We start from the raw sequence: 72,089 nt of genomic DNA on the forward strand, positions 1-72,089 counted from the left end.
GCAAAAGATGGCTGATAATGTAAAGTGCCTGCTTTCTGGAAAATTACTATGTGGATTACGCTGACAGACCTGTCCTGAGAGAACATGGAATGTTGCTCCTGAAAAGGTGTCTTCAAGCAGAGACCCTTGAAAGGGAGATAGGGAACATGTAAAAGACTGAACTTTAATCTCCTGTGGTTGCGGAGACAAAAGACTGATTACCACATCTCAGCAGTCACCTAAAATCCAACTCCTGTCGATTCACATCTCAGAATGTGTAAAATGGTCAGAGATAAAATGAAACAGACTCTGAGTGTGTAGTGTTTTTCCCTTACAGGAATACAGAGGGGAAAATGGGTTAAAAAGCTAGCTGCAGAGGAGTGCAGAGGACGCTAGTGTGCTGAGAGTGACAGCACAAGCTGACCAACTAGTCGCCCCTGCAGTCACAGGCAAAGTCCCTCTCTTTCGCTGTTGCTAGAGGCAAGGATCAGCAGAAGCCACAGTCAAAAAGGAAATAGAACAGCTTCTTCAGCCAACCTGCAGAACCAAGTGTCTCCAAACCAACTGCTCAACTGCCAAAGTCAGCTCTACCAGAATCACCCAACTTAACGATGGCAACGTTTTGCCATCTATGCCTCTTGGACAAGCCAAAGACTGATTTGTATATAATTTTTTAAAACTTTTATTTAGACTCTTAACTTCTAATTTTGGATCATTGTATATGTGCGTTGCGTTCTTATTATTTTTCTCGGGTTTTTGATAACTAATAAGCTTACTCTTTCTATGACTAAAGAAAGCCTGATTAAATTGGCTCCTTCTAAAATAAATACACTTGGACTGGGAAAAAGTATCCACAGAGGAAGGGATTCCTTTTAAATTAACCTTGTTGCAACCAACCAAAGGGGTTGAATAAAGAAGGGGAGCCAGCTCGTTCTTCCTCACCCAGAAGCATAACAAAATTGGGGTCCCGTTCAGGAAGTTAACAAATTGGGGAATCTTGCCCGGGGACCGGTCGTAACAATCTATAAAGAGAAGAGCCAAGTTAATATTTCATTCACCTATGGGCATTTTGTGTGACTTGCATCTCTCTGACCCCTTGGAGCTGTTGTCTATCTCTAATATTTTCTCTATTATGGATGTTTCATTGTCCTTATATTTCTTTCAGTTCCTTGCTTCAGAAACAAAACCTTAATTTTTTTTTAAGTTATTCATTCATGAGGTGTGGGCGTCACTGGCTGGGCCAGCATTCATTGCCCAGCCCCAACTGACCTTGAGAAGGTGGTGATGAGTTGCCTTTTTGAACACTGCAGTCCATGTGGTATAGATGGACCCAGCGTGCTGTTAGGGAGGGAGTTCCAGGATTTGAACCCAGCGACAGTGAAGGAACAAGATATATTTCGAAGTTAGGATGGTGAGTGACTTGGAGGGGATCTTCCAGGTGGTGGTGCTCCCATGTATCTGCTGCCCTTTCCTTCTAGGTGGTAGAGGTTGTGAGTTTGGAAGGTGCTGTTGAAGCTGCCTTGGTGAATTCCTGCAGTGCATCTTGTAGATGGTATACATTGCTACCACTGTGCATCAGTGGTGGAGGGAATGAATGTTAAAGGTGGTAGATGTTGTGATAATCAAGCGGGCTGCTTTGTCCTGGATAGTGTCAAGTTTCTTGAGTGTTGTTGGAGGTGCACTCATTCAGGCAAGTGGAGGGTATTCCATCACACGCCTGACTTGTGTCTTGTAAATGGTAGACAAACTTTGGGGAGTCAGGAGTTACCCCAGAATTCCCAGCCTCTGGCCTGCTCTTGTAGCCACAATATTTAAATGGTTATAAATACTCATTAAATAAATTAGGGAAGCTGTATCCTCTGTATATTTACTCATGGTCAGGTTGGTCACTACAGTCAACTCTTCAGTAGCCGGACTAATATCTATTCTGATTTACTAGCGGAGGGGGAGTGCATTTCCCCCTCTTGGGTGGGGGGAATACTGTAAAGCATTCCACACTGCGAGCACAATGGAAGATCAGATATAGACTCAGTTACTGCACACAATAACCTGCAGCCCGCCCTACACAATTTACCTCTACTGGCTGCGCCAAAGAATTGCATTGTACTCAAGCACTAGATGAAAATCTGTACCCACAGTTCTCACAAGCGTCCTGAAGCAAGTTGTGTCACCTAATGCAGCAGCTATTCTGCCTACAGCAGGGTCGCAAAAGCAGCAATGAAGAGGAGGAGCAGTTCTAAGCGCCATTGGTTGAGGGGGAGGAATGTTGGCATGTTGGCTCAGCAAAGATTGATGGTCATTGGTGGGGGTGGCGGGGTGGAGGTGGGGGTGGGGGGGGGGGTGGGTGGAGAGACAGAGTGTTTGTCATGGGGGTAATGCTCGCCAGGAGACTGGGAGAATTCTCTGCTCTTCTGCAACGGAAAGTTTCACTGGGAAGTTTCGTTGTTGTGTGTGTCGAATTATTTTCTGTGCGGTACCTTTGATTTGTTTTTAAACATGACTATGCAGGCACGGTATTTAACACAGAGCAAGTCCTGTGCGATGCCTCCAGCCTGCTGCACACAGGCAACGCAGTAGAAACATTGCTCTTCTTCAGATCGTGCTACAGTATCCCTAGCCTCCTGAGCCACCAAGACAGGCCTTGGTTTAACAATTCATCCAAAAGACAACACCTCTGACCGTACAGTAGTGTACTGGAGTGTCAGCCTGGATGATGTGCACAGGTCTCTGGAATGAGACTACGCCTTTGGGTCCCTATAATAGATAGGTGTTTTGAGAGTTAAATGTGACAGGACACTCCCTCAAACTCTCACCTTACAACCTGAAGTGTGGCCCTCACTGTCCAAAATCCAGATGAGTATAGCAATCCCAGTAGAGAAATGGAGAACTCTTGTCCCTGTATTCTGGTTCATTGGATGGAACATATACCTCAGGTTACTTTGGGAGGTAGAAAAATAAATAATCTAATAAGCCTTGGCTCTGGTTAACTATCGGTGTACCATAAGTAACCTGTGGTGTTGGATTGTCTGCATTTTGGTTTCCTATGATCATCCACCCTGTCTGATTCTCACTCAATGGGGTAATTGTTACTTTTGGTGAAGGTACAAAGCAGGTGAGATTGGACTGTCCACACATTATGCACTCTGCCCAGTAATCCAAGCACAAAACTGTCCCTGGTTTTGCACTAACTTTTGTTTCTGCTAGAATATAACGTAAAATTGCAATAAGCATTACTGGGATAGAGAAAACATGTTCAAAAACAGTTCAACTTTTACAATTTGGTCCACCTGAAAGCGAGCATTCCACAGCAGTGACATGCACTAGCACTGCAGATTGTGCTACCCTGCGCACAGTTCATTGCAGACCATGGCATGCATGCATGACCTATAGGTAACATACTGCACCCTGGCATACTTCGCAACAATCTCCAGCTGGTACACCACTGGCCCTGGCTATCTGTGGTCCCATACAGAATCAGGACCTCTTGTGGACATCTCATGAACTGCAGTTTCGGCATCAGGGAAACTCTTCACGAACACTGCTTGCAAAGATGCATCTACTGCTGTAACAGACTGGCTTAATTAAACCCCTGAGAAAAGGAGTGAAAGTGGTTAATTGAACTGCACGTTAGCCTCCTAAGGGAAACAATAAGGCTGATGATGAAAATTTAACTGATAAACAGGAAAATTTATTTTGCAAGTCAATCTTGCCAGGTTCAGAAGCTTACATTAATGAGAACTTACATTCAAATAGCACTTCTCACATCATGGGAGCACCCCCACCTCCACCACACCAAAAGCACTTCAGAGCTAATGAAGTAATGATTCTGAAGTCACAGTAGCCAATTTAACATAATTAAAATAAATAGCAGCAAAATTGAATGGCTAATGACTGGCTAATCTGAAATAAAAACAGAAATCTGAAATAAAAAGCAAACACAAGACTAAAATAGGCAAGGAAAGCAAAATGAGGGCAGAAATTTTTAAAGTTAATGTTGAGTTCAGAAGGCTGTAAAGTGCCTTATCAGAAGATGAGGTATTGTTCCTCGAGTTTATGTTGAGCTTCATTGGAGCACTGCAGTAGGCTAAGGACAGAGAGGTCAGAATGAGAGCAATTTGGAAGGAACGTTCTGGGCCTTGGACCATGAGGGGAGAGGAGGTAAAAGGTAGGTGGTGTTACACCTTTCCATGTTGATGCAGGAGATATCATGAGAAAGGGAAGGTGGTGTGTGAGGGTGAATGAGGAGTGAATCAGCGTGTCATTGATAGAATAGTCCCTTGAGATTGCCGAAAGGGGAGGGGAGAGGAAGGTGTGTTTGGTGGTGGCATCACACTGAAGGGGACAGAAATAGTAGTATTGAATACAGAGGCTGGTGGTGTGGAAGGCGAGGACAAAGGGAGCCCTATTGTGATCCTGGGAGGGAGGGGAAGAGATGAGAACAGAGGTGTAGGAAATGGAACAGACATGGTCAAAGGCCCTGTCAACTACAGTGCACAGGAGTCCTCAGTTGAGGAAACAGGAAGACACATGAGAAGCACTAGTATGACAAGTTGTGTCATCAGAACAGATGTGACAGAGAGAGAAAAACTTGGGAGATTGGAACAGAATCCTTACAGGAAGCAGTGTGGGGGGGGAAGTGCGTAGTCAAGGCAGCTGCAGGAATCAGTAGAATTGTTGTTAATGTTTATTGATTGTCTCCCTTCCTGGGGATAGGCTAAGATGTCAAGAAGGGAAAGGGCTGACCAATCTATGTTAGTGCCCAATTGGTGACATTGCCTGAGGAATGTTCAGGAGGCCAGGAGAATTCCTTGTTCTTCCTCAAATGGTGACATTGGATCTTTCACATATGCCTGAACAGGTACATGGTGCCTCTGTTAACTTCCCACCTAAAAGCTGACACCTCAGGCAATGCAGCACTCGTCTCAGCAATGCACTGGGAACAAATACACAATACAGGTAAATATACTTCACTTGTATATTGACTTAACATTTACGATTCAGCAACCAAGGGAATTAATCCCCCCCCCACCAAAATGCCTAAACACACTGCTTTTTAGCTTACCATTTTACCAAAACAAGGGGCAAAATTCACCATGTGAATATGAGCAGAGATCACTTGGCAAATTGAGTACCTATTCCTCATTTATATACTTAAAAAAAAAATTAACCATATCTGGCTTCCCAATTAGCCACATATAGTGACTTGTTAACGTACTGGTCTACATTATGGGCTCAAGTCCTGGAGTGGGGCTTAAACCCACAACCTTCTGACTCCGAGTCGATTGCTACCAATACACTGTCGCAAAGGAATGGCAGTGCCTCCACCTAACTAACCAAACAGCTCTCACTGTTAGATAGAAAGGAAAGTGAAGTAGAGGGAGAGATGCTGCAGTTACATCAAGCATGCATGATAGTATTGTTAGGAAATAGAGATAGTTTAAATTATATTGATATTTGTGGGTATTAGAATGAGTTTTAGCTTTAACATTTAAGTTCGATTTAGTATTTCTGTAGTTGTGTTAAGAAAAGGTCACGTTGAGTTTTAGTTTCAATTTAAAAGGTGCCTGCATTTCGAATGAGAGTTTACGACTGTAATGAGAAGGAAACACAGTAGAAAAAAACTGGGCCGTTGCCTAGCAACAGGGGTCGAGAGAGACAGGCCCCTCCCACAAACACACAAGAAGAAACAAGCAGCAGCAGTTTGATTTGGAAGCTGTTTGAGTTCAATTGGTTTTGAAGACAGCTGCCAAGCAGAAGCAACCTAGAAGGAACAGATAACCAGTCCTAAGCTGAAGCTGGTTGAAAGTAGCTGCTAGAGACTGGAGCAAAAGGGACAGATAGCAAGTTCCAAGCTAAAGAAGAAAGTCCACAACTCCAGGGGAGTGGGACAAGAGAAAGTCCCAAGACGACTTTCTAATAAAGGAAGGGCAAGAACCTGGAAAAGGTCCTGTAAAGTGGAGTCAAGAGTGGGGAGCAGAGAAAGGCTTCAAGCATAAAGAGATAAAGGCTTGAGAGCAGCCAGGAGGTCTAAATAGACAACTGATGGTCTGCAGCTCTTTGCTATGGGCATGTGAAGTAGTGGTGTACTATTGACAGCTGAGTCGGTGAGAGCGAATGTGTGGAAGACAGCTTGAATGCATGTGGTGACCCAGGGAGAGGAACATTAGAAGGATAGTTCAAAACCCTGGAGGTGAACCCTTGTGAAAGGCGTATGAGAGAAAGCCTCTGTTTGGGAGAAGATTCCAAGTTCTTGGTGAGTGGAGATTGGAACCCTAGTGTGAAAGACGGAGTTTAGTGAGACCAATTGGCTCGGTGGGCAGGGGTGAAGTTGAGAAGAGATCCATAGTATCTGTCTGGGGTGGCATCTGTCACTTGGTTTGAATGTGGTGTGTCTGACCACAGGTACTTACTGTGAACATTAGTGCACAAAATAGTTTTTGTAACTTGTGTTATCCTTACAAATCTGTAAAAGGTATAGTTGTGGGTGAAGGAGTGTTGTAATATAATTCATCTTTTCTTGTTTAATAAATGTTTTATGCTTTTGTTAAAAGTTCATCAGTTGACTCCTGTGACTCTGTTCAGTAGCCACTCTCCAAATATCTAAACAAACAAATAAAAGTTAGGATCTATCAAGCTGGTTTCGACCCTAGGATTAGGCTCGTCCAGTGATAACATCAGCTGGGGATCATAAAATTATGATATTCTGTATTGGGGGCAGGAGTTAAAAACACAAGTTACACCGTGAGAATTAGATTGAAATAAAGCATTTTAATATTTCAATACACAGTAAAAGTACAGTACGAGAACACAGTATTTACCATTAAATGGAGGTAGAACTTAACCCAGACCACAAATACCCATTATTGAATTTAAACTTAGTCTCTTAAGATTTTTTTAAAATCCTAGTGTTAATAGTCAACTGATTAGAAGTTAAAAAGCCATCCCAATCTCTGGTGTTTCTTGGTTCTTCCAACTACACTGTGCTGCAAGTCATCTGCCAAATTCCTTCACTGGGAAGAGACACAAAGTCTAAGTCAGTGGTTTCTCTGAAGCTCTGTGAATGTCAGGCAAAACTAATAGTTCAAGTGGGGAGAAGCCCCACTTTACTTCAGTCTTATGGAAGAAGACTCTGGCACAGCCTAGACCTGACAAAGAGTTTCCTAAGCTACATGAACCCGAATGGCAGGCAGCAACAACCTCCCTGCACCAAGATTCAACAAACAGGGGCAGGGAGTCAAAGTAACAGTCCTTGGAACTCAGTCACCATTTTCCAGTTACACCAGCAATACTCTGAACTACAACCTTCATCCAACTGCACTATTTCAACACCACTTAAGGAGCTGTATATAAATATGCCATTATTACCCCATAAGCAAATACTATCATCTCCAGTGGACAGTCCTGAGAAAATTACCCATTTCCCTATTCCATTAATATCCTAAAGGATTAACTTCACACAGATGCCCAATCTTTGCCTAGTAGTCAAACAAAAAAAGAATTTCATGGATAATCTCAAAGCCATAATTGTAATCTGACGTTGACTGTTTAACAAAGGTAGTGTTCTGTTCACATTCAGATTTTAACTGTGTACAATTGTTTAGCCATCAAGCCAACTGTTCAATAGATGGCTAACCCTGCAACTTCAGAAAGAAATCTATACATCCAAACAGTCAGACAGGTTACTGCAGTACTGCTGAGCAACCACCAGATGCAACTAATACATTTCCAAAGACTATCACAGACATCTAGAGGCAAAGTATCATCACTACACCTGCCTCATCTCTATTTAACTACTTCGGCCTTAATTTTTGAATGTGAGTCAAACACTTAACACATTAGAATTAAATTCCTTTACTATTTTAGGAGAACTATTAACCAGCATTAGATGAGAACAAAGGAATTCCACATGAACCTGTTTAAGTGTTTGCCGACTATTTCAATAGACTGGTTTCAAGGCTTTTGACATTAATATCCATTTCCTGAAAACAACCTAATTTCAGAATCAGAGAGGAATGCATTGAAATTTTCAGTTACAACTCTGCTCACATACTTCAAAACCATTTTTATTAACATCCTACTTATTTCAACCAAGAGGAAAGAACCAATCCCCTCTCTGCAGATCAATACCAAAAATGTACCATGTCAACATAAAAGCTGACCTGGCTAACTCAACATCAAGTCTCTAAGAGTATTGCCAGTCTAGTTATTGTCACACCGTTTGACGTGAGTGGCATGGGAACAAGTGTGACATGTGCTTTCACGACCTATAAATTGACTATGTTGCAAACACCAGAGTTCACATAAGTTGACTACCAAGGCCGGAAGAATACAAAAATCAAGAATGAAAGAGGATAAATATTGCACATTAAAGCAACTAAGAATGCAAAGTCTAGAAAAGTCTGCAAAAATCAGTTCCGTGATATGGCTGGTGGAAATTTGCCTTATGCATAAAAATGAAGTGGGAAGCTGGAACGTACACATCACAGCCAAAGAAGAGAGAAACTGCAAAATATGAAGATGGTGAAAAAGCATTAAAGACAGTTTAATGAAAAAAAAACTCAAATTCCAACATCAGAAGGCATTCCAACTTGCTTATTAAGGGTTAAATTATGAAGACGGCTTGTAAACGTGGTCCATATCACTTTGCGATCAGAAGATTGAAGGGTAATCTGATAGAGGTGTTTCTGTTTTATCAAATCCTCTTAACATGTTTCCAATACAGAGAAGCAATTTCTTCTGGTGGGAGAAACAACAAGGGGGCCCATTCTTAAAAATTAGAGCCAGTGCACTCAGGAGCAAAATCATGAATCACATATTTATACAACAGATAGTAGAAACTTGAAATTCTCTCACCCAAAAGGCTGTGGGTTCCAGGGACCAATTGGCACTTTCAAGACTGAGGTCAATAGATTTTTATCAGGCAAGAGTATAAGTGAAATTGAGCAAATGCAGATAAATGGGAGCTGAGGTATAGATGAGCCCCGATCTAACTGAATGGTGGAATGGGGCCAAAAGGTTGAACAACCTCCTTTTCCTCATGTTCCCAAGGCCAATTAGCCAGGGGTAAAAAAAAAAATAGCCTCTCCAGTACTGGGTAGTAAGGTCACTTCAAGGCAAGCTGTGTTATTTGTAAAAGTTTGCATTAAGGCGCAAGATTAGTCCCACCAACAGGGGGAAGACTCTTCACCAAATGCTGCTAAACTATAATGTAGAGAAGGTGGTATTGTTCAGGACAAAATCTACAAGGTGTCCTGGTAGCAAACAGATTCTTGTCACTGCCAACATGACTGGGAATACATAAGCTACAGCTTCTCGTAGTAGGAGGACGTTTAAGAAAAACCTGCAATGCTTTCAACACATGAAGCATCTACCAGCCGACTAACACCAAAACCTGGATGACATTGGATATTTGTACAAGGTGGATCAAAAGATGACAACGCTTGGCTGGAAAGCTGCATAGTTAGTTGCACCTGCTCTGCATACCTTCACATCATGATCTTCGAGTCAATAAACTGTTTTTTCTTCCTTCGAATACTATGTTTTTAATCTAGCCAATAGGTCCAGGAATTGTTCAGGGTATTAAGTGCTGGCAAAAATCTTTAGCTCAAAAAGTTGGCAGCCATCAACACCAAGTTAGAGCTGAAGATAAAATCTACTGGGAGCAACACAATTTAAAGACAGACTGGCGTTTGGCAAAACAAAGCTTAGGTTGTGGTTTCCACTGTGATCCACAAGATGGCGACCTCCATGCCTTCACAGCCAAATAGTGAAGATGGTGCCATCAATAAGGTTCTATATAGAGCTCATGGATTACAAAAAGTGTTCAGAGATCTTGCTGTTAGTGTGAATGCACTGGATCTGTCTAATGCAACAGCGGCATATGAAAATACCATGCCCACAGTAAAGAGTCAAGATGAAAGCCTAGAGGTTGAGGAGTCTGAAGACAACAATGGAATCCAACTAAAGATTAGTTAGGTTAGTGCATGACATGCAAAGGAGCATTTAGTATATGTGAAAGAATGCAGACATCTCTCTCCCTCTCACAGCCATTAAAAGAAATGGAAGCAACTAATTATTTGGATAAATTATCAGTGCTAATATGAAAAAAAGTTTTCATTCTAAAAAAAAGAAAAATTAATCTAAATAAAATGTACAAAAATTTAAAAAGTAATTCAATGATATTCAGTTTAATTTATACATTATTTCCACATTGCTGACAAAATTATAATGGTCCTCCATACACTGATTCAAGTGGGTAGAACTATACTAAATTAGGGGGTGTAGCAAATTATGAGGCAGAATAAAGGAAGACACAGGTTTAGCAGATGCAGATCAATGCCAAGAACTATTGATTCATTATTTTTGCGAGGGAAGAACCCAGAAAGGAAACATACTATATTAAGAGTGAGAGAGGAACTGGGAGGTCTATGGTTCAGATACAGAGCTCTTAAGTGCAGACCATAAAAAGACAAATAGGATTCTAGGCTTTGAACAGGGAAAAGTGAACCTGAAAGCAAGGAGGTGATATTGAATTACCACAAAACACTGATTTGGCTACAGTTGGAATAGTGTATACCCCTTTATGACCAGGATGTTAAATCAATGAAGATGACACCAGGAATAAGTGATGATAGTTATAAAGAAAGGGTCAAAAGACTGAACTTTTTTCCATTGGATGAAAGGATTGCTGAATGTGTAGCTTTTTTGGATTGGGACAACATTGAGCCAAGTTTGGCCACCTTGATGGCTTTGGTTGAATTTGAAGACCATATGAGGGTAATAGGGTTGCTTAGGGTAGGCTTATATTAGCAGCCAAGATAAAGACCAGGATCAATTTAACCCCATAAATTAGCTGGGATGAGCTGGGGAACAGACACTCCCTCCATGTGGACAGCTACCATGGCCCTTGTTTTCTCAGAAGCTGAATACTGGGCACTAGTATAGGCAGGAACTGCACGTATAAATCCCTGTTAAGCAACTGACCATCATGAAAATCATCACAGGGGCACAGAGAATACCACCAATAACCTGGTTCCTTGTCCTCTCATACATCTTGCCACTCTGTCTTGGAATAGAAGCAAAAATAATCCGAAAGCACTACCGGCACCAGCACTACCCATTAATGAGGATTTCTGGAACTTTTCTTGAGATGCCATGTTACATTCAGGAACACCTTCTGGGCTAGCAACCAAAATAGTCTCAGCTGAAGATAAGTGACAGAGGAAACCAGTGGGGTCAAGAATCTGGAACTGATCACAGACAACTACCTGTCTTCATCATGGCACATAAAACAATGGCCACTTCCAACTGCTATATAAGTGGATGGCAAAAGGACTGTAGAGAGGTTGAAAATCATTGAGCAGCTTTTGAACTGATTCTCGCTGAGATCCTTCCGGATGGAATAGCTTCTATTTGCTCCATGCTGCTTTTCAAGTTACCAAAGGGAAGAGTAAGAGAGGATCAAAGCTGTTACAGTGCATCTGAGAGGGGTTTATTCCCCAAATCATGAGGAATTTTGATAAGGTTAGTGGTGATTGATTCAACTGGTGGGGAAATTCTCCAAACCCATAGACTCAGGAAAAGTCTAAAACCCTCCCTCCCAGCTCACCAACTCCCCGACCCACCCCCCCACACACAATTCCTGGGATGAAGGGGTTATCCTATGAGGAGATGCTGGCCAGATTGGGCCTGCATCCATTGGAGTTTAGAACAATACCAGGTGATCTTATTGAAACATATAAGATCCTGAGGGGACTTGACAGGATGGATGCTGACAGGATGCTTCCCCTTGTAGGTGAGACAAAAACTAAGGGACACAGTTTAAAAATAAGAGGTCGCCCATGTAAGATGGAGATGAGGAGAAAGCTTTTCTCTCAGAGTTGTTAAAGTCTGTGGAGCTCTCCTCCTCAGAAAGCATTGGAGATTGGGTCACTGAATATTTTTAAGGCAGTTAGATAGATTCGTGAGTGACAAGGAAATCAAAGGTTATAGGGGGAAGATTAGAAAGAAGAACAACTTGGAAAGTACAGTTGAGGGCACAATCAGATCAGCCATGATCTTATCAAATGGCAGGGCAGACACAAGGGGCTGAATGGCCTACTCCTAATTTGTTTGTTCATATATTAGAAGTCAGTTAGACCATGGAGTGGTTTTACCACAAGTGGCTCATGAAATTGAACTTCATTTAATAAAGGAAATTGGATGAGGATTTGTAAAAGAATACAAAATGATGGAGGGTAAGTGCAGGAAAATTGAATTCAAACATAGGCAGTATCAGCTGAAAGGTCAAATCTGGCACAGTGCAAAGGACCAGATGTTGTTGCTGTTCCATAGAGAAGAGGGGGGGGCGGTGGTGCTGTGCCTGCAATTCGATAAACCAGCTCCTGGGTTTCAAAATGTCACTGTGAGTATTGGAAGCCGGACATTTATAAAGCAAAAGACACTGAAGAAAGACTAAGAAAGGCCCTTGGCTCTATTTTAGCCAGACCCTTCAACTCATTGTGTAGGGATCATCTGATTTCCAGATAGTATTCCCATGCTTTCTTTTGCTGGAGAGGGAACAGCACCGTACTCCAGCTCAGTCTGTACACCACAGCCTGACAGCCCACCGAGGCACACCCACAGCAAGTCTTCCAGGCTCCTCGGACAAAGGGAAGATCATTCAAGTGGCCTCCAGGCTGGACAACAAATACCACAACTAACCAGTGATGTACAAGATTCCAAGCCGTACAACTATCAGGGATTCAACAAACTTAAAACACGGATCAATCTAAAAATTCATAAAATTTACACTGATTTTTTTTTCTTTTGAAAACAGAAAACCAATCGAAATGCCCGTGGTCATTAGTGTAAATTAGTCTTTGATTTGGTACCTTGTGCATCAAACGTTATTGCATGATTATATACAATCTTTTACCACACTGTTCTCTGCTTGCTGCTAGGGCAAGAGTATAAAGAGGCAAGGCACACATGAAACATGAAATCTCTGATCTGTACAAAAGCTGTTATTACACAGAGATGGAACCTTCCCTGAAGTTTGATTTTCCTATTAGGACGTTTATGAGGGTAGGGTTCCCATTCCTGCATTCCTCCTGAGCAGCCCTTATTAAATCATCCATTTGATCTTCATTCTCTCGGTTCAGTAAAAAGCCTTTACCACCATATCCCTCAGCAACTGTATGGTAATCTGTGGAGAAAGGACATATAAAAGGTCATTGTTCTTCCATGTCCTCATGATACCTGCAGTAACTGGAGTAAAGGCAGCCTCTACAATGCGGCCTTCAGCTCCCTGGCAATGTATGGCAAGAGGCCTGGGCCTTACACTCTCCAAAATTCCCTCACCCTATGAGTGGGGATCTTGAAACCACTGGGAGGTTCACAGGGGCCATGTAACCAACTCCAATCTGAGCCATTAGTGCCCATTCCTTCATGGTTTTCTTCCCTTTACTTTGAAGATTAACAGTCATGCTTAAGCAGAAGTAAAAGTTGGTAATTTCCAACTTAACAGGACACAATGGAGTGATCGAACGACACAGAACGATCATTCTCAATAGCCCTCGTCTTCCCATGGTTCAGCTTGCAAACCTATTGTATGATCTGGAAGAGTTCAGGTTCTGTTCCTGAGCTGCGCTGAATTAGCAGATCCACCACAGGGACAGTGTAGGGCAGCTAGAACTGGCCTCAATTCCACAGGCTTAAAATACAGGCCAGATTCCTACTGCTGTATCTGTCCACTCTCTCCTGCTTGGGTGAGCAAGTGTATGTTGGACAAAGCAAAGAGAAGAAAGCCAAGTTACAATGCCCTCCAGAGTAGAACAGCCTGCCGACTGTCTAAACTCACACATGGGGGATAGGCATTTGTGTGAGACCCAAGCGAGTGGTCATTATCTATGGAACTGGATCCCAGTAACAGTGAGTGCAGAGGGGTAAGTAAAAAGGCACGGGCAAGTTTATAATCTCAGCCAGTTGCACCAGCGCATCGGCTTTATTGTCTTAGTAAAACTGGCTCACTCAGCAATTAGACAGCTGCAAACTATTAAATACAAACTTGCTTTTCACATGCAGTTATACATAGAAATGACTCAAACTCTGTCTCTCTTCCATTCCCCTGCCCGCTATCGAAACAGCAAAGGGGGCAGGGCAAGCTCATCAAGACAGAAAATGTATATTTCTCAGTTCTGTATTAGTACAGTTGAACACCCAGCCATGTACCTGTGTATGCCAGGCCACAGGCCACGTTGCTGCCTAGCAACGGAACTTGCTCTCGAGAAATCTGGCTCCAGCCGGCATCATTGCCAACTAAGGCAATTACAGGAGTCTGAAAGAACAGCAATTAATAATGAATGAGAAAAATAATTGTAAATGCACATACACATCATACACACACTCGTGCGTGCAAAGCAAACAACACTTTCAGACTGGATTTAAAAATGTTAACTAATTGTTCGGTGGAGGGAAGGGTTGCTGAACGAGTGAGGGAACTGATTAACAACAGTATCAGTATTAAATAAAATCTGAATTATAAAGCTAGGATCAGTATGAAATTACAAGAATTGTCATAAAAATCCATCTAGTTCACTAACTAGAGATATCAGAACTAGAGATATAAATAAGTTCCTTTATTTCTTAACAACATTAGTAAATTAAAGTACACTCTACACTGGCTGCTCTATACCCACAACTCCACACAGGGCGAGTTCATGATCTTAGCCACACACTCGTTTGAAGGCACAGAACAGAAGGGTCTGAAGTATTCAACCAGGCAGAGGCACAGTAACAACTTGCATTTATACAGTAGGAAAATGATCCAAGGCACTTCAGAGGAATGTCAGAAAAAAGAAAACAAGCCCAAGAATGAAGCATTAGACCTAATCCTCACCAGGACTCGTCTCAGTGGGTCACTAGTGGGAGCAGAATGGACTGCTACTCATTAAACTGGAGATAAGATGAGGCACAGGAAACCTGAGCACAGACTATTCCCACTAGAAAAGCATTGGTGGAAAGAGGTAGCTTACAAAATGCCAGCACTGGGTTTGAATATCCCAATTACTGTCAAATGAAGTTATCATCTCCCTGCTGCAGTGTGCACTTGCTATAATACTAAGAAGAAATTATTGAAGTGGTGACAAACGCCCATTTAATATCACGTACCTTGTGACGTTTGAAAGTGTCAAACTCGGCGATGCTGTAGCCAAGGGAACCATCTCCATAAACAATCCAAACCTAGACACAAAAATAAAACACACAGGCTCGATATCTGCAAAACAGCACAATGATCTTCAAGGTTCAGTAAAAACAAACATGCTCATTTAAAAAAAATGGGTCTGTATTTTTAAATTCATGACCAGTTCTGGGAATACAACCATCTTCCGCTTGAGGTACTCAGTGTAGGTACCCAGGAATTTCAAGCCAAGAACAAGGGGTCAGATGTACAGCAAGGTTTTCTATATCCCACCAATGCCCCAGAATTGCTCGTGCAGCCATGTCACTGTCAATGCCACGTGTTAGATTTCTTTTCCCCTCAGCCTTCAGCTCCAAACAATTTGGTACTGCAAATTGCTGGAATTGCAAGCTGCTAAAGGCAAGATAAGGGCAACAAGACATCTGTATTTTTGCTGAGCACCAGGACCAACAGACTATCTTTAGCAACTGAAGGAAATAGGATGAATTTGAGTTAAAACAGGGTCAGAAGGATAAATAAATAGTGAAAGAAAGATTAGATACAAGTGAGGTAACAGCAAAGGAAATATAAGAAAAGCTAAAAACAAAGAAACCCCTTGGCAAATGACTACCTGCAAGGCCCCACCATTTACTTTCTGGGCTGAAGAAGGTTGTATTACATCAGGACTAAAAACCACCTCATTAACAGGATCCTTACACTGTGATGTAGCACCCCTGATTTTCTGCAAGTTTAATTTATAATTATGACACACATGCAGCAACTTTTTGAAAATCATAGGGAGGTTACAGGCGAGCTCCTGTTGAGTGGCACAAATCCTCCAGTAACTTGTAGCAACTCGTAACTCACACCACAATTCTTCCCCGCCACAATTCTTCCCCGCCATCAATTACCAGATATTTTTTAAGCACTAATAACACCATGTGCTGTGAATTTGCCATTAGTTTCCCTGAAAACTCTGGACCAATGTCTCTTAATTCTGACCTTGAGAAATTGTACCTCTACTTGTACTACAGTTGTCAATTCCAGTAATCCTTCTACTGAATGAATTTACCAACTTGAAAGCAGTTCAATCCGAAGGATTCAGGCCCACTAGCTACTGGGTTAAGTCTGGCCCAATCTCATCACAAGACAACGGCACAGAACTAGGGCTTTGCAACAGATAATTTGCTGGGACACATACTTCATGCCTCTGCTGAAATCTCAACAGTCGGGGCTGGATTCGAACCCATATCCCAGAGGTGAAAGGCCAGAAGCAGAGACGCAGCATTAACATGGCACCAATGAATCAAGACTTTGGCAGGCTGGATTTCTCTCAAATCAACTAAAAATTTTAATCAGGCATTTAAATAATTTAAACTCCCTCTTTCTTTTTGAAGGTGTGTGTTCTGCACACATCCAAAGGCCAGAGCAGCCCAGCTTTGTGCACATAGCTCCTGTGAGGAAGCAAGGTGAATACACTGACCTGTGACTCTGGTCTGCAGAGCTTGGCTCCAAGTGCAAACCCACCACCCACTCCGAGTGTCCCAAAAGCTCCTGGAAACAGAAAGACCGTTGAGGTGAACAATCTATTAGAAATGCAGAGCCTGCTTAAAAACAGATGATAAAACACTAAATTGAGGAAGTGTTAAATCAGTGCAGACTGGGTACAAAAACAGAAAATGCTGGAAAAACTCAGCAGGGCTAACAGCATCTGTGGAGAGAAAAAAAAGAGTTAACGTTTTGAGTCCTTATGACTCTTCTTCAGTTCTGTGCCATTGTCTTGTGATGAGATTGGGCCAGACTTAACCCAGTAGCTAGTGAGCCTGAATCCATCGGACTGAACTGCTTTCAGGTTGGTAAATTCATTCAGTAGAAGGATTACTGGAACTGACAACTGTAGTACAAGTAGAGGTACAATTTCTCAAGGTCAGAATTAAGAGACATTGGTCCAGAGTTTTCAGGGAAACTAATGGCAAATTCACAGCACATGGTGTTATTAGTGCTTAAAAAAAATCTGGTAATTGATGGCGGGGAAGAATTGTGCTGTGAGTTACGAGTTGCTACAAATTACTGGAGGATTTGTGCCACTCAACAGGAGCTCGCCTGTAACCTCCCTGTGATTTTCAAAAAGTTGCTGCATGTGTGTCATAATTACAAATTAAACTTGCAGAAAATCAGGGGTGCTACATCACAGTGTAAGGATCCTGTTAATGAGGTGGTTTTTAGTCCTGAAGCAATACAATCTTCTTCAGCCCAGAAAGTAAATGGTGGGGCCTCACGCTTGCAGGTAGTCATTTGCCAAGGGGTTTCTTTGATTTTAGCTTTTCTTATATTTCCTTTGCTGTTCTCTCACTCATATCTAATCTTTCTTTACTCTATTTATTTATCCTTCTGACCCTGATTTGACTCAAATTCACCCTATTTCCTTCAGTTGCTAAAGATAGTCTGCTGGTCCTGGTGCTCTTATCTTGCCTTTAGCAGCTTGCAATTCCAGCAATTTGCAGCACAAAATTGCTTGGAGCTGAACACCGAGGGGAAAAGAAATCTAACACGTGGCATTGACTGTGACATGGCTGCACGAGCAATTCTGGGGCTTTGAAGAAAAGTCTTAAGGACTTGAAACGTTAACACTGTTTTTTTCTCTTCACAGATGCTGTTAGACCTGCCTAATTTTTCCAGCATTTTCTGTTTTTGTTTTAGATTTCCAGCATCCGCAATGTTTTAATTTATTACAGACTGGGTAACTGCGGGGGGGTGTGGGGGGCAGTGGTGTGGCAATTCGGCCCAGTTGCTCTTCTAGGTCAGACGATTATGGGTTCGAACCTCACCGGGAGTTGGATTAACATAGGGCAACACTCCAGTGCAGCACTGAAACGCTGTCAGGGTCTCCTAGATCCCGCCTGCTTGCCTGTTTCTGTAGATGTTAATGCAATGGGAATAAGATAGGTTAGTGTTCATGAAGGTTTAGGTCAAATGGACCAAATGCCTTTGCCACTGCATTTCTACATAGCAGCTTAAATGTGACAGCCTTCCAACTCTGCACCATCCTGCTCCCCATCCACTGCTGTTGGCATAATCTTACACTTGAGATCTTCCTATTTCAAAGCAAAAGTTGTTTTAAATTAAATAACCTCAAGCAGATTAATTTTTTGATAATCATCACCTTGAACCTAGCAGGGCCGTGTCTACACTAGCTGTGCCTTCCTGCCCCACCTGCCATACACAGATCAAGCCTGCTAACTCCTTTCATTTAACAGCATTACCTGTTACTGACTGTACATCCACTGATGTTAACCATGCCCTCTCCTCTCAGCCTGATCAGATATATTAGGGTTCATAATTTGATATGGACACCAAAAAATTGATGTTAAGGTTAAAGAACAATGCTTTAATCTTTCTCCTCAGTCAACAGGTTACAGCTTCAAGCTCCACTAGAGTCTGGAGCACTTAATATAGGCAGAAACTTAAGTGCACTGTCAAGGGAGTACTGCATTGTCCCAAAATTGATTTTCAGACAAGACATTAAACCGCGTATCATCAGCCTGCGTGTGAAAGATCCTTGGTACTATTTGAAGGGCAGAATGATATCTTGGTATCCCGGCCAATATTTCTATTTCAACCAACACTGCCAAAAGCAGGTAATCTTGTCACTCGGTCCTGCTGTGTATGGGACTTTACTGTATCCAAATTGACTTCTGCATTTGCCCAACAACAGGGACTGTAAGAGTAACTCATTGGTTGCAAAGCATTTGGAGATGTTCTGAGGATCACAGAAGACAGAGGGTAGCAGTGGAAGGGTGCTTTTCTGAATGGAGAGCTGTGACTAGTGGAGTTCCGCAGGGATCAGAGCTGGGACCTTTGCTGTTTGTAGTATACGTAAATGATTTGGAGGAAAATGTAACTGGGCTAATTAGTAAGTTTGCAGACGACACTAAGGTTGGAGGAGTTGCAGATAGTGAAGAGGATTGTCAAAAGATACAACAGGATATAGATCGGTTGGAGATTTGGGCGGAGAAATGGCAGATGGAGTTTAATCCAGACAAATGCGAGGTAATGCATTTTGGAATGTCTAATACAGGAAGGAATTATGTAGTAAATGGCAGAACCCTTAACTGCATCAATGGGCAGCGGGATCTGGGTGTACAGGTCCACAGGTCACTGAACGTGGCAACGCAGGTGGGTAAGGTAGTCAGGAAGGCATTATGGCATGCTTGCTTTCATTGGCAGGGGTATTGAGTATAAAAGCTGGGAAGTCATGTTGCAGCTGTATAGAACCTTAGTTAGGCCACACTTGGAATACTGCGTGCAATTCTGGTTGCCACATTATCAGAAGGATATAGAGGCATTGGAGAGGGTGCAGAGGAGGTTTACCAGAATGCTGCCTGGTCTGGAGGTTATTAGCTATGAGGAGAGGTTGGAGAAACTCGGATTGTTCTCACTAGAGCAACGGAGATTGAGGGGCGACTTGATAGAAGTTTACAAAATTATGAGTGCCATGGACAGAGTAGATAGTCAGAAGATTTTTCCCAGGGTGGAAGAGTCAATTACTAGGGGACACAGATTTAAGGTGTGAGGAGAAAACTATAGAGGAGATGTGAGGGGCAAGTTTTTTACGCAGAAGGTAGTAAGTGTCTGGAATTCGCTGCCAGAGGAGGTGGTGGAAGCAGGTACGATAGTGGTGTTTAAGAGGCAGCTTAACAAATACATGAATAGGATGGGAATAGAGGGATACAGTCCCCGGAAGTGCAAAATGTTTTAGTTGACGGGCAATATGATTGGCACAGGCTTGGAGGGCCAAAGGGCCTGTTCCGGTGCTGTACTTTTCTTTGTTCTTTGTTATGGTGCTATATTCTAGAATTCATTGCAAATTTGACATTTCATAAGTTCGAACACTGAAACTTGATCTTTAAGTAAATATTCTTTTCCCTCCGCACCCCTCTTCTAGAGGTGCTAACTCGCTAGTACTCCATCCAAGTAAAACGTCTCTAAGTTTAGGTGGTGGTTGTTAACTGGTTATTTAACGACAGAAAGGAAATCACAGCTGAACTCTAGCCAACTCTTACCAAAGTCCATTTTCCAACAGGGGACCCTGGTCGATCCCCCCCACTCCCCTTTGTAACCCAGAGGCTCCTTCAACAATTCTGTTTGTACTGACCAGGATCGAGCCATCGGAGGGGCCCTCGGGGTTTCAAGATATAGGCAGCACTGCCCACAAAGTCACCCCCATCCGTCACTATTATGCTGTCTTCCTCCAACAAATGCTCAACGTGATGCAGAACCTTCAGTGGATTCAGGTGTTTCGCCACTTCCTCCTCTGCCTTTTCACTGAAAGATGAAAAATGAATATCCCATTTCAGAAACGCAGTTCCCTAGAGTAAACCAGGACAAGATTCAGAGTGAATTGAGAGCAGGTGATACTCATTGAAGCCTGTAAGAGCTGGGTTTTGCTCCAGTAGCTGGTTAACTTCTGAACAAGAAGAGGATCCAGAAGGAAAGAATGGAAATTGGTATTTGTTCTGAACTATAGTTTAACAATAAAACAATTGTGATTCACAGAATGTCTTCTGCTGCCTGATCCTTCAAATGGATATCCACCTGTTAAATAACTATGCCTTCTCAGCACCTCCCACCAGCTCAATTTGCACCTCATCTGACCCATCCCAACTCTAAAACCCTGAAATATTGTCCATCATGACTCAGTTGGTAGCACCCTCATCTCAGCATTTTTTTTGAAAAAACATTTATGGGATGTGGGTGCCACTGGCAAGACCAGCATCTGTTGCCCATCCCTATTTGCCCTCGAGAAGGAGGTAGTAGTCAACTTCTTGAACCGCTGCAGTCCACATGGTGTAGCTATGCAGTACCATTAGGAAAGGAGTTCCATTATTTCTGACCCAGTGAGTTCAGGTACGGTTCAAGTCCAACCTAAGAACATAATCTAGGCTGATGTTATTGATCAGGACTGAGGGAGTGCCACATTGTCAGTTGTGCCATCTTTTAGGTGGATTATTTTAAATGACACCCTATCTGGATGGACACTAACCAAAGCGCAGGACTTTTTCCTGAGTATCCTGGCCAATAATCCTCTCTCAACTACCACTGCAAGAAACAAAGTGCCTGGTAAGTCATCGCATTTACCATCTGTGGAATCTTACTGCATTTTTCTACATAACAGTGATTATAATTCAAAAATAAAACTTACATGAGTCACACTGAAATGCCTGAGGATATGATATGATAAGGTGATTCATAAACATGAGAACTTATGAAAACACCATCATTTCTAGGAACAGGGAAAGACTGTTAGAGCCCATTTTTGATCAATCTCAGCCTCACCAACACATCACCCCGGCACTTTACAGAAAAGCAAGTATTTTGTTGAACCATTTGTACCATTTGCTTTATGACCATCCCTGGTAACTTGGTAAAGTTTATTTCCCCCCCCCATCCCCCCCCCCCCCCCCCCCCCCCCCCCCCCCCGGCATGAAAATATTTCTCAACTTCCCTTCCTAAGGGCAAGCTTCCTAATATTTAACTCACACCTCCTGTTGTTTTAACCTTCCACCCTACTTGGTACTGTACTCCATTATTGCAATGTTTATTTACACCTCTAAATTTAATGCCAGCATATAAGTCTCCAACAATGAAACTCAGCAGCAACAGCTCAAATTCTTTTCTCATTAGCTTGGGCTGCTCCCTCTTAAAGGCATCGATCCTTTGATTGTTACTTTTTCTCCAGCATCCACTAACTTGATCAAAGGGTACTACTTGTGTGTGAACCTCGACAGCAATTATTAACCTATTTGACCTTTGGGGCATCCCAGTACCATCCTGTGGTCACCTAACACGAGTGCTCATGCAATTTGCTGCAGGGCTCCACAGCCAGTACTTGGGATTGGGATCCTCAGCTGATTCTTCTCTCAGACACCAGCTGACCAGTCCAACTACAACATGCTTCCTATCTCCAACATGGGAGATCAGCTAACCTTGCACAGACATAGACACAGGAGCGGGCCATTGAGCTCCTCGGGGCTCTTCCGCTATTCAATTAGATCATGGCTGATCTGCACCTCAGCTCAGCTCAACAGTCTGGATCCCTTTCACTAAGAAATATCTAACTTCCTCAGTTTGAAAGTTCCAAATGCCCTGGCATCAACATCAACAGCCTTTTAAGGGGAGAGAGTTACAAATTTCTAGTACCCACTGTATGAAAAACAATTTTCTGATTGCATTACTGAATGGCCTAGCTCTAATTTTAAAATGTGTCCCTTGTTCTCAATTCCGCCCCCACCCTGCCACCAGAGAAAATATTAACTTTGCATTTATCCTGTGAACACCTTTTAATATTTTAAATACCTCGATAAGATCACCCCTCAATTTCCTATACTCAAAAGGATACAAGCCAAATCTCTACAATGTGTCCTCCACTTAATCACAGAGATCAAAGCTGGGCTATTTGGTTTAGCTATTGACTGGATAAATAACAGCTTTCAGAGGATCTTTCATTAAAATCTTAGTAAAGAGCCATATGGCAAATGAGTAATATACCAACAACATTTTTAAGTATGAGGGCGTCTTCCCCCAGTGGTTCAAAAGGCAAATACACAGAATTTACAATGGAAACTGGCCATTTCTCTCAACGATTCTGTCAGCACTTACTCTCAACCAGAGTAAGTAGTCCCAATCACATTTTCTGGAATGCCAACAGAACCAACAGCAACACAAGGAAAAACTTTTTTTTTAAAAAAAAATCACTGCGAATGGTTGGGATCTGTAATGCATTACTCACAGGTGACACGAAAATTGGGGGTTTCATAAATAGTGAGGAGGAAAGCCTTAGATTACAGAGCAATATAGATGGGCTGGCAAGATGGGCAGAGCAAGGGCAAATGGAATTTAATCCCGAGAAGTGTGAGGAAATGCATTTTGGGAGCACTAACACGGCAAAGGAATACACAATGAATAGTAGGACCCTGGGGAATACAGAGGATCAGAGGGACCTTGGTGTACATGTCCATAGATCCCTGAAGGCAGCAGCACAGGCAGATAAGATGGTTAAGAAGGCACCTTTATTAGCCAAGGTATAGAATATAAGAGCAGGGAGGTTATGTTGGAGCTGTATAAAACACTATTTAGGCCACAGCTGGAGTACTGTGTGCAGTTCTGGTCACCACACTATAGGAAGAATGTGATTGCACTGGAGAGGATGCAGAGGAGATTCACCATGATGTTGCCTGGGCTGGAGTGTTTCAGCTATGAAGAGAGACTGGATAGGCTAGGGTTGTTTTCCTTACAGCAGAGAAGGCTGAGGGAAGACCTGATAGAGGTATACAAAATTATGAGGGGCTTAGATTGGAAGAAACTTTTTCCCCTTAGCAGAGGTGTCAATAGCCAGAGGGCATAAATTTAAGGTAAGGGGCAAGAGGTTTAGAGGGGATTTGAGGATTTTTTTTTTCACCCAGAGGGTGGCTGGAATCTGGAACACACTGCCTGAGGGGGTGGTAGAGACAGGAGCCCTCCCAACATTTAGGTATTTGGATGAGCACTTGAAACGCCAAACAGCATACAGGCCAAGTGCTAGAAAATGGGATTAGAATAGATAGGTGCTTGATGGCCAGCACAGACATGATGGGCCAAAGGGCCTGTTTCTGTGCTGTATGACTCTATATGAACATACGAATGAGGAGGAGAAGGCCAGTCAGCCCCTCAAGCCTGCTCCACCATTCAATAAGATCATGGCTGATCTGACCTTAAACCCATTTCCCTGCCTACACTCGATAATCTTTTACCCCCTTGCTTATCAAGAATCTATCTACCTCTGCCTTAAAGATATTCAAGGAGTCTGCCTCAACCACCTTTTGAGGAAGGAAATTCCAAAGTGTCTCAGCCCCTTGGGAGAAAAAAAAATCCTCATCGCTGTCCTAAATGGGCAAGCCCTTATTTTGAAAAAGTGCCTACTACTACTACTACTACTACTACCTCCTGAGTGCGTCATGGAGGCAGATTCAATTGTAGTTTTCAAAAGGGAATTAAATGAGCACCTGAGCAGGAAAAAATTGAAGGGCCACAGGAAAAGGGCTGGAGAGTGGGAGTAGCTGATTTGCTCTTCCAAAAATCTAGCATGAACACAATGGGCAGAATGGCCTCTTTCTGACTTGCTGAATGCAACATCGCTTCATTCACTTATTCCAGTTAAATATTCTCAGTTTCTGCCTCAACCACTTACTCTGAATTTCCTCACAACTCAGAAGATTATCTTGTTTGATGATAATCGCTTACATTTAATATATTACCTTTCATTCAAAGTAGCTCAAATTGCTGGAGATCGTTAGCCCCTTCTACCCTTCATGTTGCCCTGTAATATGCACTGTTTTAATAAAAGGAAACACCATTTTATTCTAGGTTTATAGTGCTCAAGTTCCTTTTTCTTTTTATATTCCTACCTGTTAGTCTTCTCCTTTTTAACATCTCCCTCCTTCAGACATCGGGTCCAATCACTGGGAGCCTGGTAACCCTTTAGCCCCTCTGCCAATTGAACTAAAAAGGAACCAGGGTCACCTAAGAGGAACAAAGACACAATATTCAGATATATTGCATGCGGAATTACAATTAAACAAATCAGATATCATAATGTTTCAGAAAACAGTGATGGGATAGTCCCAATCTAGATGAACATCTTTGCAAAATGCTGCAATGTTGCCAGGTGTCAACCAATTACCCCTTCATTCAATGGAAACCAAGAATTTCCCATTCCTGGTTGGCATTTGGGCAGTGAATTCTCTTTTTAAATAAAAGATGTGACACAAACGTATACAACCCAGGTGCAATCAAGCAACAGGCATCACTGAGAGAACATTAATATTGGTTGTGAAGTACCAGGACACTAATCACAGAGTGCAGAAGAGGCCCTTCAGCCCATCTGCACCAACACATGAGAAACACCTGACCTATCTACCTAATCCCAATTACCAGCACCTGGTCCATAGCCTTGAATGTTATGACGTGCCAAGCTCATCCATGTACTTTTTAAAGGATGTGAGGTAACCCATCTCCACCACCCTCCCAGGCAGCGCATTCCAGACCGTCAACACCCTCTGGGTAAAAAACCTTTTCCTCACATCCCCCCCTAAACCTCCTGCCCCTCACCTTGAACTTATGTCCCCTCGTAACTGACCCTTCAACTAAGGGGAGCCACTGCTCCCTATCCACCCTGTCCATGCCTCTCAATCTTGTACACCTCGATCAGGTCGCCCCTCAGTTTTCTCTGCTCCAAAGAAAACAACCCAAGTCTATCCAACCTCTCTTCATAAGTTAAATGTTTCATCCCAGACAACCTCCTGGTGAATCTCCTCTGCACCACCTCCAGTGCAATCACATCCTTCCTATGATGTGGCAACCAGAACTGCACACAGTACTCCAGCTGTGGCCTCCCCAAACTTCTATACAACTCCAACATGACCTCCCTACTTTTGTAATCTATGCCTCGATTGATAAGGACAAGTGTCCCATATGCCTTTTTCACCATCCCACTAACATGCCCCTCTGCCTTCAGAGATCTATGGACACACACACCAAGGTCCCTTTGTTCCTCAGAACTTCCTAGTGTCATGCCGTTCATTGAATACTTCCTTCTCAAATTACTCCTTCCAAAGTGTATCACCTCACAATTTTCAGGGTTAAATTCCATCGGCCACTTATCTGCCCATTTGACCATCCCGTCTATATCTTCCTGTAGCTGAAGACACTCAACTTCACTGTTAACCACCCGGCCAATCTTTGTGTCATCCGCAAACTTACTAATCCTACCGCTCACCCCCCCACACACAGTCATCTATGTCATTTATATAAATGACGAATAATAGGGGACCGAGCACAGATCCCTGTGGTACACCACTGGACATTGGCTTCCAGTCACTAAAGCATCCTTCTGTCATCACCCTCTATCTCCTACAACTAAGCCAATTTTGAATCCACCTTATCAAATTACCCTATATCCCATGTGCATTTGCCTTCTTTATAAGTCCCCCATGTGGGACCTTGTCAAAGGTTTTGCTGAAATCCATATAAACTACATCAACTGCACTCCCCTCATCTACACATCTGGTCACTTAAGATCTTCCTTCCTCCATTCAGCCTCTGGTATAGGGTCCATGCACAAACCTCCTTGTAGCTTGTTTGAGGGTTGGGGCTTAAGAGAAGGATTTGACTAAGCAGTCCTTCTGCCTTCTGAATGGCTTTTTGGGGGGGGGGGGTTGGACTTGAAGCTGGCCTCCTGCTTACATCCAAACTATATCTTACATTAGCCTACCCAGTCTAATGTTCCCTTATTCCTCAATGTTCCCTTCTCTTCCCCAAACCATCACCCTGCCTGAAGGTGCTGATTGCTAAGTGCTTAGCAACCCATCTGTATCTTTCCCAAATGGGAACTCTTCACATGTGAATATCGGGAAGGAATTCAGTAAGAATGGGTGACCGCTTTGCAGAACACCTTCGGTCTGTCCGCAAGCATGACCCAGACTTCCCTGTCGCTTGCCATTTCAACACACCACCCTGCTCTCATGCCCACATGTCCGTCCTTGGCCTGCTGCAATGTTCCAGTGAAGCTCAACGCAAACTGGAGGAACGGCACCTCATCTTCCGATTAGGAGCTTTACAGTCTTCCGGACTGAATATTGAGTTCAACAATTTTAGATCATGAACTCTCTCCTCCATCCTCACCCCCCTGTTGATCCCCTTTTTTCTAATAATTATTATACATATTTTTATATGTACATTTTTTTTCTTTTCCCACCTATTTCTATTATTATTATTTTAAAAATTTATTTCCATCCATTATTTTATCTCCATCTTTTAGCCTATTTCGATCCCTTCCCCCCAACCCACCCCCACTAGGGCTCTCTGTCACTTGCTCATCCTGCTTTCCACCCTTAATGTCCCCATTAGCACATCATTTAGCTAATATCACCACTGTCAACACCCCTTTGTCCTTTTGTCTGTGACATCTTTGGCAATCTCTCCTTTGCCTCCACCTATCACTGGCCATCTATCCAGCTCCACCTGTTCCACCCCCCTTAAACAGCTTATATTTCAAGTTCTGTCGAAGGGTCATGAGGACTCGAAACGTCAACTCTTTTCTTCTTCGCCGATGCTGCCAGACCTGCTGAGTTTTTCCAGGTAATTCTGTTTTTGTTTTATATTTCACCATATTGCTATTTCTCTTTAGTTCTGATGAAGAGTCATACGGACTTGAAACATTAACTCTGTCTTCCTCTCCAGAGATGCTGTCAGGCCTGCTGAGTTTTTCCAGCAATTTTTGTTTTTGTTTCAGTAATGGGACCTGACATTCATTTATTCTCTCTCTCTCTCCCCCTCGCTCTCAATTCAATGTTGGCCAGTCAATCTCAATCAGGCCTGCTTTCTTTTGCCTTCTCTAGTCAGACAGAGAGCAAGAGGCCAAGCTTGACAACTGCTTGTGCAGTCTCAGAGGTCAAAGCTCAGACTAAACCGTAACAAGCCAGGTTTGTAGCTTTCAGTGCAAGCATGGGCTGTGCATTCTCTGACCCCATTGTAGGGAGCTAACCCTTCGTTCTTAAATGGAGATGTCACCACTTACCTCTCACAGCAAGTGTTGGCTTCCAGAACATGTCTGAGTTTTTCAGCAACTGTGAGCGGTTACGGTTTACAGCAATTATCTGGCTTCGTCTGCTGAGAACACGTCCATAAGACAAGCGGAAATCACACACTGTACCTGTTTGTCAAAAATTGGAAAAACCATCAGACGGGGGCAGGTGGGAGCTGAAGTCACCGACCCTACAGTAGGACAGAGCCGCATAGAAGTTCAATTGACAACCAATCTGATTAAGGCCAGAATTTTACTACAGTTAACGTTCCTCATCCTTCCTGATTGCGCATTTCATTAAATGAAGACTTCTCCCTACTCAATCTATTGCAATGTGCCAAGTGGGGCACAAGTCAGCGCCTAGCTCAGTGCAGCTGCCTGGGAATGACCCTCAGTACAGGGGAGGAGAAATGCAGCCCATTTGTTTTTTTCAAAAAGTACAATTAGCGCACAGTTGGTATCGATTTTGTAGAATGCAACGTGTGCTAACATTGAGAACATTAGCTCATTATATGAAGCATTCAAACAGATCAAGAGCACTTTAATTTAATTTTTTTTCATTTATGAGATGTGGGCATCACTGGCTACGCTATTTACTGTCCATCATCAATTGCCCTTGAGAAGAGGGTTGGGAGCTGCCCTCCTGAACCACTGCAGCTCATGTGGAAAGGCATACCCACAGTGCTGTTAGGAAGGGAGTTCCAGGATTTTGACCCAGTGGCAGTGAAGGAACAGCGATATATTTACAAGTCAGGATAGTGAGTAGCTTGGAGGGAAACTTCCAGGTAGTGGTGTTCCCACGTGCCTGCTGCAATTGTCCTTCTAGATGGTAGTAGTTGTGGGTTTGGAAGGTGCTGTCTAAGGAGCCATTGCGAGTTCCTGCAGTGCCTCTTGTAGATGGTACACACTGCTGCTACTGTGTATTGATGATGGAGGGAGTGAGTGTTTGTGGGTGGGGTGCAAATCAAGCAGGTTACTTTGCTCTGGATAGTGTCAAGCTTTTTCAGTGTTGTTGGAGTTGCACGCATCCAGGCAAATGGAGAGTATTCCATCATACTCCTGACTTGTGCCTTGTAGATGGTGGACAGGCTTTGGGGAATCAGGTGCTGAATTAATCATCACAGGATCCTAGCCTCTGACCTGCTCTTGGAGCCACAGTATTTATATGGCTAATCCAGTTCAGTTTCTGGTCAAATGTAACCCCCAGGATGTTGATTGTGGCGGATTCAGCGATGGTAATGCCATTGAATGTCATGGGACGATGGGTAGCTTCTCTCTTGTTGGAGATGGTCACTGCCCGGCACTTGTGCGGCACGAATGCTATTTGTCACTTGTCAGCCTAAGCCTGGATATTGTCCAGATCTTGTTGCATTTGGACATGGACTGCATCAGTATCTGAGGAGTCGTGAATGGTACTCAACATTGTGCAATCATCAGCGAACATTCCCACTTCTGACCTTATGATGGAAGGAAGGTCATTAATGAAGCAGCTGATGGTTGAGCTACAATACTACCCTGAGAAACTCCTGCAGCGATGTGCTGGAACTGAGACGATTGACCTCTAACAACCACAACCATCGTACTTTATGTTAGCTATGACTCCCAACAAGTGGAGAGTTTTCCCTGATTCCCATTGACTCCAGTTTGGCTAGAGCTCCTTAATGCCACACTTGGTCAAATGCTGACTTGATGTCAAGGGCAGTCACTCTCACCTCACCTCTGGAGTTCAGCTCTTTCGTCCAAGTTTGAAACAAGGCTGAAATGAGGTCAGGAGCTGAGTGGCCCTGATGGAACCCAAACTGAGCTTCAGTGAGCAGGTTATTGCTAAGCAAGTGCCACTTGATAGCACTGTTGATGACCTCTTCCATCATTTTACTATGATCGAGAGTAAACTGATGTGGTGGTAATTGGCTGGGTTAGATTTGTCCTGCTTTCTGTGTACAGGACATATCTGGGAAATTTTCCACATTGCTCGGTAGATGTCAATTTTGTAGCTATACTGGAACAGCTTGGCTAGGGTCGCAGCAAGTTCTGGAACACAAGTCTGCAGTACTATTGCTAGAATGTTGTCAGGGTCCATAGTCTTCAACCTTTCTTGATATCACATGGAGTGAATCGAATTGGCTGAAGACTGGCATCAGTGATGCTGGCGACCTCCAGAATTTGAGATTGTTATGATTTAGGCAAAGGTATTAAGGGATATGGAATTAAGGTAGGTAAATGGAGTCAAGGTACAGATCAGCCATAAGCTACTCAATGGTGAAACGAGCTCAGGGGGCTGAATAGCCTACTCCTGTTCCTACTTTTTGTCCCACGAAAAGGTTAGAAAACAAATTTTTTTTTGAGCAACATCAAAGACTGACGCTGGTCAACATGAGTCCAGTCCAAGGCTCACTAATCACGCCCAATGAATCCACTCCAACAGCTTTGGTACAACATGCTGAAAAGATGGAAAGGCTGCCACTCACATGTCACAGTCACATAAGAAAGCATCAAGTTGGAGCCTTTCAGAGACCTTGCCAACCAGTGCCAATAGTCAGTCAGTCAGAGAATCGCGCATAGCCTGTTTTATGGCATTTCAGTGAAACATCACACGGCACCATGTACACAGAATGGCTGCTGCCATCATTGTCAGTTACTTCATTTCAAGGTGAATTGAAAGATGTGTTAAAGCCCTAAATAAATGAGAAAGTCTTTTTTAAATTCAGCTTTAATGATTACTGCAGGTATTTGAGACAATTCAGTTAAAGGCCTCCCACTAATGTTTGATCAGGATCTCACTGACCTGCCAGTATGACCAGGTCTGCCTCTTTCAAAGCATCTCTTCGGTTCTGTCGGATGTGAATGGGGCTGTCCCTTCCCAGCAGTCCTCGAGCCATGCCTCCCAGGAAGCAAGGAATAGCCAGAGATTCCAGAGCTGCCCTAGATGGAAATGTTTACAATATCTGGTACATTACCATGCCACTGTACTACTCCAGACCAAGAGTGGTGTTTCACCCAGCTAAGGGATCACGTGGAATAAGAGTAAAAGTCAACACAAAAGCCAAAATCTTGTTAATTTTATCTTTCCCATTCCAACTTTGCAAGTATTTCTAAAATGGATTTGCTGTAGATATGGGAATACTACCCAATCTCATGACTGTTTACAGAACACTGTGCGTATGCAAAATCAGTGCTTAAAGCCTAGTGCTAGATTGGGCCAAAAAGGAACCAGTTTTGTGTTACAGATTTATGTCAATTAGGACACAGATTAAAAATGTCCCCAAACACATTTCAAGGTGTAGCTCACAACCAATGTCTTGCACGTGAAGTCCATGCATTCAGCCCACAACCTCCACCTCTCCTGCTTCTTTAGTTTTTACATACCTGCTTTTTAAAATTTCCCTAATCCAACACACTTCATTATTCCCCAACCCAATCCCAAGTCTCTCAAAATCCCTCTCTGGCCATTCCTCCAGCTCCCCTCCCCACACTTGCTGTCACAATACGAGGGGTGGGGGAGGGGGTAGACAGTAACATGTGATAAGGTCGCTGCATTAGTAATCCAGACAGGCTAATGCTCTTGGGACATGGGTTCAAATTCTAACATGGTAGCTAGTGGAGTTTAAATTTAGTAAATAAATTTGGAATATAAAGCTCATTTCTGTAATGGTGACCAGGGCAACTATCATCAATTGTTTTAAGAACCCATCTGCTTTCAGGGAGGAAATCTGCCATCCTTACCATATCTGGCCTACATGTGACTCCAGGCCCACAGAAATGTGGCTGGCCCTTAACCATCCTCTAAAATGGCCGAGTGAGCTATTCAGTTCAAGGGTCGTTAGGGATGGGGAACAAATGCTGGCTTGCCAAAGAAAAAGGCGAAAAAGGATTAAGTAAGGATCCAGGTTCTTTCCTGTAAAATGCTGAGATAGCTTTCCCTACGTAAGGGAAATGGAAACTTTGACTGCCAAAGAGGCGGTTTCCATGCCATGTTCGACCCCAGATCTTAAAGTTTATAGCAAGACACTAGCTCCATGTGCCACCCAATCCTTAAACAGCAGAGCATCCCAAAGTAGTTCCAGGCTTGCATGATAGAAAAGCTTGTCCGCAATTTAAAACACCAACCTCACCAAGGTCACATGCACTAAAGGTTGCAAGTTGGGATGCAAGTTTTGATAAAGCAGGGAAAAGAGAGCTAGGCCAGATCATGGACATCAGTTGATCAGTGACTTACCGGACGTTGTCCACAGGTGTAGGTGGGAGTGTTGCCTGACTGCCCAGAAGGATGACTGGTTTTTTAGCCCTGCTCACTATCTCCACACAGCACTGCACCTAAAGAAGCAAAAATTAAACCTTCAGAAATTGTTGCACAAACATTGCATGCAAACGTTATTTTTTGCGATACTAAGTGGAAAATGCATGCTTGAAGCCCAAGTCGATTAATAAAGTAAGTAGTTGAGCCATAAAGACAAGCAAAAGTTTGATCATTACCGTACTAAGTCAGTTGATCTCAGCAACAGTGCTCATAGGATTGCTTCAATTGGCCTCAGTACCCCTCAATTTTGGGAAGGTAGGGAAGAACTATCCTGTTCTTCATCAATGTCCAGAAACCACCACTAAGTCTACAGGTTTCGGGTAAGGGCACCAACGGGCTGAATTATGATGCCCTCCATAGTCAAGTAACCCAGCACCAAGTCAAGGGTTACACATGAAGAATGGCTGTTTGGGTGAGCCGCTTGCCAGCTGTCAAACAGAATAAAACAGGTAGCTGATGGCAGGTTAAATGGAGAGGTATTGGGGGAAGAGGAGAACAAACGTTCCTGGAGACAGAAATCAGCAAAGAGGAAAAATAAATAAAAAGGAGCAATTTTTATTGAAGGTTAAAATTGGTTTAGTTTCTGTTTTAAAAAATAACGCTGCCTTTTTGAAATCGTGACCCATGCAATGTCCGCTTAAGCTTTTGTCAGCAGGCTGGAAAAACTGAATGAAAGGATCAGAGCTCGTGCACTGCAATATTTAATGCAGAAAAGTAGAGAAAATGTTCAACTGACTGTGGGAACCTTCTAGTTACTGTGATGCATTAGCTGTTGATTCCTTTGTTAGAGTGAGACCCATTCACTGTTTATTGTGTGTTTTTGTTTGAATCAGTGGTGAAAGGTGCAGTGGTTTCTGCAGCTGTGATTTTGAGGTATAGCCTCTCTCTCCTTCAGTTTCAGCTGGTGTGACAATGTTGTAGGTATATGTCTCAAAGAGGGACTGGGTGACACTTGTGAATGAAGACGCTTTCCCCTCATATTTAGGGCCTGCATTTAAACGATACAAAGACTGAGAGGGGGTAAAGGTCCCCCGTCTGATAAATCAAAAGGTCACAATTAAATTAACTCGAAGGCAGGGTCAACGTGGTTCCTGTTGGCCAGCAGACAACTGGAAAAAAAAACTACTTGCAGATACATCTCACCCAGAGATGAGTCAAAAAAGCAGTTAATGTGTGTAAGGGAAAGGGCTGCAGCAGAGGGTGAAGCCATGCATGATGCACAGACTGAACATTTGAGATTAACAATGGGCATCAATAGTGGAATGTATTCATCTGCCAACACTACCATCTCTCACCCTGTGAGCAATTATCTCAGTTTAAGAGAGAGATTTAAAGCAGGGTCACAAGATTATTCCTAGGCTACACTGATCTCAAGCGGTCAAAAATGCTGCTGCCCATGATGCTATAAAAATGCTTATTTCCACCTGGAAGATCACAAGTCTTAGGAATCTACCTCATCAGCTGTGGCCATGGGAAGATCCACTGGCAAAGGTGCGATGTCCCTTTTGTCCCAAGCTCCAGCAAATAGGTTATATAGATGGTTATGAAGATACCTAAGAAGTGAAGGTGAGATAAGTGATAGTAAATTATTGCACAAGAGAAAAGCTTGTCCACAACTTAAAACATCACCCTCACCAAGGTCCAAACTTCAAGTGAAACAGGATCAGATTAACCCTTTTGATGTCAAATAGCTCACCTTCGGAAGCGTAATCAGCTCCTCAGTCATCTACGCAAATGATTTTTTATGTACAAGTCCAGATAGTGAGCAGGAATAGTACGTTCAGCCTAAATTAAGTCCTCCTGACTAAATTTTGGAGGAATGTTTTGGAGAAATTAAATACCAGAGGAAAAAGCTCATCTGAACCTGCAGTGATTATTGAATAGAGCAGAGATCTGTGCTGGATTTTGTCTCTTCCCTCCCTGGTACACTTCCCTCTCACAGCTCAAGTACCATATTATTTATATTTAATTTTTGTACCAAAACCAACTGGAAAGTATCAGTTAATCCACCCACTCCTCTCAGTCCTACACCTTGTACATGAGAGCCACCTAGCACAAATGATCAGCCAAATTAGCACCCCCCACCACCCCCCCACCACCACCACCACCACCCTTGCTTATATGATATGCATGGATCCAATTTCCTCTTCACAACATAGCCAAAGTCGCATAAGAGAATCACGCAATGAACTCATGTTGAGGAATGGCACACAGTCCACTATAATCATACTACAGCATCACTATAAAGCTGTGTAGACCTGGCATTTATAAATCAGTCTTGTTGATTGAAAATAAATGACAAACACTTAATGATACCATCATAACTTACGTACCTGCGCTGCACTCCCATTTTTCCAATCGAAAGGCTGGGGATGGGGAGGGTGTGACAAAGTGTCAGATCTGAATTTCTTCCTCCACTACTTGCCTCAACAAAACTCCACCCCACCCCACCCCCATCCAAACTTAACTGCAGGATGGGTGACTTGTTCTAATTAATGTAGGGGTGAAGAACAATCAAAGGTATTGCTGAAGAAAAAGGAAACATGCTGTCAAAGCTTTTCATCTTGTAATCATTAGGACAGGTACAAGAATACCAAATTTCAAAGGGAGCAACAATTTATGCTCCATGAGAAAGGGGTGCTGCATGTTTGCCAAGTTGACTTCAATTGGTTAAGCCTTGCCATGGAGAATGCACCAGGGAACTATTGTCCCCCATGCTTTTGTTTAATTCAAAAAAGACACAACGCATTTTCCTTTTGTCTGCAGAGGGCAGTCCCTAAATAAGAATGGCAATGCCTTGACCCGAGTCAACTTGCCTACCAAGTAACACTTTTTTTTGTCATAAAGGTATAAATTGTTGTTCCCTTTAAAAGTTGCCATTTTTGCATCTGTCCTGATGAGTGCAAGACAAAAAAGCTTCAACATTATGTCCCTTTTTTCAGCAATACTCAAGTTCTGTACCACCAAGCAACAATCAATAAAAGTAGCTAGTGCTATGTTAGCTCTTCTAAGTTTAAATGGCTCTGACTGGCATGGGGGGGTGGGGGGCGCTATTCTTAGCTTTAGCACTCCCACCCCGGTCTAGGAAAAGGAAAAAAAAACAGCCAGCGTTCCAGTTTCCGATCCCTAGCCAACTTACCTCTGCTGGAAATTGTGTGGACGCTGGATGAAGATAGGTTCGAGCTTTGCTGTGATGCCTCCATAGTTGAATTACCCATTCACACTCAATTTCTAGGCTCACAAAAGGATAATGGTCACTTGTGTGAGGTGCTGAAAGGCGCCGTGGAACTGTCCTGCAGCACAAGTCAACACACTAGGGAGAGAAAATGGGAAAGCAATACTTGTGGCCACGTTCAGTTAGTGCCAGTGGATGTGATGGCTAAATTTACAGAAAACTGGGGAAAAAACAATAGCAGCTTCTGTTGGATAGTAGCTCCATTAATCCCTCCTTCCTCCTCTGAAAGACCATATTAATTTCCATGAAAGGCTGACAAACACTGAAAATGTTGTAGCAACTATTCCCCACTTGGTGGCTGAAATATGACTTTACAAAGCTTATTAAAAACCAAAAATAATTGTACATAACAATCCACAAATTGTAGCTTTAAAACATGGAATTAAAGGAAATAATCTATCAGTTTTATCCTTATAGCACTGCGATTTTAGTAAACTCACCAGTTTATGACTTTTCCCATAACTCCTTTAGGTGCACTTTTTGGTATGACCTCTTTCTGAACTATATGATATGGGTAGAGGACATCAATTGGAAACTCAACAAACACAGGCCCTAGGCACACAGGAAATACAAGCACAAATATTAAAAAAGTTTTACAATAAACATTATTAAATACAAATTAACTGGATTTGGGTCAACCGAATCAAGTGAAAAGACCAAGTCATATTTGACCAATTAAGAAACTAGGGCTTTCCTTTTCCATTCACTCACAGGGTGTGGGTGTCATTGGCAAGATCAGCATTCATTGTCCATTTCTGATTGCCCTCAATGCAGGCTTGCCAGGCCATTTTGGAGGTCAGTTAAGAGTTAATTACATTGCTATGAGTCTGTGGATACAGCTAGGCCAGATCTATTAAGAATGGCCTTCCTTAATGGGCATTTATGAAAATTTGGTTCACTACTTTGAATGAAAATCCGGTACTTACATGATTACCATTACTGATACTAGAATTGTTTTTTTTGTTAACTGAATTTAAATTCCCCAGCTGTTGAGGTGGGGTTTGAACTAGTGTTTCCAGGCCTCTTGATTACTGACCCAATAACATAACGACTTTGCTACAGTTCCCTGCTTGGGAGAGTCAGCAGTAAGCTGTGTCACAGTAGTTAAAAGCTGTCTGAAGCTTCTCTTGTTCTACTCAAGCAACACACTTTAACCCCAGTGCAGTGTAATAGCCTCTGGTATATGTTACATTCCCACTCCAGAAATTAATGGGCCCTCTTAGCAACAGCATTACTTAGTGCATTAGAACAGAGATGCCAACTAACACACAAGATGAGGTACTGACTTGACTTCTGTTTTCCATTCCAATATCTGTTAACTCACAAGCAAATCACAACAGGGCAGCTGTCTGCTGTTGTCAACCAGTTTTGCTCTACAGATTCAGTCTCAGCCCATTCCATTAACACTTATCCAGTGTTAGTACATATCCCATGGCATAGCTCATGGTAGACCAAGACCTAGAGTGTCATTTCCGATCTTTACCACATTGTGATGAACTGAGTAAGACTTATGCGGATAACAGATTTTTCTCTACCATTTGGTGAATTTCCATGCAAGTACTTGTGCATTTTCCTTTTCTTCCCCTTCTAAAACCATCTTTTTTCTCTCCCTTCAGTTATTTGACATTTTTTTCACCCTTATTTCAGCAGAAGTAAGATTGTGTTTAAGTTGTTATTGGTGCAGCCCTGCCAATGACATCATCACTCCTACCCCACTTGACTTTGGAAGGGATCATCAAGTGGAAATTGCCTAGCCGTAACCTGCTCACTGCTCAGTCTGAGTTCCTCCAGGGCCACTCAGTTCCTGACCTCTTGAGAGCCACCTCACCACTGGAGTTCAGCTCTTTTGTCCACATTCGAACCAAGGCTGTAATGAGGTCAGGAGCCAAATGGCCCTGGAGGAACCCCCTTTGTCACTTTACTGATTATGGAGAGTAGACTCATGGAGCGGTAATTGGTTGGGTTGTATTTGTCCTGCTTTGTGTACAGGACATACCTGGGCAATTTTCCACATTGCCAGATAGATGCTAGTGTTGTAGCTGTACTGGAACAGCTTGGCTAGGGACATGACTGATGCACAGAAAATCAAGTGGTCTTTAAGGAAATACAGACATACAGAGCTCAGTTGGCTTGCATTCAGAGATAGTTCGCCAGATCAACCAAGAATGATATCAAGTCTCTAAAAAGATTTGGTATTTCATTTAGAATTGGAACCAGTTTCATAGCAAATGTTGACGATATTGATGTGGGTACTGTCTTGGAAGAAACAAGCCAATCATGCAAAGGATCTTAAGCAACCCTCATCGCTGATGAGGGGTCAATCTTAGGTTTGTGACTATATTTCTATGATAATTCAGCTCTCTACTGCTGGCCAGCTCAGAAAACTGTCTGAAATGTTCTTCAACTGGAGGATGTCAAAGCTGTGGAACAGAGTGCTCTTCCCTTTCAGTACTCAATGTCAGCATCAAGTACTTCCAGCTCAGATGTCTGCATTTTTCCTGTGCTTAATAGCTCCCTCTTCACTGCCTCTTAACTCCAGCAGTCCCGATGCGTTCATTGTTTACTGTGACCGAAACACACAAAACAAAAAAAGGACACAAACATTAAGATAAGTCATAAGACATAGGAGCAGAAATTAGGCCATTCAGCCCATCGAGTCTGCTCTGCCATTCAATCATGGCTGATAAGTTTCTCAAATCCATTCTCCCGCCTTCTCCCCGTAACCTTTGATCCCCTTACCAATCAAGAACCTATCTATCTCCGTCTTAAATACACTCAATGACCTGGCCTCCACAGCCTTCTGTGGCAATGAATTCCATAGACTCATCACTCTCTGGCTAAAGAAGTTTCTCCTCACCTCTGTTCTAAAAGGTCTTCCCTTTACTCTGAGGCTATGCCCTCGGGTCCTACTCTCTCCTACTAATGGAAACATCTTCCCCACATCCACCCAATCCAGGCCTTTCAGTATTCTGTAAGTTTCAATCAGATCACCCCTCATCCTTCTAAGCTCCATCGAGTATAGACGCAGAGTCCTCAAACGTTCCTCATATGTTAAGCCTTTCGTTCCTGGGATCATTCTCGTGAACCTCCTCTGGACCCTCTCCAGGGCCAGCACATCCTTCCTGAGATACGGGGCCCAAAATTGCTCACAATATTCTAAATGTGGTCTGACCAGAGCCTTATAAAGCCTCAGCAGCACATCCCTGCTTTTATATTCTAGCTCCCTCGAAATTAATGCCAACGTTGCATTTGCCTTCCTAACTACTGACTCAACCTGCAAGTTAACCTTAAGAGAATCCTGGACTAGGACTCCCAAGTCCCTTTGCACTCCAGATTTCTGAATTCTCTCCCCATTTAGAAAAGTCTGTGCCTCTATTCTTCCTACCAAAGTGCATGACCTCACACTTCCCCACATTGTATTCCATCCGCCACTTCTTTGCCCATTCTCCTAACCTGTCCAAATCCTTCTGCAGCCTCCCCGCCTCCTCAATATTACCTGTCCCTCTACCCATCATCTGCAAACTTAGCCAGGATGCCCTCAGTTCCTTCATCTAGATCATTAATGTATAAAGTGAAAAGTTGTGGTCCCAACACTGACCCCTGTGGAACTCCACTAGTAACCGGCCGCCATCCTGAGAAGGACCCCCTTATCCCCACTCTCTGCCTCCTGCCAGACAGCCAATCTTCTATCCATGCTACTACCTTGCCTCTAATACCATGGGCACTTATCTTACTGAGCAGCCTCCTGTGCGGCACCTTGTCAAAGGCCTTCTGGAAGTCCAAGTAGATAACATCCATTGGCTCTCCTTTGTCTAACCTACTCGTCACTTCCTCAAAGAATTCTAACAGATTTGTCAGGCATGACCTCCCCTTGATGAAACCATGCTGACTTTGCCCTATTTTATCATGCACTTCCAAGTATTCTGAAATCTCATCCTTAATAATGGACTCTAAAATCTTACCAACGACCGAGGTCAGGCTAATTGGCCTGTAATTTCCCGTCTTTTGCCTCACTCCCTTCTTAAACAGGGGGGTTACATTAGCGATTTTCCGGTCCTCTGGGACCCTCCCTGACTCCAGTGATTTCTGAAAGATCACCACTAACACCTCCACTATCTCTTCAGCTATCTCCTTCAGAACTCTGGGGTGTAATCCATCTGGTCCAGGTGATTTATCCACCTTCAGACCTTTCAGTTTTCCTAGCACCTTCTCCTTGGTAATGGCCACCGTACTCACCTCTGCCCCCTGACTCTCTTGAATTTTGGGGATGTTACTCGTGTCTTCCACCGTGAAGACTGACGCAAAGTACCTATTCAGTTCCTCCGCCATTTTTTTGTTCCCCACTACTACTTCTCCAGCGTCATTTTCCAGCGGCCCAATGTCCACTTTTGCCTCTCTCTTACCCTTTATATATCTAAAAACACTCTTGCAATCTTCTTTTATATTACTGGCTAGTTTACCCTCATATTTAATCTTCTCCCTCCTTATTTCTTTTTTAGTTGTCCTCTGTTGGTCTTTGTAGGCTTCCCAATCCCCTGGTTTCCCACTGCTCTTCACCGCATTGTATGCTTTCTCTTTAGCTTTTATGCTGTCCCTGACTTTGCTTGTCAGCCATGGTTGCCTCGTCCTCCCTTTAGCATTCTTCTTCTTCCTAGGGATGAATTGTTGCTGTGTCTCCCAAATTACTCCCAGAAACTCGTGCCATTGCTGTTCCACTGTCTTTCCTGCTAGGCTCACCTCCCAGTCAATTCTGGCCAGCTCCTCCCTCATGCCTCTGTAGTTGCCTTTATTCAACTGTAATACCGTTACATCTGATTCCAGCTTTGTCCTCTCAAATTGCAGGGTAAATTCTATCATATTATGGTCACTTCCTCCTAAGGGTTCCTTCACCTTTAGCTCCCTTATCAAATTTGCCTCATTACACATCACTAAATATAGAATTGCCCATTCCCTAGTGGGCTCCACCATAAGCTGCTCCAAAAAGCCATCTCGTTGACATTCCACAAATCCCTTTTCTTGGGATCCACTACCAACCTGATTTTCCCAGTCTACCTGCATATTGAAATCCCCCATGATCACTGTAACCTTGCCTTTCTTACATGCCTTTTCTATCTCCTGGTGTATCTTGTGCCCCACATCCTGACTACTGTTCGGAGGCCTTTACACAACTCCCATTATGGTTTTTTTTACCTTTGCGGTTCCTCAAATCTACCCACACAGATTCTACATCATCTGACCCTACGTCATTTCTTGCTATCAATTTAATTTCATTTCTTACTAACAAAGCAACCCCACCCCCTCTGCCAACCTGCCTATCTTTTCGATAGGATGTATATCCTTGGATATTTAGCTCCCAGTCCTGATCCCCTTGCAGCCACGTCTCTGTGATGCCCACCACATCATATCTGCCAATTTCAATCTGCGCCACAAGCTCATTTACCTTATTTCATATACTGCGTGCATTCAGATACAACATCTTCAGTCCTGTATTTCCCGTCCCCTTTCTCATTGTCGTCCCTTTACCTGATGTGCTTGAAGTTAGATTCCTAGCCCTTTCCAAACACTCTGTCCTATTTTGTGTTCTGGGGACTTTAATAGCCTCTCCTGGGCTCTCCTTTCTTTTCAGTTTTTTCATAATTTTCCATGAAGTTGAATCCACCCCCCCACACGCTAACCTGCTGCTTTGTTTCCCATTAGTCATACTTCTTGGAGTGTTACCCTTCCCTCCCCCCCACTTTCTAGTTTAAAGTCCTGTTGACCACCCTATTTACCCTTTTCGCTAGAACAGTGGTCGCAGATCGGTTCAGGTGGAGACCATCCCAACGGTACAGATTCCTCCTGTTCCAATACTGATGCCAGTGCCCCTTAACCTTGATTTTTAATTTATCAAGGCCATGATAATGAGACCCTCACTTTTGCAATGGTAACTTGGAGGTCCTTCTCTCATTGATTTCCAAACTGAACAACATGCTGTAACTTTCTACATGTATTATAACAGTGGAAAGATCATTGAACAATCATTCAACACATTGAAATTTTCTCATGCATGAATTGGCCTTTTTTATGCCAAAATTGTTAAGATTTCCAACCATCCCCCACCCCAGAAATCCTGGCAACTCAGAATAAATTACATCAACAATGGAGTCATCAAATGTCAACCTCCATTATTTCCTGTTCCCAATCCCAGGAAAGGAATTGCTCAGATGATTCAGGGACCTATTAGTGCAGACTGTACCTTCTGAGACTGAGGCAAAGGCATATTCTTGATGCAAAGAAAGCTTTACTCTGTATGTAACCCATGTTGTACCTGCCAGGGACTGCTTGATGGGACAGCGTAAAGGGAGCTTTACTCTACATCTAACCTATGTCGTACTTTATCTGCTGGCACTTGATGCAGGTAAAAGGTGTCTGAAAGTAACAGCATGCGCTATCCCCCAATGATATTCCTCACATTAAGAAGCACAAGTTCCTCCACTAAAAAAACTGAGTTGCCCATGACAAGTAAAATGAATATTCAATAAATTTAATTTATCCTTTATTGGGTTTGTTACCCTGAAATGTTTTATCGCTCTTTGTTTCCGGAGATAACACCATTTCCTGGACGAGAAGGGGGATATAAACCTTTTTCCTTAAGTTCTATTAACACAATTCTTGAGCAAGCCCCTGTACTGAGTGAATCGAAGGTTCTGTGTCACTAGGCTTGGCCTCTGGCTGAAGAGTTTAGAACTCAGGTTCATAACCTCAGGAAAGATGAAAGAGTCAAACATTCAGGACTGAGATTAAGAGAAATTCTCTAACCCAGAGAGCTGTAGATGCTCAGTCGATTAGTATATTCAAGAATGAGATGAATAGATTTTTGAACAGTAAGGGAACCAAGGGATATGGGGTTAAGGCAGGAAAGTAAAATTGATGTAGAAATTAAACAACGGTCTTTTTGAATGGTGGAGCAGACTTGAGGAGCTGTATGGCCCCTCCAATTTCTTATTCAGGCACCTTTAAGCCATTTGACAACTTGACCGGTCCTGCACTAACACTGAGACACCTAAAAACTAGAGGCAACAGCTTTTGCTGCAACAGAAATAGAAACAGAAAACTCTCAGTTCAGAAGTTGGATCTTCAAACAAATATTGACCTGTCCTTTTGCCCTCAGACTCTGACAGATCCACAATGTGTATTGCATAGAAATTTACTTGCAATTGTTTTGGGGTCAGGGATTGGAGAAATTACACATTCTAGTCTAATTTCATACCTGGAGTACCAGACTGAGCCACTGCAATAGCTTTCCGAAGCACAGGAACAATGTCTCGAACTGTACGAACAGTACCACAGAATTTACAGAGGGTTTTGAAAAGTGACAGCTGATCAATATCCTGCAGTGCACCTCTGCCCTAGGAAATAAGTAGAAATGCCAAAATGCACTTAATCAAAGTCATAAATGATGATTGCGACCATGATGCATTATCCCTCATAGCCTAGTTACAGCCTCTGGCATAGCCAATTACATCAAGTGTTTCTGACCACTATCCCTTGCAATTTAGTGGGACTTCCTTCTCTACGTTTCATTCTTACCTATCTGATGGTCGTACAAACATCTCCAAAAATGGTTTCTCCTCATGTTCCTACACTATTACCTTGAACTCCATCATTGGCGTTTTTCTCTTCCCTTTGGAAACCTCACAGGTATACTGATAATATGCAGTATAACCTGCCCACCTCTTCTCCCAATCCTTCCCAGTGCTTCTGTATTCTCAGATTGATGGTCAGACTTCAATACACACCCACGCCATTAACACCATTACCCTCCCAGCCACGTTTGCAGGCTGAACTAAATTGTTCCCCCCCCAACTCTGCAGCCAATTCAATCCTGGCCCAAGCTTAACGCCACATGTTCCACATTCCAAAAACCGACTACCTACATCTCCATAAAATCACCCAATTCTATTCTACCTCAGGTCATTTGCTGGTGAAATCCTCATCCATGCCTTTGATACCTGCAGACTTCTGTACTCCAATGCTCCCTTGGCAGCCTTATATCCCTCAGCTACTGTATTTCAGCTCTTCTAGAAGGGTGTTTCTCAAATCCTATCCCACTCAGTCAATACTTAGGTCCTCGCTGATCTACATTGGAGGATTTGGAACCAACACCTCAAATTTAAAATTACCCTGCTTGTGATAATTGAATGAGGACTAATCTGATTTCCTTGTGTTCCATAGTTGCACTTACTCTAATTTATCAGTCCTTCAGACATCCTGGAAAAAGTGGGTGGGAGGGTTCCATAGAAGGAATGTAGCAAGCCCCAATGAATGGTCCGAGAACTTGTTTCCACTCCAGTTTTACAATGAGCACCGAAGAAAGACATAATTGATTTTCTAATTTCTAAAGGAATTGTCGATCTCTGTCACTTGAAATTTGTTTGGTATTGTTCATTTTTATTAATATGTTTTGTAGTTTCTGGCCTTGGAGCATTGCAATAAATTGCATTTATCTAGTGCTATTAATGTAGTAAAATGATCCAAAATTGAGGCGTTGCTTGACCTGGAGCCAATGTAGGCTAATGCAGACAATGTCTTCGAAACCCAGAAACGTTCTCCAAAAGTTCTCAGAAAGCTGCTCAAATTTAATAATATGCCTAGAAACAGTTCTTTCTGCAACATCTCAAAGCCCAGAGCAGACCACCACCCATCATATAGCTGCTGCAACAATTCAACTGTAGCAGCTATACCTGCATGGAAATCTAACAGGCACTTTTCTGGAAAGGACCAAAGTAGTTTTGCACAAAACATTAAAACCCGCCTATTGTGACATTGACTCTTCCCATGCCTCAGCTTATCTACCAGTGAAACCCTCATCCACGTCTTTGTTATTTTTAGACTTGACAACAAGTGCCATTCGATTATCACCCTTGTGTTCACTGGCCTACATTGGCTCCAGGTCAAGCAATGCCTCAATTTTAAATTCCTCATCCTTGTTTTCAAAGCCCCCCACAGCCTCCCACCTCCCTATCCCTGTAATCTCCTCCACCCCCACAACAGCACCCTGAGGTATCTGGGTTTGCTAATTCTGACTGTGAGCAACCTTGATTTTACTCACTCCACCCCTTCAGGCCTGGGCTCTAGGCTCTGGAATTTCCTCCCTAAACTTCTCTAACTCTCTTTTACCATTTAAAACCCACCTCTTTGACTATGCTTTTGATCATCTGCCCTAATAGCTTCTTATGTGGCTTAGTGAAATATTTTATTTGATAACACTGCAGTGAAGCTCCTTGGGATGTGTTAAGATGGGGTAAAAGCACTACATAAATACAAGCTGTTGTTGTTCCATAGACCCTGTCCCTGAATGCAAACATTCACTCATGGGAAGATACTGTTTACCTGTAAAAGAGTTGCAGCTGCTCCCCCAATTAGCAGCACCGGAGTCTCTGCCATTTGTGCATTTTTAACTGCAGTCACGGTGTTAGTTAAACCAGGACCAGCAGTTACCGCTGCAACACCAATACAGCCTGAAACACAGAGATAATCAGCTTTCAGTACACGGGTTCCATAGCTTTGATTCTTGCAATGCAACAGGCAGACTCCCCGAAATACCGAGCTTAACTTCACCCTCACCACGGCAATAGGCACTTTCAGCTTCCTCAGGGGAGAAAACACCTGAATGAGTGACCTCCACACTGCACTCCCCTTACTTTTCAGTCAGAGATTGACGGTGCTGGGTTCTGCTCATAATGTGAAGGCTTAGCTGTGAGGTGAAGAGTCTCACAGTTTGGGAGGAGCACGCATAGAGCAAATATAGGGGACAGATCAGCAGAGCCACAATATTGGATCTACGCTACTGTCAGTTCAATATAGAACAGACCGTCTATACTAAGAGGTACATAGCAATTGCTGCTGGTAAACAGCTTTACAATCCTGTAAGGTAAACAGATCTTATATTAGGATAGCGAAACTAAGGAAGATTAAAAAGTTGTTTTATTAATCCATTTTCACTGTTATCTCCAGCTCGTTTCCTCTTTTCTTTCTTTTCCTCCTTAATAGCAATTAAATGAATGCGATTATCCTGAAAGAACAGCTTCAGGTTGTAGGATTAGCAGTGATATTTGGATAAAATGCAGACTGTGGACTGAAGTAGTAAGCCTGCCAACAAAGGGTACACTGCACTAAGCAAGCTACTTGATTAACTTTTCTTCTGTAAAGTGTTTACCAAAGTAAGGCCCAATGAAACGAATGAGACAGTAATGAAAGGCACACTGTACCTGAACAGTTGGCTGCACATTAGACATAATGTGAAGGATTCAGACCCACAGTGGGGACATCAGCAAGTTTTAAAAAGAGGAGAGAAGCAGCAATCGATCAGTAAGCAATGGCTCAGTTACATCAAGATTAGGTTTAAAATCCTCTAAGTTGCAGCAGGAAAAACAGCGCAAAAGATATGGAGAGTTGAAATCATGGGAAATATTGAGTTACAGGAGTAAACAGTGTGCAAAGTTTTGATATAAATATATGAGGGGGCAGGGCACCGTCCAAAGGGTAAATGTTTGAAATAATCTATTAGACAAAGTAATAGAGACAAAGGATTCCAAGTGAATAGGAAAAGCAAGGGAAAGTTAGTGTACTAGGAAGATGGGCTTTGGTGGGAAGGTCAGGTACCAAAGAGGAAAGGAGGGAGGACAAAAAAAGCAGCATGCATTTATATAAAGCTTCACAGGCAATTACGTACTTTCATATTCTAATGTAGGAAAACTAGAGCTTCAATAGGAGAGTTAGGTTACTTGAAGGATGGGTTTTAAGAGGCGTTTCTATTCCTGTACTTGTATTACATTTTCAAAAATTAAAGAGAAAATCAATTGCCATCAAAGGAAAAACCAGACATTTTGCAATCAGCATTAATGGTGGAGATGTGGGAGTTCCATTTGCGATCAGTGCAGACAGTGATACCAAGTATAATAAATACAGAGCACTAAGGTTAGAGCAAAAGGTAAGAAGTGATAACCGTATGAGATGTTAGAATTGAAATAAACAACGTGGAGGCTATGGAGCAGATCAAATCTTTAGCTGAAAAGGGTGTGAGCATTCAGAGGCTATGATCTGAAGGATATTAATATACAATGTCAAATACAGGAGTGGGGAAAGCCATTCAGCACCTCAAATCTTCCATCATTGAATTACATCATGTGTGATCTGTGTTTTAACTCTTGGTTCTGTAACCTTCAATACCCTTGCCTAACAAAACTCTTATCAATTGCACATTTTCAATTGACCGCCAGCAACAGGAGCTTTTGGGGGAGAGTTTTGCAGATTTGCACCACCCATTTATGTGAAGAAGTTCTTCCTGATATCACCAGTGAACAGCCTAGCTCTAATTTTAAGATTATGCCCCTTAGTGCTGGAATCCCCTGAGGAAATGGTTTTTTTCTCTTACCCTATCATATCCTTTAATGTCCTAAAACGCCTCAATTTAATTTCAGATGCCAGAGAATACAAACCATTGTCAGTGGAATCATTGCAGAACAATGGAGAATGGCATGTGGTTGCTGATGAAAATCAAGCAGCAATTTGATTCCTTTTTTAAAAAAGTTTGTACTCTATTTACAATCAACTTGACTTTTAGTAAGGAGGGTTTTTAAAGGAGAAGGAGGTTGAAAGAATTCCAAAGAATTCAACTGAAGATATGACTACCAATGATGGAGTGAAGTGCAACAGGATGCACAAGAGCTAGATAAACAGAATTATACATTCGTTTAAGGCAACAGCAATTATAGATTCATTTAAGGCACAAAAACCCAAAGAGAAAAGCCAGTCAGCCAAGCTAACAAAGGAAGTTAAGGATTGTGTAAGATTAAAAAAAGAAAAGACCTCATTACAGCCTTGGTTCAAACATAGACAAAAGAGCTGAACTCCCGAGGTGAGAGCAACTGCCCTTGAGGCAGCATTTGACCGAGTGTGGCCCAAGGAGCCCTATTAAAACTGGAGTCAATGGGAATCGGGGGGAAAACTCTCCACTGGTTGGAGTTATACCTAGCACAAAGGAAGATGGTTGTGGTTGTTGGAGGTCAGTCATCTCAGCTTCAGGACATCACTATAGGTGTTCCGTAGGGTAGTGCCCTAGGCCAAACCAACTTCAGCTGCTTCATCAATGACCTCCCTTCCATCATAAGGTCAGAAGTGGGGATGTTCGCTGATGATTGCACAATGTTCAGCACCATTCACGACTCCTCAGATAATGAAGCAGTCCGTGTGCAAATGCAGCAAGACCTGGACAATATCCAGGCTTGGGCTGACAAGTGGCAAGTAATATTCGCGCCACTCAAGTGTCAAGCAATGACCATCTCCAACAGGAGAGAGTCTAACCATCACCCCCTTTACATTCAATGGCAGTACCATCACTGAATCCCCCACTATCAACATCCTGGGGGATAGCATTGACCAGGAATTGAACTGGACTAGCCATATAAATACTGTGGCTACAACAGCAGGTCAGAGGCTAGGAATCCTGTGACGAGTAACTGACCTCCAAACTCCCCAAAGCCTCCCCATCATCTACAAGGCACAAGTCGGGAGTGTGATGGAATACTCCCCACTTGCCTGGATGAGTGCAGCTCCAACAACACAAGAAGCTTGACACCATGCAGGACAAAGCAGCCCACTTGATTGGCACCACATCCACAAACATTCACTCCCTCCACCACCAACGCACAATAGCAGCAGTGTGTACCATCTACAAAACACACTGCAGGAATTCACCAAGGCTCCTTAGACAGCACCTTCCAAACCCATGACCACTATCTTCTAGAAGGACAAGAGCAGCGGGTAGATGGGAACACCACCACCTGGACGTTCCCCTCCAAGTCGCTCACTATCCTGACTAGGAAATATATCGCCGTTCCTTCACTGTCACAACGTCAAAATCCTGGAACTCCCTTCCTAACAGCAGAGTGGATGTACCTACACCACATGGATTGCAGTGTTTCAAGAAGGCAGCTCACCACCACCTTCTCAAGAGCAACTAGGGATGGGCAATAAATGTTGGTCAGCTAGTGAAGCCCACTTCCCTTGAACGAATATAAAAAAGGTTGGGGAAAATTCTAGAATCTATTAAAAAGGATGTGACAAATGGAGAATTGAATAATAATCTGATTGAGCACAGTCAACATGGATTTATGAATGGGAAATCATGTTTGACAAACCTATTGGATTTTTTTGAGGATATTACTAACAGAATTGATAAAGGGAGATCGGTGGACATGGTATACCTGGATTTCCAGAAAACTTTTGATAAAGTCCCCCACAGGGTTGTTAGCAAAATTAAAGCACATGGGATAGGAGGTAATATACTGACATGGATTCAGGATTGTTAACAGACAGCAAGCAGTCGGAATGAAAGGGCCATTCTCATGTTGGAAGGCTGTGACTAGTGGGCTGCTACAGGGATCAGTACTCAGGCCCCAGTTCACATATATATCAACTATTTGGAACTGGGGATCAAATGTGATATTTCCAAGTTCACAGCTCATACAAAGCTAGGCGGGAAAGTGTATTGAGGAAGTTGTAAAGTGGCTGCAGGAGGATTTGGACATGCTTAGTGAGTGAGCAAGAACATGGCACATGGAATATAATGTGGAAAAATGTGAGATTATCCACTTTGATAGAAGGAACAGATGCGCAGAGTATTTCTTAAATGTTAAGAGATTAGAAAGTGTAGATGTACAAAAGGACCTGGGTATCCTCAACAATAAGTCACTGAAGGCTAATGTGCAAGGTGCAGCAGGTAATTAGGAAGGTGAATGGTATGTTGACCTTTATGGCAAGAAGGTTTGAGTACAGGAGCAGCGAAGCCTTGCTTCAATCGTGTAGAACCTTGGTTAGCCTGCACCTGGAGTACTGTGTGCAGCTTTGGTCCCCTTACCTTAAGGATATTATTGCTATAGGGGGAGTGCAACGAAGGTTCACCAGACTTGTTTCCGGGATGGCAGGACTGTCCTGTGAAGAAAGATTGGGGAAACTGGGCTTGGATTCTCTTAGTGTTTCGAAGTATGAGACGTGGTCTCACTGAAACCTACAAAATACTTAAAGGAACAGACAGGATACATGTTTCCCCTAGGTGGGGAGCCTAGAACCAAGGGACACAATTTCAAAATAAGGGGAAAGCCACTTAGAACGAGACGAGAACATTTTTTTACTCTGTAGGTTGTGAATCTTTGGAATTCTCTACGCCAGAGGACTGTGGAAGCTCTGTCATTGAGTATGTTTAAAGAAAAGTAAAGATTGACAGATTCTTAAATGCCAATTACATAAAGGGATAGAGGATAGTATGGGAAAAAGGCACTGAAGTGGATGATTAGCCATGATCATGTACAATGGCAGAGCAGGCTCAATGGGCTGAATGGCCTACTCCTGCTCCTATGTAGAGCTGGACTAGCTCTGGCTGATGGAAGCAGTATCCTCCAGCAATGGAACAAGGATGGGGTCAGTCTGACACATGGTCAAACTGTGACCTCACCAAGCATAAAAAAAAACTTAGGAGGATTGTCAAGCATGGGAAGTGTCTGATTGGTGCAGTTGGACTATTCTTCTGAGCTTGAACTAAACCCATTGCACAGTGAGCGGGTACCTTCATTACCTGAAAGCCTGGCCACAGCATCTGCAGCAAATACAGCCGTGACTTCATGTCGTGTGTCTACCACACGGATCCCAATCTTCTCACAAGCTACAAGGATGGGCGAGATGTGTCCTCCCACCAAAGTGAACACGTACTTCACACCATGAGCCTTCAGCACCTCTGCTACGCTCTCACCACCATGTCTGGGACTTGATGCTTCCACCTAGCCAATGAATCAATGGAAAAACATCACTGACCCATTGAAATAGTCTCAATGATGATATATAGCACCCTAATTTTCAAATTGCACTATGAACCATGAATGTGGAATACCAGCCGCTCCGATACAGGAGCTGCTGTGTCTGACTACCTCCCAGTGCTGGAGCATCCAATTCACCTTCCCCCCCCACTCAAGTTACTGCCCCCACAGTCCCATCCATAATGGACAGGGGTCACTGCACCTTGAGTGTTTCAGGCAGTCAGTGTCACCTAACACAAACATCCCCACCACTCATTGCACAACCACCCCCCCCTCCCCCCACCTAAGCAGGAATCACGGCCTCCAGATCCAATCCCAGCACCCCCAAGCTCCTGCAATCTAATGACTCCATTTCCCCCCACCCCAAGCAAGGATCACTGCCCTCTGACTGGGACAGGAGTCGTGTCCCCCTGAACCCCAGGCAGGGCTTGCCCGAAGACCACCATGCCCCAAGACAAAGGTCAGTTTTGTCCCTTGGGCACATCCCCCCACCTTGCTTAGGTTAGTACACCCCTCACCCCTCAGATAGAGGGGGTCAGTCTGCCCCTTAAAACACCCACCACTGCAGGGAGGGGGATCATTTTTTTCCCCACACACTCTCCCTCAGGTCAATGTGACACCACGGCTCCACCCCCCCCCCCCCCCCCCCCCCCCCACCGGACAGGGGTCAGGGGGTCAGTGTGACAGCCCCACTGGACAGGGGTCAGGGGGTCAGTGTGACAGCCCCACTGGACAGGGGTCAGGGGGTCAGTGTGACAGCCCCACCGGACAGGGGTCAGGGGGTCAGTGTGACAGACCCACCGGACAGGGGCCAGTGTGACAGCCCCACCGAGCAGGGGCCAGTGTGACAGCTCCACCGGACAGGGGTAAGGGGGTCAGTGTAACAGCCTCACCGGACAGGGGTCAGGGGGTCAGTGTGACAGCCCCACCGAGCAGGGGCCAGTGTGACAGCTCCACCGGACAGGGGTAAGGGGGTCAGTGTAACAGCCTCACCGGACAGGGGTCAGGGGGTCAGTGTGACAGCCTCACCGGACAGGGGTCAGGAGGTCAGTGTGACAGCCCCACCGGACAGGGGTCAGGGGGTCAGTGTGACAGCCCCACCAGACAGGGGTCAGGGGGTCAGTGTGACAGCCCCACCAGACAGGGGTCAGGGGGTCAGTGTGACAGCCCCTCCAGACAGGGGCCAGTGTGACAGCCCCAACGGACAGGGGCCAGTGTGACAGTCCCAACGGACAAGGGCCAGTGTGACAGTGTGACAGCCCCACCGGACAGGGGTCAGGGGTCAGTGTGACAGCCCTGCCGGACAGAGGTCAGTGTGACAGCCCCACCGGACAAGGGTCAGTGTGACAGCCCCTCTGGACAGGGGTCAGAGGGTCAGTGTGACAGCCCCTCCGGACAGGGGTCAGTTGACAGCCCCACCGGACAGGGGTCAGGGGGTCAGCGTGACAGCCCCTCCAGACAGAGGTCAGGGGGTCAGCGTGACAGCCTCACCGGACAGGGGTCAGTGTGACAGCCCCTCCGGACAGGGGTCAGCGTGACAGCCTCACCGGACAGGGGTCAGTGTGACAGCCCCTCCGGACAGTGGTCAGGGGGTCAGCGTGACATCCCCACTGGACAGGGGTCAGGGTGACAGCCCCTCCGGACAGGGGTCAGGGATTCAGTGTGACAGCCCCACCGGACAGGGGTCAGAGGGTCAGTCGGACAGCCCCACCGGACAGGGGTCAGGCGGTCAGTGTGACAGCCCCACCGGACAGGGGTCAGGGGGTCAGTGTGACAGCCCCTCCAGACAGGGGTCAGGGGGTCAGCGTGACAGCCTCACCGGACAGGGGTCAGTGTGACAGCCCCTCCGGACAGGGGTCAGCGTGACAGCCTCACCGAACAGGGGTCAGTGTGACAGCCCCTCCGGACAGTGGTCAGGGGGTCAGCATGACATCCCCACCGGACAGGGGTCAGGGGGTCAGTGTGACATCCCCACCGGACAGGGGTCAGGGATTCAGTGTGACAGCCCCACCGGACAGGGGTCAGGGGGTCAGTGTGACAGCCCCACCGGACATGGGTCAGGGGGTCAGTGTGACAGCCCCACCGGACAGGGGTCAGTGGGTCAGTGTGACAGCCCCTCCGGACAGTGGTCAGGGGGTCAGCGTGACATCCCCACCGGACAGGGGTCAGGGGGTCAGTGTGACAGCCCCACCGGACAGGGGTCAGGGATTCACTGTGACAGCCCCACCGGACAGGGGTCAGGGGGTCAGTGTGACAGCCCCACCGGACAGGGGTCAGGGGATCAGTGTGACAGCCCCACCGGACAGGGGTCAGGGGATCAGTGTGACAGACCCACCGGACAGGGGTCAGGGGGTCAGTGTGACAGCCTCACCGGACAGGGGTCAGGGGATCAGTGTGACAGCCCCACCGGGCAGGGGTCAGGGGGTCAGCGTGACAGCCCCACCGGACAGGGGTCAGGGGGTCAGCGTGACAGCCCCACCGGACAGGGGTCAGGGGGTCAGTGTGACAGCCCCACCGGACAGGGGTCAGGGGGTCAGTGTGACAGCCCCACCGGACAGGGGTCAGGGGGTCAGTGTGACAGACCCGCCGGACAGGGGTCAGGGGGTCAGTGTGACAGCCCCACCGGACAGGGGTCAGGGGGTCAGTGTGACAGCCCCACCGGACAGGGGTCAGGGGGTCAGTGTGACAGCCCCACCGGACAGGGGTCAGGGGGTCAGTGTGACAGCCCCACCGGACAGGGGTCAGGGGGTCAGTGTGACAGCCCCACCGGACAGGGGTCAGGGGATCAGTGTGACAGCCCCACCGGACAGGGGTCAGGGGGTCAGTGTGACAGCCCCACCGGACAGGGGTCAGGGGGTCAGTGTGACAGACCCGCCGGACAGGGGTCAGGTCTGTCCCGCTCCTCATCATTCTCACCCGGTACAGGATCCGCTGAATCAGCCTCAGTTTCCAGGCCGCAAACAGCGTCGAAGCGAAAGCGATGGCCATCAGGCCCCAAGAGAGCACACAGCCCACAGGCTCCATGGCGATCGCCACTCCAAGTTCCCGATCTTTCCCAGGGCAGTTACCCTCCCCGCACCCACAGCGACGCCAAATTGACTGACAGCATCACTGACCTATCACAGTCCAGACTGAGTTACATAATCATACCTGTCAGCCAGTCGGCGCTCAGAGAAGGCGGGATTACGTCCTGACGTGAAGTTGAGTGAGGTGCTTGCGGTCACCGCGGGATCAGGGCTCCTGATTGGACCGTTACAATCACGTGATAGTTACACCAGTCTGCAGCTACCTCCTCCTTCCAGTCGGTGGTGCCAAAGCGCGCTCCCACCAACAAGGCCAGAAAATACCAAGAAGTGCCAGAGGGGGATGATATGGGGTTCTGATAAAGAGTGGTATTGGACTCAAACATTAACTCTTTGGTTTTTAACTCTGTTTCTCGGTCCATGGATGCTGCAAGACCTGTTCAGTATTTCCAGAAGGTGTTTTTTTTTAATTTCAGATTTCCAGCACCCACAGTATTTTGCTTTTATTATTATGGGTTCCTGGCTGTTTGCTAGTACCTCCTGTATGGATCAGAGCAAGCATTTGGCACAAAGTGGTAATTAAATAGGGTGACCAGATTCTCAGAAGTCAAAACTGGGACATGTTGAAAAGCCTTGTGAAAACGGGGCTCTGTTATGATGCACAGTGGCAGGAGTCTGGGGGACGGTCAGCTGGAGGTAGGAGATCAAGTGATGACATCTCCCAGGATATGTCCAGCCAGTGTTGGCAACCCTAAAGATATCCGATTATTGAACACAGCAATCATGAACCACAGATTTTGTGTTTCAATGACGTTTCTGCCTCATTTTCTTAAGAAAATTGAACCAAGGCTTTGTTTGTCACAAGATACTAGAATTTTTTGCTGTAACTTTACTGTGCAATACACAATGGTAACACCAATCTCAATTTAAAAGTCTTGTTTATTTTCATTTGCAAATTGGGCTTGAACAATAGACATTTTCAGCCAGAAGCTGGATTTTAAAATAACAAACATACCTTAAGTATGGGAGATTTTGTTTGCACCCAGAGCCATAAACAGAAAACTTTCAATGGGGGATTTAGTTGAATGTGTCATGGCTCAGCCAAATTTGCTTGCCACCTTCCTCAGCGCTGATCGGTAGTTTACTGATGGGTGCCATCTGCCCATCTCGGCTTGTGGTTGGCGGACCACACTATCAATCTTTTGCCATCCCAGAGGCTGATTCCCTCCTGGGTCCCTATAAATTACCCCCAGTAACTCCTATAAACTACCCTCAATTCCTCCTATAAATCAGTGCCTTCCCCTATGCTTTGGGGCTCTTCCCCACGCTCTCCCACTAGCCTCTGGCTCTCCCCTACTGACTTCCTGTTCTTTTCCATTCTCCCCACCCCCCCAACCCTCCCCACTGACCTCCAGCTGCCCCGCTTTCCCCCACTGGCCTCTGGCTCTCTCAAGCTCTCCGCCATTAGCCTCCAGCTCTCCCACACTCTCTCCTACGGGCCTCCAATTCTCCGTGTTGGCCTCCAGATCTCCACACTCTCCACTGGCCTCCTGCTCTCACCCAGCTTTCCGCCTCTGGCCTCTGGCTTTGTTGCACTTCCCCCAGGTCAAATTTGTCCTTCTTTAGGCAAGGAGATCAAAACTGCACACAGTACTGCAGATGTGACTCTCTCATGCCTGTAAAGAGTTTGCTTTAACCATCAGCATCATGAAGATGTATGTCATGGTCCAGGGTGTTGCCATTGTACCATCAATCAGCATTGACAATGTGACACTCGAGGCACACATCTAGGCTCGACAATCACCAACAATCTGTCACTTGATGCTGAAATCAACACACACATTGCAAAAGCTTCATCTGTTATGTCCAATCTGAGTAAGAGGGTGTGGAGTAACAGCAACCTGACTGAGAACACCAAACTGCGAGTCTCCCAAGCCTGTGTCCTCAGCGCACTCCTCTACAGTGGTGAGACCTGGACAACATGTGCAAGGCAGGACAACAGTTTCCACCTTCGTTGACTCAGACACATCTTTGGCATCTCTTAGCCTCAGTAGTATCTGTATAATTGTAGTAAGACTTTTTTTATTCTTTTACTCCAATCCCTTTGTAACAAAAGCCAACATATCATTTGCCTTCCTTTTGCAGTACCTGTTTGTTAAATTTCTGTGATTCACAACAAGGATATGTGGATGTCTCTGAATGCAAACACTTCCCAGTCTCTCACCCTTAAAAAATATTCTTTTTTTATTTTCCCTGCCATAAGGAAAGACTTCCTGCTTTGCCACCTTGTAGTACCCACTTGCCCAACCTCTGCAACTTCTTTGCATCCTCATCATCATTTACTTTCCCACCTAACTGTATCACCAGCAACCTTGGCTATGGTACACTCAGTCCCCTCATCTAAGTCATTAATATAGGCTGTAAATAGCTGAGGCCGAAGTATTGATCTTTTCCAGACCCCAATAGTTTCAGCTTGCTACCCCAAAGATATCCCATTTATTCCCACTTCCTGCTTTCTGTCCAATAACCAATTCTCAAACCATGCTAATGTGTTACCCCCAATCTAATTTTGTGTAATAATCTCTTGTGGTGACAGCTTTTCAAATGCTTTTTCAAAATCCAAATACATTCACTGGCTCCCCTTCATCTATTCTACTAGTTGGTTCCTCAGAAAAACTCTAACAGATTTGTTAAACATGATTTTCCATTCATAAGTCCATATTGACTCTTCTTAATCATATGATTCTCTAAGTGCCCTGTTATTATGTCTCTAATTCTAGCATTTTGCCTACTGCTAACCTTAGGCTAACTGGCCCATATTTCCCTGTTTTCTCTCTTCCTCTTTTCTTAAATTATGAAGATATGTTTACTACTTTTCAATACTTGGGGACTTTTTTTTATTCATTCATGGGATGTGGGCGTTGCTGGCTAGACCAGCATCTATTGCCCGTCCCTAATTTCCCCTGAGAAGGTGGTGGTGAGCTGCCTTCTTGAACCGCTGCAATCCCTGTGGTGTAGGTACACCCACAGTGCTGTTAGGAAGGGAGTTCCAGGGTTTTGACCCAGCAACAGTGAAGGAATGGTGATATATTTCCATGTCAGGATGCTGTGTGGCCTGAAGGGGAACTTGCAGGTGGTGGCAATCCCACGCACCTGCGGCCCTTATCCTTCTAGATGGTAGAGGTCATGGATTTGGACAGTGCTGTCTAAGGAGCCTTGGTGAGTTCTTGCAGTGCGCCTTGTAGATGGTACACACTACTGCTACTGTGCGTCGGTGGTAGAGGCAGTGAAAGTTTGTGGATGGGCTGCCAATCAAGTGAGCTGCTTTGTTCTGAATGGTGTCAAGCTTCTTGAATGTTGTTAGAGCTGCACTCATCCAGGTGAGTGGACAGTATTCCACCACACTCCTAACTGGTGCCTTGTAGATGGTGGACAAGCTTTGGGGAGTCAGGAGGTGAGTTACTCGCCACAGGATTTCTAGCCTCTGACCTGCTCTTGTAGCCACAGTATTTGCATGGCTAGTCCAGTTCAGTTTCTGGTCAATGGTAACCCCAAGGTCATTGATAGTGGGTGATTCAGCGATGGTAATGCATTGAATATCAAGGGGCAATGGTTGGCTTCTCTCTTGTTGGAGATGGGCATTGCCTGGCATTTGTGTGGCGCAAATGTTACTAGCCACTTGTCAACTCAACCCAGGTCTTGCTGCATTTGAACATGGACTGCTTCAGTATCTGAGGAGTCACGAATGGTGCTGAACATTGTACAATCATCAACGAACATCCCCACTTCTGACCTTATGATGGAAGGAAGGTCATTGATGAAACAGATGAAGATGGTTGGGCCTAGGACACTAAGTTCCTACCCTGAGGAACTCCTGCAGTGATGTCCTGGAACTGAGATGATTGACCTCCAACAATCACAACCATCTTCCTTTGTATAAGGTATGGTGACTGAGAACCAGTGTCGCCAAAGACTGAGCATGTCTAGGGAACTGGTTGGTCACATCTGCCAGCTATTGCGGCATTTGGCGCCATGGGGACATGGAGGACATCCACTGCCAGTGGCTCCTTTTAGGGCTCCAAAGGAGACCTCTGTGGGATCTCACAAGCCTCCAACCACAAATGCATCCATGAGGTCGCAATGCCATCTTTGCAAGGGCACACAACTTTGTGCATTTCGCCCGGGAGTCAGACAGCCAGGATGTAAGAGCGATTGGATTTGCCCAGATCTCAGGTTTCTCACAGGTGCAGGGTGCAATCGACTGCACTCTCGTGGCGCTCAGATCTCCGTCGCAACAAGCGGTCAACTATGTCAACCGCAAGGGCTGCCATTTGCTGAATGTACAGCTGGGGTATGCTACTGTGGAATAAAGCTTTAGTCAGCTAAGTTGTCTAAAGGGTTAAAAGGTCTAAAAGTGATTATATTGCAGAAAGGAATGATGTAAACTAATCAAGCAGTGTAAAACTAATTATGCGGAGTATCTTTGAAAAGTTTGTGGTTACAACTACATCCTGTTATGTGCTAAATGAAACAATGATGCCCCGATTAAATCTGCTGATATGGTAATTTATGTAATCTTTATCTAACAAAGTTGTAGTTAAACTGTCACAACAAAAACAGAAACAGAAATACCTGGAAAAACTCAGCAGGTCTGGCAGCATCGGTGGAGGAGAGCACAGTTGACGTTTCGAGTCCTCATGACCCTTCAACAGGGGTTCTGTTGAAGGGTTATGAGGACTCGAAACGTCAACTGTGCTCTCCTCCGCCGATGCTGCCAGACCTGCTGAGTTTTTCCAGGTATTTCTGTTTCTGTTTATGTTTTGGATTTCCAGCATCCGCAGTTTTTTGATTTTATCCCTGTAATTAAACTGTCTCCTGTCTTATTGTGAAATGTACCATCTGCCTGTAAATGTATTACTGCATTCTCCCTTTGATCGTGCTAACCATGACATAACTGTGGTTTCTTGATGTACGTACCTTATATGGTATGAATTTCCTGTTATGAGCTGTATAAACAACACTGGGTTCTCTGTTCAGGGTGTTAGACTGACTAGGAACCACATCTGGTGTCCTGAGCAGCCTACATGCTTGAATAAATATAGTTTTGCCTCTAACAAGTCAGGGTTCTCATAGTTGTGTCACGATTTGACACCACGACAAATGCACCTTGCAGGTCTGCATTTGATTTCCAGGAAGTGTCCACGATTTTTACATTCTCAGTCGGTCACAGATCCCTGACATCTTCCAGCGTCCACAGAAGCTGCTCAGGGACAAGGGCTACCCGCAGAGGACACCCTTGCAGCAGCTTCAGACTGCAGCAGAATTAATGTATAATGAGGCTCATGCTGCAACTTGCAACTTGGTGGAGCAAACCATTGGGATGCTGAAAATGAGGTCCTGGTGCCTAGTGTGCAGCTCTGCAATACAGTCCACAGAGGGCATCACGCATTGTCGTCTCCTGCTGTGCCCTTTATAACCTGGTGCTGCAATGGAGAGAGGAGCTGTCTGAGGAGGAGCTGGAGGCCTCCTCCGATGAGGATGATGTTGATGGGGAAGAGGGCGAGGAGGTCCTTGAAGGCAACGATGACGGCGATGAGGGTCTCGCACTGGCCAGACAAAGCAGGTGCACTCCGGAGGCCCTTATAGCTGCTCGATTTGTGGAGGATGATGATGACATGCAGTGAGGAGACACCATAGACCCTCACATTGCTTCTATGAATGTTTTACTCCAGTCTAGCTTATGGCAGTGCACATGCCCTCTGTGATAATGCTCCTGTTATAGAGATGCAGCGGAGATCCTAAAAGTCACTCGATTGCAGGAGGATGATGATGACATGCAGTGATGACACTCCGTAGACCTTTACATTGCCTCTGAGAATGTCTGACTCCTGTTTGTCCGAGAGCAGCTCACTTACGCTCTATGATCAGGGTCATATCATAGAGATGCATCCATGAAACTTTAAAAGCACATACTCCTTTGTCAGCCTTCAGCACCTGAACCCTGGGGGAGCACAGCATCATTGGTCACAGATGCTGAAGAAATGAGGGCCAGCCCCACCTTAAAGATGCTGAGAGCACATCGAACGAATGAGAGAACTCTGCGACACCTACCCATGACATCCTGGCAGCAATGACAAACACCATCGGGGTGCAGGCATCACTAATGTGTCCAGTGAGTGTGAGGCTGGACCATCACTTTGGCCTGAAGGCTGCACAAATCAGCGGGAAGATGCCCTGGACTGAGACAACTGCCTTTATCTTGTGCAGAAAGGTTTCACATCTGAGTGACATGAACAAGGATATTGATCATAGTGAACATTATGTACAAGTGATTAACACCCATGTCCAGGCTGCGCAATGACATCTTCTTAACCTTCCTAAACCTGCCGCTACATCTTGGTGCTCCCCGGACATCCACAGTGGAGGTGGTGGCAGCCTACCAACTGCCCTGTCTGTGATGACCTTGACAGGCATCGTCTGGAGGACCCTGGCTTGCTGACGGGATCCTGCTGTGTGGCAGTGGCACCCTTCTTAACCTGTAGAACTGGAGCTGCTGGGGTCACAGGAAAAGGGGATTTGGATGGGTTGGACTCTCCTGGAGTCACCTGGGTGGATGGCCCCAGGGTGTGCACCTGTTGATCCTCCTCCTTATGGCTGCTTAAGTCCCCTGGCTGACTCCTTGAGGAGAAGAGGAAGCTGGAGTGAGATCAAGCTGCCTGGGACCCATCTGGCACAGCAGTGCAGGAGCCGCCATCCTACCAGTGTTGACCTCGGTGCATTGACATGCCGGCGCTATCACCTCAGCCTGAAGACAGAAGGACTCCTCCATCGTGCCTTACAATCTGAGGAGTGCAGCGGACATCCCTTCCTGATGTTCCCGAGCTTGTCTTTGCAGCTTCAGCAACTGTGACATGATCGTGTCCAGAAGCTCATCATCTGACTCGGACTCAGCAAATTTCTGGCCTCTAGCAGTCTCTGAGTGCCAGGGACCTGGGAAATCCTTGTTGCTGCCTGCTGTGGATCAGACAGTGCAATGTGCTCACCAGATTGTCATCCTGAGGCTACTCTAAAGCTAAGGCTCACTGAGTTGTGTGCCTCTGCACTGCTAGAGAGAGTGGGTGAGCGCTGTGATGGGTCTTCAAGGAGGATGCCTTCAGATTTCTCTTCAGAGGTTTCTTTGGGCCTTGATTGGAGGCCCTGGGTTGTGGCTCTGTCAGCTGTTTCCCAGATGCAGCCAGGACAGGACTCCACTGTGTCCAAAAGGCACTCAAGGGTGCATCACTGAACCTGGAGGCTGCAGTCTTTTTGCCTTTCGGGTCCATCCTGTCTTCTGTGCAGCAGTACTGGGCTGGAAGGTGTGCGTGCCTCTGCACTTTAAATATGGTGGCCGGCGTGATGAAGTGGCGAGGTGATGGCGTGGTGGGCGAATGAGAGCCTGCCCATCATTGAAACACTGTGTTTCCTGGGAATGCCTAATTAATGCGCTGGGATTGGGGTGATGCGGCGGGAGAAGCCTCCATTGTGGCCAGCGGGTAAAACATTATTTTTCCCAATCGCCACCACACTTAATGCAAATCTGGGACAATTCCACCCATGAGCTCTGGAGTCGATGTTGAGGACTCCCAGGGCAACTCCCTCCCATCTGTAAACCACTGTCCTGCCACCTCTGGTGGGTCTGCCTGCCCGTAGAACAGGACATACCCAGTGATGGTGGTGTCTGGGACATTATCTGTAAGGTATGATTCCGTACATATGACAATGTCAGGCTGTTGCTTGACTAGTCCGTGAGACAGCTCTCCCAATTTTGGCACTAGTCCCCAGATGTTAGTAAGGAGGGCTTTGCAGAGTCAACAGGGCTGAGTTTGCTGTTGTGGCTTCCAGTGCCTAGATCGATGCCGGGTGGTCCGTCCAGTTTCACTCCTTATTGACTTATTTTTAGCAGTTTGATACAACTGAGTGGCTTGCTGGGCCATTTCAGAGGGCATTTAAGAGTCAACCACTTCGGATCTGGAACCACATGAGGGCCAGACCAGGTAAGGGCGATAGTTTTCCTTTCCTAAAGGATATTAGTGAACCAGATGGGTTTTTACAACAATCAACTGTTCTTGAATTTAGGAATTCTGGAAGATCAAAGCTAATGCATCCACTATCTCTGCAGTGACTTCTTTTAAAACCCCACCTTCCAAATCCACAACCACTACCACCTAGAAGGCCATAGGCAGCAGATAGATGGGAACACCACCACCTGGAGGTTCGCCTCCAAGTCACTCACGATCCTGACTTGGAAATGTACCCCACTTCCTTCACTGTCACTGGGTCAAAATCCTGGAACTCCCTTCCTAACAGCACTGTGGGTGTACCTATGCCATATGGACTGCAGCGGTTCAAGAAGGCAGCTCACCACTACCCTCTCAAGGGCAACTAGGGATGGGTAATAAATGCTGGCTCACCCAGAGAAGCCCACATCCTGCGAATTAATAAAAAAGGATTCAGGTTGTCAAGTCCAAGGGATTTGTTGCCATTTACACCCATGATTTCTTTACTTATATTGATTTCTTTGACTTTCTCATTCTCATCTATTGCTGAGAAAAGAGACATCTTCGTTGAAGCTTTCATCTTGCACTCATCAGGACAATTCACAAGAATACTAAAAGTAAAGAGAACAACAGTTTATACTATATGAGGAGAGAATGCAGTTTGGTTGGCAAGTGGACTCTGATTGTAGAGGCATTGCCGTGGAGAATGCACTCAGCCCTGTTGACTCTGCAAAGACCTCCTTACTGACATCTCAGGGCGAGTGCCAAAATTGGGGGAGCTGCCTCACAGACTATTCAAGCAATAGCCATGGGCAGAATCATCCCAGATTTGTACTAAGTGTCACGATCGGAAGACAGGAAGGAAAATATACATAAAAATATATATATCATCCTGGCTACTTTATAAACTTTTTTTTTAAATGGACAAATGATTTGGAATAATAAAATGGCTGCAGCTGACCACATGATGGTAGTTCTGGAAACTTCTGAGCATTTTAAACATGGACAAAGGCTAACTCATCAAACTCCTGGAATGTAACACTTCTTGCATTATATAAATATTCCAGCCAAGACAACACAAAGAGCTAGTATATGAGGCCAGTGCTGGACGAAGGCATAGCTATTGGGGCCCTCATCTCCAATGTTGCCTGATGGCAGTTACCTGCTCAATACACAAGGGTTCCTTTTTAGCTTAGTAGATCGACTTGAAACCACCCTATCACATGACCAAGAGTTGAGCTGTTTCAGTTCCTTTAATTATACAGATTTTGAATTTTATCTTCATTTGTAGTTCAACCTTAGAAGTGAAAACTGGACTCCAGGCTAGCAGCCTGCCTCTGACCTCCTCTCTCAGAGCGTGATCTCCAGAAAGAATCCTATATTTTGCCAACAGAGTGAACTAATACCCAGGGTACAAGAATACTTTACTGCATCATCAACTGACTGAACCTGCAACCAAGTTCTTAGGACCAAGACCAGGAATTCTGCCAGAGAAAGCCACCTAAAATATGTGTACATATTCTTTCTGTCAGCGAAGCATATGGCCCTGTGTATTAATATATGTAGCTTCCAGTACTTGCAGATGTGGCACACTGAGCCAGACTGACAATCTTAATATCAGTTGTCAGTGTAATTGTTAGCACACTGAGGATTATATAGCAAATGTTCAATTACAGAATCACGTCTAACGTTGGACACTGTGTTGGAGTTTTGCAAGCACGGGGTGGTTGGGTAGGGTCTGTACCTTGCCAGCTGTGAACAGCAGAAGGGACATGCTGTTTGATATGATCTGTCAGTCTTTGGTAAGTATGACCTACATACCTAGTGTCACACTGACACTGAGATTCAAATACCACTTTATTCATTTGTGTGATAGGCAGAACGTCTGGATCACCATGGACAAAAGACACCTTGCAACTCAATGTGCATAGACAAATTTGAATGGGTTCCCATTGACCTCCCATTGTATTATGATGGTCCCTTTTTTGACCCAGACCGAGTAAATTTCAAATGTCAAATGAGTCAAATGACAAACACAGGATGTTTATCGACCTGACCACTCACCTTATTTGGAAAAGGACTTTGAGCTTGTAACAAGTCATATGGGTGAGTCAGCCATGTGTTTTACCTGCTTTTAAAGCAACAAGGGTCAGCTCTGCAGAGACAGAGTGACCATCAGAAAGCCCCGAACCAGCTGCAGTCACCTAAGCAGCCAAGATGATAAACCGCAATCCCTTGAAAGTGGGAGAAAGACTCTCCCCAACCTGTTCCAGCTTCATGTTCACCTGAGAACCAACCTGTAAATTCAACTACAAGAAGCCTCAAAGCTTACTGAGGAACGTCTGCTTACAAGACCTTCAACACAACTAAAGTCATCAAGTCATCTAAGAAATTACAGGCCTGCCATGCAAAAGAGACTATAGTAATTATACATTGTAATTGTATTTTTATACTTCATCTGTATGTAGTCTTTGTGTGAATGGTAGTCTGTGTGAGTCAGGTGAGTGAGACGTTGTTTTTCTTAAACTCCATGGCAAGTGTAAATAACCCTCCCGTATTTTAAAATTCACAAAATGGCTTGCTGCTGTGTTTATTTAAGTTAGGACAACCACTCTGATGGTATGTAAACACCCCCACCACCCCCCCCACCCCACCCCACTGCCCACATACAAAACACTTTGATCACGGACAGCAAAAAAACACATAAATTCTGCCTGTGGCCTGAGCTATTTTTGGACCATTCTTTTTCTTTTGCACTTTAAAGGAATGTATATTTGTTGCAAATTATGTATTTTTTTATTCATTGGATGTAGATGTCACTGGCCATCCCTCATTGTCCTTGTTCCGAGGGCACTTAAGAGTCAGCTGGAGTCACATGTAGGCCAGACTAGGTAAGGATGGCAGATTTCCTTTCCTGAAGGACATTAGTGAACCAGATGGGTCATCATTAGACTTTCAGTTGTAGATTTTTATTGAATTCAAAGTCCACCAACTGCCGTGGCAAACCTGGGTCCCCAAAGCTTTACTCTGGGTTCCTGGGTTACAATACCACTACGCCCTCCCTCCCCCAAGCTAGCCATTGCTTGTCCACCATCATTTCTTTTAATGTAGTTTCTCAATCTACCCTAGCCAACTCACCCCTTACCCCTATGTAATTTGTTCTGTTTAAACTTAAGACTCTAGCTTCAGACATAGATAATTTGAGTCAGCCATGGCTCAGTTGGTAGCACTCTCACCCCTGAGTCACAAGGCTCCAGGTTCAAGTTCCACCCCGTGGTCTGAGCACAAAAAAAAAATCAGACTGATACTCCAGTGCAGTGCCAAGGGAGCACTCCTTGAAGATGTAGTCCTTCAAATGAGACGTTAATTGGAAGCCCCTTCTATCTGCTCAGCTAGATGTAAAAGATTCCATGGTTATGTTTCAAAGAAGAGTGGGGAGTTATCCCTGGTGTACTGGCCAAATCCAGCCCCTAATCAACATCAGAAAAATCTAGTCATTATCATGATAATGTTTGTGAGAGTTTCCTGTGCACATAGGCTGTGTTTGCTGCCAAGGCCATGCATGCACAGTTCTAGTGTTTCTCCATCATGTTTACTCTTTTAGCACAAGTCTGGATGCAAAGTTTTTGAACTTGGAGTGGGCGAGGAGGCAGGGTGAGTAACGTTGTAGTGGGTGTGGAATGGCAGGAACATACAAGGTTTAAAGCCATGGCTTTGATATATTTAGATGCTTAATTCACGGTCATTCCCTACAGGTTATTTGCGATTACACTGTAACTCAGCCTGTTAAATTTACACTTTCTGTAATATAAGATATTAGTATTTGTGTTACGTTTCTCCTTTTCAGATTTCACTTAGGTTATGAACCAAGTCTGTCCCAATTACTCAACACTAAATTTATTATGGCCTACCATCTTGTTTGCCTGGAACATATTGTAACAGAATTATATCCTGTGTGTAATCAAGACATTAACTGCTTTCCAACTGAGCAGAGTGACATCTGCTCTGGCCAGTGCAGACAGCCCTTTTTCATTGGCAGGAGATAAAGTGATGCACACATTGGCTGCCACGTTTCCGACATTGCAACAGTGACTACACTTCAGAAGTACTTCATTAGCTGTAAAGCGCTTTGACATATTTGATGATTGTGAAGAATGTTGTATAACTGTGAGTCTTTTTTCCTTTTCTTTCACTTTCAAACTCAGTATAAAATTCCACCATATTATGGTCACTCTTCCTTTGTGGCCCCTTTATTACAAGGCCATTAATTAACCCTCGCTCATTGCATACTACTCAATCTAAACTATCCTGATACCTCTTTGATTGCTCAATAAACTGATCTGGAAAACGATCTTGAATATATTCCATGAGCATGCCCTTCACACTATAACTGAACATTCTGTCTGCCTAGTCTACATGAAAATTTAAAGTTCTTCATGATTACTGTATTACCCCTAGAGCTCTAATTTCCTGAGTTCTGCCCTATACTACAACAATTCTTAAGGGTTATATAAACATCTCCCACTGATATTTTCTGCCCTTTGCTGTTTCTTAACTCCACCCAAACTGATTCTACTTCTTGATTTTCTGAGCTAAGATCTATTCTTTCTACTGCCTTTATCCAATCCTTTATTATCAGAACTACCCCTCTTCCTTTTCCACTTTGCTTATCGCTTCTAAAAGTTTGTTTTAGAGACATGAGCTCACTCCAGGTGTATTTTAAAACTTCCCCTGATGTCCCAGTGGGTTAATCAGGCCTATTATCTGAAGTGCATTTTGTATACCATTTAGTCTGCTTCTCCAAATGCATGAAATATCAGCATGTTTATATTTTCTTAGCATGCAGAGGCTACTTTTGGTCCCAGAAAATTTGCGCTGTAAAAAAGTCTTCAATTATTACTATGGAATATAAATCACTAAACTAAATAATGATAGCATGCCAGTATATAATATACAGGCTTTGCAAAGAAGGGTGAATTGAAAGGTCTGAAAATATTCTCTGACTGCCATACAGCCCATATTGTCTCCAGTCAGATTTTTGGTCTCACCCAGTAGCCCTGAGGTTAGTTGGCATACCCCAACTGCAATTAACAGTTGTAGGATTGGAATCCCCTTGAACTGGACTTTATTAGACATAAGCACTGCAAAACAAAATAGGCCAAACCTTAACACAGGGGCAGGCTGTACAGCAAGGGGTTAATCTTCAAACATGTCAATACCGCAGCCAAATTAATACTGTGTTAAGATACTGGGACATTATTATCGCAAAGACATAAAGCAAGTGCCATCAGACAACCCAATTAAAGAAACTGGGAGACCATCACAGCAAAAGGCCCTAGAAAAGAGCCATCACACAAACAAACAAACATCGACAGCAGCTAAGGAGAAATGGATCATATCACATGCACATTAACTTGAGGTCCAGAGACATCACACTGGGATGGGGTCTTTTGTTTCAGTCATGGAAACAACATCGTGATGAATGGGTTGTCTGAACCAAGGCAGGAACCAGACTAAAGAGATTAAGGGGTGCTAAGCACCAACCATCCAAACAGAATGTGCTCCAGGAAATGTACTTTGATACTATAAACAAGATTTGTAATAAAAAGGCCAAGACCGTGAGGTCTGGCACTGCAGTCACCAAGGAAGATCAGGAGCAGTCAACCTCATTCACGGACCTACAGCTCACACCGGAACGATCAACCATGTGGGGCATTGTATCAGTCAGATCCACGGATTTTGGGGCTGAGAATTAAGGATAGCTTTAAGGGTAGTAACTAAATCCTGAAAGGGAGTTTGAGTTGAATCGAGTAAGCTTTGGGGCAGAAATATGGGGTTTTGCCTGCGGTTCTACTTTCAGTGGAGTTTTATAAATGAGTTTGTGGCTTAGATCGCTTAGACCTTTAGACCTGTTGCTTGCCATTTCAACACACCACCCTGCTCTCATGCCCACATGTCCATCCTTGGCCTGCTGCAATGTTCTAGTGAAGCTCAATGCAAACTGGAGGAACAGCACCTCATCTTCCAAATAGGCACTTTACAGCCTTCTGGACTTAATACTGAGTTCAACAATTTCAGATCACGAACTCTTTCCTCCATCCCCACCCCCTTTCCGATCCCCCTTTTTCCAATAATTTATAATTAAAATTTTATTTTTTCCCACATATTTTTAAATTTATTTCGATTTATTGTTTTATCTCCACCTTTTAGCCCATTTCAATCCCTTCCCCCCCTCCCCGCCCCCACTAGGGCCATCTGCCACTAGCTTGTCCTGCTTGCTACCCTTAATGTCCCCATTAGCACATTCCTTAGATAATAACACCACCGTCAACACCCCTTTGTCCTTTTGTCTATGACATCTTTGGCAATCTCTTCTTTGCCTCCACCTATCACTGGCCCCCTATCCAGCTCTACCTGTCCCACCCCCTCTACCAGCTTATATTTCACCTCATTTCTCTATTTCCTTAGTTCTGACAAAAAGTTGTATGGACTCGAAACATTAACTGTGTTCCTCTCCACAGATGCTGTCAGACCTGCTGAGTTTTTCCAGGTATTTTTGTTCTTGTTCTAGATTTCCAGCATCCGCAGTATTTTGCTTAGAATGTTGTGCGGTGTCATTACACTAGTTTAGAGCTCTTGTATTGGGGGCAGTGGAGGTATTCTGTCAATAAATAAGTTTGTGGTTGAACCTAAACTCCTGTGTCCTTGTGAGTTTGTCCTTTATAACATTCTAAACGGTAAGGGAAAACGAGCACTGATCAAACTCCTTACATATCTGCTGACCATGACAGGAGTTTAAGGTTAAGGACAAATTACAGACAGGGCTAAGAGCAAGAAACCTTCAATGGAGCAGAGGATATTTGAGTATGTAGGAGGTAAATTGAACTTTTCTGCATCGTGAGTGCAGGAGTTGATGATTGCTGCCTGCTCGGAGGAGAAGGTAGCGGAGTGGGTGGGTAGTAGTAGAAATCAAAAAAAAAAACACTTTGGCTACTCTGTACGCAGAGACAAAATCAATTTCTAGCAGTGAAAATTAGGCAAGTGCGGGAGGAAAAGGAGGAGTGGGAGGACAGGTCAAACGACAGGGAGGCTGTGGTGGATCAGCTGGTGGCAGAATTAAGAAGTGAAAGGCAGGAGAGGGGAGCGCAGGAAGAGGCTTTAAGCAACACGGCGCAATGTTTGTAATGCCAAGTTATAGAAAGTAAGAGGGAATGCCAGGCTCAATGGGAACAAAGTGCCAGGAATCTGGAGACAGCTGGCAAGGCTGAGTGGCAGCTGAAGGACGTTAAGGCAGCTTACAAGGTAGCACAGCATCAGGCAGATAAAGAGGCTGACCACGGACCCTGGAGGGAAAAGATCTGGAAGATAACCGTAACACTATCAGGGGCCAGAAATATGGCCAACCTCATGGCACCAGGAGAATGTGGTGTAGCCAGGGATAAGTGGGAAGAGAGTCTGATGACGGGGCTCAGTATAGCAGCCTTCAGCCAGCTCTTGAAGCACCTGGACCACCAAGACCGATGTGCCCTCTGCAACAGCAAAAATTTGGCCCACCTCCAGTATCTGGGGGTCCGGCACCGTTGCAAAGTGACTATGTAGTCCAATATACAACCCATAAGTTGCAGGAGATGCTAGCCAACATGCCAGAGTTAAAACCTGGAGGGGACGCCTCTGTCTACTTCACGAATATAGAACAGATTGGAGGAATTAACAACTATGATGAGGATGAGATGAAAAAGCTGATCTTGTTCTCCCTGGACGGGAAGTTGTATCAGAGTTTATCGACAGCTACTAAGGTGGGGGGTGGAAACGCGAACGGGTTGAAGGATGAGATTTTGATTGCATTGGGACATGGTCAGGGCAGCCCGTTCTTGCAGGTTGTACAGACCCGGCAGCTAGTAGGGGGGGCACCGGACGTGTTTGCAGACAGGTTATGGCCTGTGTATCTGAAGGCTACAGGAGGCAACCAGGGTCAGTTACAACTAGCAGGGGATACTAGAAACCATTGGCTGAGGACCCTGGTATCCCACTACCTACCACGGGTTAGAACAATGGCCGAGTCATGGTTTGACCCCGAGGACCTGACGAATACAAAGGCAGGGGTATTGAGGAAACTGACCCATCATAACATAGTGGGGGGGAGAAAGCCAAGGGACACGGATGTGATAAATATGTATTCTCACAAGGGAAAGTGGCCAGGTTGGTTGGGGTCAAATTCAACCAAATACTCCAACTCCACGAGCTACCAGTTCAGTGAGACATCGCTGCCCTGCCCAAGATTAAATATTAGAGCCGGCAAGGCACAGGCGGAAGAGGGAAGGCTGGTGTGCCTGGAGTGTTGGGGAAATGTGGGTTCCAGAGTCTAATGAGGTACTGGGGAGGCAGTAGTATACTGGTATTGTCACTGGACTTGTACCCAGGGGACCAGGGTTTGAATCCCACTATGGTAGATGGTGAAATTTGAATTCAATAAAAAATCTGAAATTAAAAAAGTCTAATGATAACCATGAAACATTTTTTGTAAAAACCCACCTTGTTTATTAATATCCTTTAGGGAAGGAAATCTGCCATCCTTACCTGGTTTGGCCTACATGTGGCTCCAGATCCACAGTAATGTGGTTGATTTAGGGATGAGCAATAAATGCTGGCCCAGCCAGTGAGAGCCACATCCCATGAATAAGTTTAAAAAAAATCCTTCGTGGCGTTTGGTGAGCTGAAAACTGATGCTAGATAATTCATTTTTCAGGTGGTGTTGAGGTCGCATGATGAAATAGGCATGTAGAGATGAATCAGTCTTGTAGGCCTTGGTACAGAATTTCAAGTAGAAACAGTACAGATGGGTGCAGGTGTCCAACCCGGGACAGAGACAGTGCCTGTGATACTGCTAGTTAGATGGTAAAATGGCAGCACAGCAAGGCAATATTACTGGTTCCACAAACCAATTGTTCATGTCACATGACTCGCACCACTTCACACTGTCTTTGACAAAGAGCGTGTTGCCCTCATCTGAATCCTTCAGATGGGTAAATGTCTCACCCATTAAGAAATGAAAGGAAGGTTGCGAGGCCCTTTGCCTTAGCAGACAACTAGACTCCGGTTGACCAGCCTGGGTTATGAAATTCAGATGGCCTTTGTAGATCTCTGAGTTTTGTCTGTGCAGCCCACAATGTGTCATTAGTTTCTGTTTTGAGATAATGAGGCAAAAGTTTCTTTGATACTGTCAGGTAGCTCCTTTTGTTCAGGGGTCACAAACAGACAAATTCAGCCAGTTTAAGGTCTTTGCCCAGTTTTAAATTTTTAGAGATTACAATGACCATATCTCTATATTTTATACAAAATATACAGGGTGAGGTATTAGTCCCCTCACAAGATGGTCAATCAGCTCCCAAGCCCTGGAGTGCTGCAGCTGCTTCTGGCAAAGGGATTGGATTACCAAATCTACCACAGAAAGTTGAACCTGTTCCAACCTTTCATCTTCAGGCCAAACAGCTATTATGATACATGGCATCTTCCCCCATGGTGAACAGTAATTGGTTGGTCATTAGACAACTGACAAGTTGGTTTGAAGTATGAACACAGAAACAATCTTATTTGTTTACATTTCATTACAACAACAACTTGCAGTTATATAGCACCTTTAATGTAGTGAAACGTCCCAAGGTGCTTCACAGCAGTATCATCAGACAAAAATAATTGACAGCAAGCCAAAGAACGAGACATAGGACAGGTGACCAAAATCTCGCTCGAAGCAGTAAGTTTTAAGGAATGACTTAAGGGAGGAGAGAGAGAGAGAGGTTGTAATATGCCTTTAAGAGATAGCAGCATGCCATCACTAGAAAGGAAGTGTGTTATGTGATCCAACCTTGGTTTCACTTTGGCCTGTGAGCAGATTACAGCATACACAGCTCTGCTGCTGATGTCTTCAAACTTTCTATCCATGTATATATGTTCTTATATGCCTAGTCTAAATAAATGAACTGACAATGTGCTTAGACAGTCCCTTATGAGTGATTAGTGTCTTTATAATGATAAAAACACAACATGGTGGCAGTGCCCTACAGCATAACGGAGAGGTTCTGGGAGGAGGGAGGGGGCTTCCAAGCCTTAAGTTCTAGACAGCTGGAGGCATGGGTTCACTGGCAGTGCAAAAGAAATCTGAAATGAACAAGCAGTCAGAATTGAAGGCATGCAGAGTTCTTGAAGGACTATAGACAGGAAGAGGTTACAGCAATAGGCAGGGGAGACATCCATGGAGGAAATTGAAAACCAAGAGAAGAGTTTTAAATTAGAGATTTTGGCGGGTGGATTGTGAGGGAATGGAGGTCAGTAATCTTGGAGTTGATAGGTGAATGATATGAGTCAGGATACAGGCAGCAGAAGCTTGGATGAGCTCAGGTTAATGAAGAATGGAAGGTGGGAGGCTGGTTAGACTGAGCGTGCAAAATGGCTATGGGCTTGGTATAGTCTATGCTGCAGATATATTGACTTGTAGTACAGAAAAGCACAGTTGGCAGCAATAATGGTTTAGAAATTGTTTAAGGGAGAATGCCAGTGATTAAAGCATAAATAAATATTACATTTTAACATATATATGTTTAAAATAATTTGTCATACAGATTTTAAATATTATTTTTAATGGGGACACATTCCTTTGGAACATTTAGATATTTGATACATAATTTGGTACATTTATTATAGCTTTGGAGCCCACTTCAATTTGTGGATTTTAAATTTAGTGCAAATGATTCTTCATTTTGATGTTACTTTCTACTCTATTCCTAATCAGTGGCACTACTTTCAAGTCAATGACAGGAATTGCCTGTAAAGCTAATTAATGCATTCAGCATTGGGAATCCACCTTAACTAAAAAAAAATGATAATCAATATT

At 44.4% G+C, this 72,089-nt stretch overlaps 1 protein-coding gene across 2 annotated transcripts; it reads right to left on the bottom strand.

Moving 5' to 3' along the window:
• Nucleotides 1-11,618: 11,618 nt before the first annotated feature.
• On the bottom strand, nucleotides 11,619-53,230 carry ilvbl (ilvB (bacterial acetolactate synthase)-like). 2 transcript variants are annotated; one of them, XM_041174570.1, is made up of 15 exons: nucleotides 53,059-53,230; nucleotides 49,905-50,106; nucleotides 44,663-44,790; nucleotides 42,540-42,678; nucleotides 35,731-35,842; nucleotides 33,509-33,608; nucleotides 31,975-32,072; nucleotides 30,544-30,680; nucleotides 27,753-27,887; nucleotides 24,583-24,697; nucleotides 20,295-20,464; nucleotides 16,623-16,693; nucleotides 15,130-15,201; nucleotides 14,191-14,296; nucleotides 11,619-13,165 (listed from the first exon to the last, which is right to left on the bottom strand). In XM_041174570.1, exons 1-15 carry the CDS (start codon nucleotides 53,164-53,166, stop codon nucleotides 12,987-12,989), a joined length of 1,872 nt encoding a protein of 623 aa, XP_041030504.1. In that variant the 5' UTR covers nucleotides 53,167-53,230; the 3' UTR covers nucleotides 11,619-12,986. The 2 variants fall into 2 exon arrangements, with proteins under 2 accessions (XP_041030504.1, XP_041030505.1); XM_041174571.1 differs by lacking the exons at nucleotides 42,540-42,678; nucleotides 44,663-44,790.
• Nucleotides 53,231-72,089: the final 18,859 nt, after the last annotated feature.

Source organism: Carcharodon carcharias, chromosome 25 (genome assembly GCF_017639515.1).
Source record: "Carcharodon carcharias isolate sCarCar2 chromosome 25, sCarCar2.pri, whole genome shotgun sequence".
In the NCBI taxonomy this organism is placed as follows: Eukaryota; Metazoa; Chordata; class Chondrichthyes; order Lamniformes; family Lamnidae; genus Carcharodon; species Carcharodon carcharias.

Excerpts from the sequence above, each read along its gene's own strand:
- ilvbl (XM_041174570.1), bottom strand. The coding sequence starts at position 53,166 with ATGGAGCCTGTGGGCTGTGTGCTCTCTTGGGGCCTGATGGCCATCGCT. Across the intron at positions 32,073-33,508 it reads CCATGGCCACAGCTGATGAG|GTGCAGTGCTGTGTGGAGAT; the intron begins GTAGATTCCTAA and ends TTGCTTCTTTAG. Across the intron at positions 30,681-31,974 it reads ACACCTGTGGACAACGTCCG|GGCAGCTCTGGAATCTCTGG; the intron begins GTAAGTCACTGA and ends ATTTCCATCTAG.